This window comes from Diadema antillarum, unplaced genomic scaffold, assembly GCF_040938485.1.
Source record: "Diadema antillarum isolate AM-2024a unplaced genomic scaffold, OU_Dant_1.0 scf00000103, whole genome shotgun sequence".
Classification (NCBI taxonomy): domain Eukaryota; kingdom Metazoa; phylum Echinodermata; class Echinoidea; order Diadematoida; family Diadematidae; genus Diadema; species Diadema antillarum.
In genome coordinates this window covers 6,889,850-6,950,797 of record NW_027270992.1, presented here as the reverse complement: position 1 = coordinate 6,950,797, position 60,948 = coordinate 6,889,850, and the positions used below count along the sequence as shown (strand labels likewise).

Sequence of the window (60,948 nt, the reverse complement as noted above, 5' to 3'; positions counted from 1 at the left end):
AAATAAGGTGTCAACTCGTATGATTATCCGCAAGTGGACGCAGGTAACCGTATCTGATCGTATCTGTCCGCATCGCCAGCATTTTCCCGTATTTTTGTTGTTGTAAAGAATTCATGTGATGGCACGGGATCTGCGAGAGTCCGCAGGAAAAATGACTAGCTGCGTTTATCAACTTTCCCCTGTTTAAACGGCTTTCAATAGACCTTTCGTTAGACCTTTCGAAAGCCCTTTCCATAGCCCTTTCGAGAGCCCTTTCCAAAGCCCTTACTGCCTGTACTATTAATGTGCCGCTTGTTTTCTAAGAAGGGACGGCGAAAAGCAATTACCATCATAAAGACATATCTTCCTTTGAGCGTGACGAGTCATGATGCAATGCCACATGAATCAATTGTCTTCCTATCTGTGAGGCACCTCCAGTTTAGCACATACTTCAAATATTTCTGAGTGGCGGCATGAGACTTTGGCTGCGCTTATCAACTTTGCCCTATTTAAACGGCTTTCGATAGCCCTTTCCAAAGCCCTTTAGAAACGGCTTTCAAAATAGTTGCGTTTATCAACTCTCTTCGCGAACACGATTTTTCAACTGGCCTGTCACTGCACAGCTGCATTGCGCTATTCGACCCGAGGAGAAGTACAAGTACTGAAGTACAAGACTACAAAGCCTTTTCAAAACAGCTTTGCGTTTATCAACTTCCAAAAGGCTTTTACAAACAGGTTTTTGAAAACCTGTTAAGGTAACCTGTTTGGATCGCCACTAATTTGGGGCTTTCGAAAAGGCTTTCCTACAGGGTTTTCAAAACAGCTTTGCGTTTATCAACTCGTAAAAATTCCTTGAAAGCTGTTTGGATAACCTGTTTCTGCCGAGAAAAGGAGTTGATAAACGCACCCTTTCGTAAAAGGCTTTCCTAAAGGGCTTTCAAAACAGCTTTGCGTTTATCAACTCGTAAAAATTCCTTGAAGCTGGATAACCTGTTTCTGCCGAGAAAATGAGTTGATAAACGCAGCCTTTGTTGGGCGTAACTCCGGACGCAGAGCATTATGTGACTGAGGCCTAAGAACTGTATTCACCATTCAAAAGGCTATTCTTAGTTACGTAAGACAAGTCGTGTAATCTCGGCAAGGTTGATTGAAGTGCCTTTAGAGATACATAAATGCATTTAGGAACGAAATGGTCTACTTCTGCAAAGGTCAATGCCGTTCGTCTGAGGGCGAAGTCCCATTCATTGAGTGCAGCTCATGCACATGTTAACAATTACAATTTAATAGCAAGGTGGAGTCGGAAAAAAAGAGAAGAAAAAACAGCAAAAAATATAAAAATAACTTGCTTGTTGCTATTATAAGGTGTGTCCCACAGAGTGAAGCAATAATTATATTGAGAACAAAGGAATAAGGACATAGGACCAGAATTAAAGCAGTTAATATAACATTAGCACAAGCACCTTGAAAGAATGGGAATCTGAATAAATGGGCAGTATTAAAAAAGGAATATGTTTTTTCGACAACATTTCATATTTGTTACATAATCATACCTATGGCGGGTAATAATGAAAAAGTAGCGCAATGATTCCATTGTGGTTTTATCAGGTTTTAAAGTAGAAACAATTAACGTAGGATGACTTAAATAAAGTCAATTGCAGCTAATTTGCGTCTGCTAGTAAAGGTTACAATTTCACTGGATTATCTGTCCACCATAATTATGCATAGCGTGTGCAGCCATGTTGTGTGCATTACACTTGTAGCTACGTGTGCCTTGCTGCTCAGTCAAGTTTGAAGTATTTTCATTGATCCAGTTACTGTTCAGTGTTATTGTCAATCCACTGAATACCAGCTGTATTCTCTTCCCACCTCCCTGGTTATTCACAATGAAGCCAGTCACCTCTATCAAATGTCGATAGCCTTTGTACTTACTGTGACCCTTAGTCCAGGCTAGGCTTCATAGAAAGGGCACCCAACCTTGTTTTTCGATATATACAATTTTTTTAATGGTTTCTTGTCAATTCGAGAATGCTGATTCCAGATCTGATTGATGCCTCTCGCGTAACCTTGACCATTTTCGGCAAAAAACTCAGAAATCCAAAATGGCCGCCAAATATGCTATTTTGGTCATGATAATCCCAGTTATGTCAATTCTATGACCGAGTATTCCATCAAACTTTTTAAATATTTGTTCCTTGAATAATTCTATTTACACATGCAAGAAAAGTTTCATTTGAAGTAGATACATTTAGTATTTTAAGCTTATTTTCAATTCAAAATGGCCGCCACTCCTATACTCATGTACCATATGGCAAAAAATATGCATAGAAATAGATGAATTTGCTGCATTTCCAGTCACATACCTACCGTAACGCTTTTATCAAGTTTTGCATGTGCAATGCAACAAACAAACAAAAAATTCGTTGTTTGTAACCTTATATGTTCTTCTTAATACAAAAATTCAAAATGAATGCAACTCATATACCCCTGTACAATATGAACGACAAAATCAACGTCAACATGGAAATAAACGAATTTTCTCCTTTTTTCTGTCATGCAACTACACTGTTTATCGATTTGGGTGCTGATTAGAAATCAGAAGGTTGTTACCAGCAAAAAGCTGTTTTATTTTTTAATGCAAACATCCAAATTTTCTACCTCAAACTGGATTTTTTCCCTATGCATTGGGGAAAAAACACCAAAACTTGAATTGACGCCAACGTCAAGATCGTTTATCAGAAATTATTTGGTATGAACATTTGATACTTATTTGCCTTGAGATGTTCAACATCATAATATTTACCCTGATTTACTGAAGCTAAATCTTAGGTGATGACACAAATGACATTTCCAAACAACTGACTCGTTAAACATTATCTAAAAAGCGATATTGTTATAGGAACTTTTCAATCCCCTCCTCCGAGAAAGAAAATGAGGCAGGGGAAAGTGGAAAAAGGACCACCTGACTTCCTTTCGTCAAATCTCTGAAACAAAAGAAAAAATGCCCAAGAGTTTTTCATGTTAACCCATAGTATAATTTGCATGAAAATACAAATGACAAATGACCTTTGTCTTATCTGTACAACGTAGATCAGAGTTACCACTGGTTCTGTGATGGCGTGATTTTTCACTTATTTGCTCAGAGCTGGTTAAAATGTAACAGCATGGACTTGTGTACTTGCCACTGTAAAATTGACACATTTTTGTGTGTGTGTGTGCAAATGAGTGCATTGCTCATACCTTTCCTTCAGTGATGAATTGTGGAATTATGGAATATTCACCAATGTTAGTACAATGCAGCTGATTAATGATGAATATAATGGGATGGGTCAATTTTAGTCAAGGGGCTTGTTTTACAACTGTTTTCCCCCACCTCTGCTACTGCACAGCCCTCGCAACCGCGACCCCTGCGATCCTGCAATTGCCTTACAAGGTACTTAGGAGTCACTGGGTGATCTTGTTATAGAGAGAAGGTGAAGACATGGGGACCTGCTTGAGCACTCCTTTACAGAATATCCAAAGCCCAACCTATACCAGCAATCATCCACAGAGCTATCTGACGATAGGCATGCTGACATTGTAGCCTAAATGCAGCCATGGTAGGTGAAAGGCTTCACTGTTCTCGAGGTAGATGGATTCTACCACCACTTTTCTCGGAGTGAATGTATTTGCGTATGATGTCAAGGGAGCCTCTGAGATCTCGCCAGTATTGCCTCATTCTGAAAGCAGTGCTATAACAGCTTCACACTGCTTGTCTTTAGTATTCAGCACTTGCAGTTTCAGGATTTCGCAGACCAGCTGAGTTAGGACTCCGAATGATGGCTTCCTCCAGGGTGGCTACAAACTAACTCTACTCCTTTTTAACATGGTGACATGACAATCACTTCATGTAGGAAGTTTGCTTGTGCAGATGATCTTACCGTTATGTCTCATAGAAGGTCCTTGGATGACACCAGTCGAGTACTGACCCATCTCAAGACAATTGACTTGGAGACTTTGCCCCAACAAGATTACCATTAGGCCCATGCCTTCCATCTTAGCAACCATCTTGCCAACGCTACGTTCAAGGTAGCCTTCTGTGGCAAGCCTTCCAAGCATAGGCTATCAAAAGGAAGTCCACCCTCCTTCACTGGCACTCGATCACTCTCCCTCCTTAAGCTGGAAGGTAAGGATGGCAAGTGTCACCAGTGCCGTCTACGCATACCCTGACCTTCCAATTATGATAACCTTGGGATATTTCATGAAGCATTTTGTCTGTCAAATTTGTCTGACAAATTTGCTCTCAGCCAATCAGATGCAAGAATTTTATTAGCTTACAACAGTTTTTTCCCAAAACACAAAACAAAAACAAAAAAACAAATGTCTGACAAAACGCTTCATGAAATTCTCCCCTGAACAACCTGTCATCAATGCGGCTGATATCCCACAAGCCAATCTAGATTTCCCTCCCATCACTGAAAGCTTTGACCCCCAAACTGGATAGTACAGCTAGATGCTGGTCTGATGCCATCGGATACCACCAAGTTAACTCTCTAGCCTGACAGCAAAGCCAGACATCCTGAATGGATGTTCATCAGGTTTCTATGGCAAATAATCACCTTCTGACCTCTGAGGAAATGCTGAACATCATCAGATGTGGTTGCAATTAAGGCAATATTGGAGGACTGCTATGCATCTTAACCCGTTGAGAACGGTTTGATTTTGCTACAACACACATTTCCCATAGACACCTGCCCGAGTATATATACTCGGGACTCGCCCTCAACGGGTTAAGCCTGAAGATCCTGAAAATTTTGGGCTGATGCCGCCTGCTGCCAAATATCCAATTAAAGAGATCTTTGCAGACAATAGAAAATGACTGTTTTAGTTTTAAAACAAGAATGAATGACCTCATGATGTCGGTGTATCAACACATTGGAAGTGTATATAATCAACACATTTGAAGTGTGAGAGAAGTGTGAGAGAACTGAAAGAGGTACCTCACATTGCTCCTTGGTTTTGAATAGTTTGTATGGTATTGCATTTAGACAGTTTCGTGTAGATGCCTTCACCAGTTTTTGTTGTTGTTTTAATTCAAGAAGAAAATTAAGTTTGCTCGATAATATCAAGGCGGTACTCTTAAAACTAATCATATTATATCAAAGTGATGGAGGTTATGATCCATTTAAAACTCAGGAATCAGTACTCGGGACATAGTACCCTCCCCCCAAACTCCTTATCTTCTGTACCCTATCAATAATGGTTTCAGTGGAATGCATACTAGAAAGCTTTGCTTTCTAGCTTCCCCTCCATTTTCAACATTATTTCATAAATACCACGCATCTAGGCTTCTTGATATTGTGTTAGTATCAAATATTTGTATTCAACCTGGGTGTAGAATATGATGGTATATTGATTTTTTTTTTTGCGTGATGTGTAGTGCACTTATATTCTTTGATGAAACAAAAGAAAAGGTATGAAATTGTGTTAAACATCGTAAGGCTTATGAATATTAAATGCTCAAAAGTCCATTCATAATTGCTAGTAATTATCCTAATTAATATTATTAATATGGTAAATTGGGACTTTTGCATCACGAAACAATAACTTTTTGTCAAGAACATCCTTTAGATATAATTATGATCAGCACTAAATCTTGATAAACAATGTAGCTGCATGTCAGAAAAAAAAAGGAAACAGTTTCTATTCCCACATATATTTTTGCCATTCATATTGTACAGGTGAATAAGAGTGCCAACCATTTTGAATTTTTGCACTTAGAACAATAAGAATACATGTAGGCCCTCTATTATTGTAAGTGGCACCCATTATTTTTGTGTTGCACACGCAATACTTTATAAAAGCGTAGGTGCGGGACTGGAAATAGAGTAAGTTTGTTTTGTATTTCCATGCATATTTTTTTTTTTGCCATTCATATTGTACATGAGCACAGGAATGGCGGCCATTTTGAATTGAAAATGAGCTTTAAATACTAACTGAACCTATATGAAATGAAAATTCTCTTGCAAATGCAGATGGAGTAACTCTAGGAAAGGAAATGTACAAAGTTTGGTGGAAAAAATGGTCATAGAATGCACATTATTGTGATCATCACAGCGAAATGAGCATATGGCGGCCATTTTGGTTTTTTGCATTTTGCCGAAAATGCTCAAGGTTACGTGAGTGGCACCAATCGGATTTGGAATCATCACCCTCGAATTGACAAGAAACCATCAAAAAACATTACTTTATCAAAAAAAAAAAAACGAGGTAAGGTGCCTTCTAGCCTGGACTACCTGTTGTGTTATTGCTGTCAAGGGTACTGCTTAGGCTACGGTCACAACCATTTTTTTTTTTACCCAATTTCGGTCGGACGCCGACCGGTGATCGACCAGGCACCTCTGATTTTTAGGGCATCGGTCGGTCGCTGCTGAAGTTTTAACGCGGATTTAAAATTTCAGCGGCGACCGAACAGTTTTCACTCGCTGCCCAAAATACGCTCCCTGTCTTCCATGTACCTCATGTTGGTTGCCGAGATGTTGAGATGCTGAGATGTTGGTGGGGTTTCCTTGCCTCTATCCCTCCCCCTGCTTCTTCAACATTGCCCTGGCTTCTCTTCCCCATCCAGTTACTGGTTTCCTTCAGTGCTTCTGTCATTTACATCTTTATTATTCCTAGTCCCTAAATCGCTCGACGGCGACCGCTCAGTCTATGCACTTGGTTTTCTTCTATGCTTCTGTCATATTTGTTTCTATTATTTTTGTTTCCTAAATCGCTCGCCGGCGACCGCTCGATAAGATCAGAGCCTCACAACCGCTCAGGCACTGACCTTATCGAGCACACTGATCCCGACGAGGTCCAAAGTCTCCTTCGCAGATTACCTCCGAAGTCATGTCCTTTAGATCCAGTCCCCACTACATTGATAAAAGTTTGTTCATTCATTTTCGCTCCTATTATTTCAATGATCGTCAACCTAAGTATTGATCAGTGTAACGTCCCCTCATGTTTGGAATGTGCATACATAACACCTCACTTGGAAAAAAAACAAACAAAAAAAAAAAAAAAAAAAAAAAACCTTCCTTGGACCCAGACTCACTCCAAAATTACCGCCCTGTGTGTAACCTTCCATTTTTGTTTAAAATTTTTGAACGGATTGTTTTCTCTAGACTTACAGATTATCTCTCGGTTAATGATTTATTTGATCACTTTCAATCCGCATATCGCCCTTACCATAGCGTATAGAAACCCTTCTCCTTAGTGTGCCAAACTTTATTCTACAGGAAATTGATCGGGGAAATGTTACTGCTATGACTTTACTTGATTTGTCCTTCGCCTTCGATACTGTTAACCATACAATTTTGTTAAACATTCTAGAATCTCTTGGTGTAAAAGGTCAGGCATACGAACATGACGAATGGTTTAAATCTTACCTTACATGCCATTCACAGGCAGTGTGTGTCAACAGTTGTAAATCAAATGCTATGCCTCTCCATTGCGGTGTCCCACAGGGCTCTGTGTGCGGGCCCACCTGGTTTTCTATTTATCTTATTGGCCTGGGACACATATTGCGTCAATACAAAATCAACTCTCACATATACGCTGATGACATTCAACTTTATTTATCTTTTAAACCTAACCAGACCGATGCCTTATACATGCTTTCAGTCAGCTTGAGAATGCAGTGAACGATGTTTATTCATGGCTGAACTCACATTCTTTGTAATTGAATACGGTTAAATCTGAGTTTTTAATGTTTGGTTCGAAGACACAATTAGGTGAACTTGACATAAATTCCATCTCTTTTTCCGGCATGTCAATATTAATGTGTCCCAAACCTTTCGCAACCTGGGCGATATAGATATAGATACATATATAGATAGACATAGATAATAAGTTATAGAAATACATGCATTAAACTTACATAGAATTGGGATTCCATTAGCGAGTGACATCGCTAATCCCAGTATAGTAGTAGAGGCCTGGAGATCTCGCGTAACATCATCCACGAACACTCCAGATGTCTGAAAAATAGACGTGCGTAATCTGTCGTACGTAGAATAGATTTTAAGTCAGCTCATAATGTATTATACTTAACACAAATGCATATTTACGTATGTTTACACGGTAGTCTACCACTGACTCATAAACGAATAACAAAGACCCGCTCAACCGAGTATTGGAAGTTCCCTTTCCAAGCTTTCTTGTAGACTCTCCCTGAGAACATTGCAAACCTGTGTGTGTGTGTGGGGGGGGGGGGGGAGGGGGCTTTTAGAGCTTCTATGGGGGCATGGCGTCCCTTTGCACATTCCATCACACTGGAAGAGTATTGTATTTAGAAAGCTTGACTATGCATCCCTGCCCAACCCCTATGAATAACCTTAAAAGTGCACTCACTGATGTATTGACTATTAAAGATCATTTCCAGTTTTTAACATCTTTTTTTTTTCTGACATGGGGTGTTCTGGGGGCCCTGGCATTTGTCACCCTGGGATGGTGATAGCGCACAGGAACAGGTGACAAATTTCACTATGAGATTTTAAGAATAGGAAGAAGAATAAGCAGAAGAAAATGTGTTTCTCTCCCTCCCCCCCCCCCCCCCGCCCCTGGATCTGCCGTGAACAAAGTAGAAACTACCGTCACCAATCTACTTATGTTTACTAACAGCAGTAGTTTAGCTTACTTGTATAATACTCTGGTTCTAGATAGAAGATTCGTGCTAAAGATTTCTAACATTTCGGGGCTTTGCTTTCCCCCCACCCCCCCACCCCCACCCCCACACCTCGGGGGATCCCAGGAGGGCCTATACTTGTAAACCTGAGAGAAGAAGAAGAAGAAGAAGAAGAAGAAGAAGAAGAAGAAGAAGAAGAAGAAGAAGAAGACTATATTCCCTGACACTTTTTTGATTTTCAGTGGGGTGGGGGAGCGGCAAAGTAGTTTTTTTCAAGTAGCTAATATCCATACCTTATAGAGTCCCGCTTTAAAGAAGTTGATTATAGAACAGCCAAGCAATATGAACCATCTGAAGCGTCCTTCCAAGAGATTTCCAGCCATGTTCTGGAAAAATATACAATGTGAAGTGAAATTAATCATGATGGTATGAGAAACGTCTTTCGGTTGCATCAACTGCATGTAAAGTAATAGCATGTGACGAGTTACTGCTCGTCAAACTGCCCAAATTACCAGCGCTGCAAAGCCAAACTCATATAAAAGCAACATGCATGACTCCATCTCCTAACTCGGCACGTAAATGGTGTTTCAGCTCCATGGTTCTACTATTCCTGTGCTTTGTAAATACCACATATAAAGACAGAACAGAGAAAAGGACGATACTTTACCCGATACTGTGTGAGTGAATGCCGACCAGCAGTCCGCGGAAAATGGGAAAACGACGTCAAAATGAACAAGAGGCTGCACTCATTCACTTTTCAGAGGAACTTGCCAGAGATCATGACAACTTTCTTCGATTGCGGAATGATATGTCAGGACACAAAAAGGAAATGTTCATACTATAACATTCTAATTTTATGCATCGAATCTGTTCAAGGGGTAGAGGCAAGACCATCGAACAAGGCCACAATCAATACCACAAAAACCGAAAACAGCATATTATTTGTGCCTTGTAATAACACATAATATAGTGTTTGTAATTGTGCATTGGAGCTCTGCCTTTAGAGACGTTTGGGTCAGTGCCGTATGTAAAGAGAGTCTGGCCAACTTGGTTTTTGGCTTATGCGTTTTGAAGCCTGTGATTGGTCAAAATTGTCCCGTGATCGTGGCGGAGCCATGTCGTTACCAAAGTGTGCTCATACGCAGTGCCCATTGTTTACCACCCTTTATTCGGTATGGTTTCATTACTACGTATGAGCGTACACGTTGATCCTTACGCGTAATGCGCTGGGCAACGACATGGCGTCCAATTTTCGAGTTGGTCAGACTCTCTTTATATACGGCACTGGTGTGGGTGTGTTAAGAGCACATCAAGAAGGGAATTGTACATTTTTCTCATTTATTATTCATTTTTCTAAGTTTTTAAGTCCTACCCATTACTCGTAGAAGGCTACCTATTATGTCAGATATTGTACACTGCTTTAAAATGTTTTGCGACATTTGCATTTACTTATATACAAAAGAACTTTCTAAAATTTATGAAAAGTGTGGAAATACTAAAATCTACATGTTGAATTTTAATTCGTACACAACCTTTGACCTATGACCTTTTTTTAAACTCCTTAATGAAGACAAACTAACTATAGAAAGAGACAAATAATCTATATGTAACTATAATGCAAGCTTTAAGAGTTTAATGATTCATTGTACAGGCCCATTGCCCCTTTTTACTTTTTCAAAACATCAACAATCTATATATTAAAGGAATGAACGTAACTTATTGCTACTTGGTAAGAAATCGAACTGTGAAAAAGTAGGACGGTTGAACATGAGGATGCGCATTAGTCATCTCTGGCGGCTAAACAATGGGCTTTTCAGAGGATCCCTGATTATGTAATAAACAAGGCCACCGAATGGCACGGATGGAGGATTTGTGTTTACCCATATCATGCATACCGGCATGTCACACTGTGACTTTGAACTTTGCAAAGTAATGAAAGAAAAAGATAACTCTTGCAAGACACAAGGAACAGTATTTCATGCCAACCACTTCACTTGCCTGTGACTCAGAAAATATTCTTCTATATACCTCTTTGTTTAAGATTGGCATGTACATACAGTACATAATAGAGAAAAGCGCGAAACAGTGCAGCTAGATTGTTACATACGCTGTGTGTTTACAAGATGTCAGGATGTTCTCTTCAATGTAGAGGCAAGCATGTTACAGACTGCTTGAACTATTTCAAAAGAGTTTTCTATGTGACTAATACGTTCAATGACAAAGCGGTTTTTTTTTTGCGAGATAAATGGACGTGCCAGATGTTCTGAATGAGGGACTAATGCCTTATCATGCCTGACAAAGTGAATGTGTTGTTGTGAAAGTAGGTTTCTTGAAGCTAAGGGTATACCAATACTATCTGCAACCCAATTTCGCTATACACATCTACAATATCCTAAAGATTTGCAGAACTATTGAATGTTTACAGGCCTTACAATTCTCATAGAATATGCTTCGAATTTGCATACATAATATAATCTATATACACCCTCATCCTTGGTCTGTATGCGTGTGTGTGTGTGTGTGTGTGTGTGTGTGTGTGTTTATCATCATTATTTTCTTTCTTTCTGTCTTTTTTATAAGAGCATGGGTATCCTGTTAGGGCATCATTCGATGGGTATTCTCTAAGTGAAACTCTTGTAGCGGCATACTTGAGAATAAAATGCTTAGAATAAAAATGTGTTCAACTTTTCACCTTTCCAGATTGCCTCTCAATAGGAGCACCTTTAGTGAGTGCAACTTTTCTTTTTGCCTTCAGACGACTGCTTTGGAGATTTCATGTAAAAGAAAAGGAATTTACACTCTTAAAAGATCCGGATCAGAACTGACCCGGAAAGGGTCCGTTGGGGTCACCCTATTCAGAGTCATGAATTGGATCAGGGTGACCCCATTCCAGGTCTCCATGACCAAATTCCAAGTCAATTTTGACCCATAACGGGGTGTGACCCCAACGGACCCTTTTCTGGTCAGTTCTGTCAGGTTTTCTTTTCAAGAGTGTAGGATAAAACATTTTGAGTTTAGTTCAATTAGATTTTTTAAGCGATGTCATTCTACCCAAGTTTTTTTTTTAACTCTATTGCTGTATGCCTGATATGTGAAAACACGGTGTACTTATAGAATTCTATATTTTCCCCCTTTTTTTAGGTCCGAGTTTAATGAAACTTCTAGCATTCTGTTCTTTGCTGTAGTAACACCGTATTACTTTCGCAATTGAATCAAAATCTTTTTGCATAGAAAAGGCTTTGATAATCTGAGTGGATATCAGAAACTATACGAACACGTCATTTCTCTCCTTTTCAGCTGGATTTATTTGTTTTATGTATGTATTTTTTATAATCTGTATAAGAGTGATATGAGTGCTTATTATACTGTGGATGTATGCTCGTGCGCTTTATGTTAGTGTGTATGCGAGCATGTGTGTGTGTTGGGGGGGGGGGTATGTACATTATTGTGCTTTGATATAGGTTTTAACAAATGTTAGGTGTGTGAGATTAGAGATTGAGGTTATCAACACTGATTTACCTTCATCCATCATGAGTATAATAATCTCAATGATGCTGTACGTGTACAGAGTTTCACCGCCCATGCAAATTACAGCTTACCACTGCGCTTACAATCTACAAGCCCAGCTGACAGACTTTGTGCTAGCGTAATCATCAGGGGCGCCGAAGCGAAGTATAGAATTTGGAGCCGATTATTATTATTCAAGAAGAAGAAAAAGAAAAAAAAACCAACAACAATTAAGCGTAATTTTTGGCGAAATATTTGGAATGAGTCTCACAGCACAATTGTCATTTCAGTTAATCCCTCCATTTTTTGTACATGACACATAGTTCTCCATGGTGATTCGTTACAATGCTTTCTTATTTCAATTATGTATCGACACGTTTCGTTATTGTTCTGTACTCTGTTCCTTTCACAGTTGTGTTGTAACATAATTATTTTTCCACACCTGATGGAAGATTGTTGTTGTTGTTGTTGTTTTCATACCGTGGTTATGTATCTATATATCCAGACAATTATTACAATTCATCAAGCAGTGTATCTCTACTGTCATATTTTAGGTGTACAGAATTGACTAGAAATGAATTACAGGATGTGTGATGAATGGTGGATAAACACTCCAAAAGTAGATTTGACCATACAGTCTCTCATGTAGATACAGTCTCTCATCTCACATAATATATCGAATACACGTATTCATATGCTGTCTTTTACAAGCTATAAATTTTGAATGACTTTATGGACTATAACCTTCAAATCTAGATTCTGATATACCCTCTCATACGTGCGTCTTGAGCAACAAATTTTGGGCAAAGATGTAGTAAACTGCTCAAGCTCTAAAAATATCCCTGGACTCTAGATGGCATTGTATAAAATTAGCAATAAATGTCATTACAAAGAATCAATACCGGTAGACAAAAACGAATAAAGCAAAACTAAACGAGACAGAGCGTACGCAATAGAGTGTTACACTGCTATATCAGAAGTGGAGAACCAGCAATTTCTTATGTAAATTATTTACGATTCCGCTGAAATAAATCAACAGTTTCAGCTGTTTTACGTTACTTTTTCACATATGTTCAGGAACCCAAACTGATTTATTTTCCATGAAATATAAATACCAGTATCGAATCACAACAACTCGTACACAAACATGGTACTGATAACATATTACAAATGGAAATATAATGTATATCATTTACAATATGTACAGCAAATCACATCCCTTCGTGTATGTTGTCTCCCTGGTGACAATGTCACACTTAAGCTCTAAATCACATTAGATATGTACAATAATATATATGAATGACAGCATTTCAAAAAAAAAAATCCCGGAAATTCAACTAGATGAAATGACTGATTGCCTGTAATTTTTTTTCCATACGCTGATGATTTTAGATCATCACTTATTTTCTCTGCGACGATCCGACATAAAGTTTTACAACATCATTGCAAAATGGCTGACAATAGATTTTGCGGCTATAACAACGTAATGATTACCGCTATATATCGAGATAGGCAAGAACCGCTTTCAGAGTGATTTTGAATAGATAAACGAATCTTACTGCTTCAAAACTGCATTGAAAGCTGGTGCTTATTTTTGTTAAGAACTACACTTTACATTTCAATGAAATATGACTTTTTTACATCCAACTTTTAGAGGAACACGGTTGTCTACTAATTTAGCTAAATGCAATACATATACAATAGGACCTCAAAATTAGATCTGGTTGCAGTTTAATATTTAATATCATAGAAGAAAGGATTATAAGATGTATGCAGTGGATCAACTTGAGATTTTAAAAGGCATGATTTTGGGGGCCTGCGTTTTTGAAAGCTTCGATTCCTTTTTCTTTTTTGACATTGTCATGATTGTAGTCCTAAAAGATACATCAAATTAAAATGGGATTGGATAAGATATCGACAAAAATTTATTTTAGGGATTCGATATAATATGCCGCAATCATTATTTCCAAAGGATCAGTACAATCGCCCTGGTATATGTTGAGCAGCATAATGTATCCATGATGTCGTTGGTGGCATTCAAAATATACCCATGATCCCAAGTAATTATTTCAGTTTCTGTTTTTCTATTTTGAAAGCGGTCGTCCCATCGAGATTATGGCTGATTACGGTCAATTTATATATGTAAATGACTGACATTCACTGTTAAATTAATCCGTCAGCCATGTTTGGGATTCTTCATTAAATATTCATTCATTAAGATAAGTTCGAGAACCATTTCCGGCTTAGTCCTAACAATGTTTTAACCCTCAGAGAGAACATGAAAAAAAGACATACAGGTGCCTCATTTGATATAAATGTTATTGACAGCAAGAAGATACAATCATTTTAACCCATTACGTTGTCAAGGATATCATGAACTCAATGTTGACTGACAAACGAATGTCTCAGGATCAAAACTCTTTTATATGCAGTATATACATGACATCGACTTTCTCGTAAGGATAACTTTACAGTATCAAATCGAACATTCTATATAGCCTAATATACATTCATTAGAATATAATTAACACGAGGTGAATTGAACAATGATTATCATACATTACACTGTAATTACAGAATACATTATGTTACGATTATTCACATCATGATTTACATTTGACAAGTCTACCACAAAGTCTAAAGAATGATTTGTAATCACAAGAGCAATTCTCTCATCTGATTTGTTTTTAAAAATAAATTTAAGAATAAGGATATCACAAAATTAAGCGCATTGGAATCTGAACGCCAATATAGCATTCAAACATAATTGTCACTGTTATACTGAAAAAAACACCATCGCTTTGTACATCAAAAGTACCTTTTTTTTTGCATCGTAAAAAATCCAACCAATGCACTTTCCTCGAAAACGAAACTCGTTCTTCACAGTTGAAAACACGATCTATCTCAAAAATAGAAATGATTACAAAATTTGAGACGATCAGCGATGCGGCATCCATATTGGCCCTGAGAGAACTCAACCAGCCTAATCAATTATCTCTGGAATTGAATCCACAAATCTTCAATTAACAAACTTTACAATATTAAGAAAGAGCAGCAAATCTTGATTGACTTATGATGCACATAGTAATGACGTGTGATGTGGCCATCTGATATCACTAGTTTATTTTTTGCTTTGTTTTCGTTCTCTCTCTCGCTCTCTTCTTTTTAGCGCGTTTATGTTGACATGTCGATTTATAGAATTAACCATTTTAAGAGTCAGGTATGTTATAGCCATGTCCAGGTTTCCAAAGAATAACTTTGGATGAATGTCAGACCTCGAAAATGTTTTGACAAACGTAACAAATCGAAATGTACCAAAATAAAGAATTTCTCCAGAATGAACGTGTTCCTGTTCGAAGACGTGTGATAACTATGCGATTATATTCGACACAAGCAAAACGTTTCTGAAAGTCACATTGATATAAGTTTTAACCTCTTTATTGGACAGAGAGAGAGCGAGAAAAAAAGAACGATGATGTTCCATTGTGGAACGAGGTAATAGAACAAGTAAGAAAGCAAATTGACGACAATTATTAAAGAATTTTGTCAAAAAGGACGACATCGCTAGTCCGTATTATCACCTATTACCAACGATTAAAGGTCATGAGATATTGACAATTATTTTAGTGTAAGTCCAGATTATCTTAGAGAGGTATTCCAGAGGCCACTTTATTTGTATTATTTCCGTACGAAGGAGCAACTTCCATGATTTCGTTGAATTCTTCTGGCAGTATAACCGGCCATCGAAGATACGTACATGGATAATGTATCCATGGGCTATTCATTGACATAAACTTCGTTTAAATGCGTTCCTGTTCAAAGTGTTAAGGAACCGGAAGCATGCACACCGAAACCTCATTGCCTATGATTATATTATTGTCCAAACCCGTAGTCAGTTTTCTTTACTTCAACGAAGAAATCATTGAAAATGTCGCAACTGTCTTCTCCATTGATCGCTCCTCTTTCTTTCCTTTTTTTGTCATATTTGGCAGTGTTTGTATGCGATCACCACGTTCAACTCGATGACGATGTTCCGATCACCACGACGTGACGTCCTTGAGGATCGCAGAGGCCGATTCGATGGCGTGGGTGACGATAGCTACCTGTTGCGCCACCTTTGTCCACCTCGTCGTCGCGTTCGGGTCGTTGTACGCATCGAGGATACCGGGAAAGATGTGTGACATGTCGTCTCGTTTGGACTCCGTGTGGCACGGGGAAAACAATACGTGACTAGGTGTGAAGAAAATGGAGATAGTGCCTTAGGATAATGATGCTGATCATGATCATGATAATTAGGATAATGGAAATAATAATGATAATAATAATAAAAATGATAATAATAATGATAATGATCATAGTAACAATTACAATTATCATTATTATTATCATTATTATTATTATTATTATTACAATCATTATTATTATTATTATAAGATGAGGAAAAAAAGGAGGGGGAGGCAGGGTTAAAAGTAGGGCATATATTTTTTTTTCTTTTGAAAGACATACTTCCAATTCTGCAACGTCTATAAAAATGGCCCAAGCACCTGCATATAAATTGCATGCACAAAGTCGACGATTGTCATACTCTTAGTGGCTATCATGATAATGACGTGTGTGTAATGTATGACATTTTGATGTCAAATTTTGATAAAAAAGAACAAATTTTCTGCATTGAGAAAATAATACCTAGTCTTCAGTCAATACTGTCTTTGTTATTCTTCTTCTTAATGTAAGGCAACCGAGGTCAGAGAACAAATTACACGACTGTTGTCATGGCATTTAGAGGGAAAATGTATCCAGAGAAGAAAATTACATAATAAAGTGGTATGAATAAAAACCAGGGAAAACAAGTCGACGATAAGATTAAGTCGCAGAAAAAATACATAGAACCGAACCCGCTAACAATAAACAAAAACAAATACAAAACGAACATCTGTATTAATGGCATGCATGTTGCAAACATTTGATACATATCTAGAAAATAATATGAACAAAGACTAGGGAAATTTTGAAAGTATATTGAAATATCAGAAGACTGGATCATAGCACAAATGTCCGTCCAAACAGTTGCCAAGAGTTCACATCAAATTATATCAGGCCTGAATGATTCAAATTAAAATCGATATAACCTGTGACCAGGGAGTTCCCGGATATGGCACGTGAATGTAAGAAAAAAAAAAGAAAAAAAATCGATCTGATCAGGCCATGGCTAGCCTTGTGCAAAGACAGCTCGCTATTTCAGCACACGCTCACAGAGGGCAAAGGACTCGCACACACAGCGCGCGACCGGCGAGCTGCGAGAGTAGCGAGCTCGCTCCGATCTGATCGCTGTGTGCGTGCGAGTCCACTGCTCGCTGTGTGCGAGTTCATTGCGAGCTGCGTTTGCAAAAGGCTATGCCATGGCAGTCCCGGATAAAACTGTATTATGCCTTCAATACAATATGCATCTAATCTGAGACCAGGGATTTCTCGGGAATAGCTGTTTGACTTCAAGTACCGATCTAATCTGTTGCCAGGGAGTTCTCTGATGAACGCCTTCTCCAGTTGCATCAGTTGGTCGTTGATCTGCCTGACGGACTCGTGGCTGCGGGGAGGAGAGAGATGAAAATTATTTCTCATCAAGTGTTTATTTATCTGCATTCCTCTCTATCTCTTTTCTTCTGCTCTTTTTACCCATTTTACATATGGCAATCCACCAAAATCAACATGGTGGCTGATCCCCAAACATTTTGTATGAATTCAGGTAATATAGAAAGTTTGGCAAAAAATACTAGTGACATTTGAGGAACTTTGGACAAACCACTTAAAAGTTGCGAATTAACCATTTCTCAAAAGTCTTGGTTAAATCCATGTGAGGTCACCACTTATTGAATGAGTATGCTACGTCCATGATGTCACGAAAGTATGATCATAATTATTATCAAGTATTATCATAGGGTATTACACAGTAAATTTTAAAAGAATTCATTAAACCATTTTGAAATGAGAAGTGCGTATCGCCCCTGGACACGTCTCTGATTTGCGCGATATTAACAAAGCCTTCGTGAAACCCCAAACAGATTCAGATAGTCTGGAGATGTTTCGCGTATGTTTGTGCGAAGTAAGCGAATTTTACGATATATCCGCGTAGTTTTTGAGACATTCTCACGAACGTTTGGCGCATGCTTTGGGACAAATTCGCACCAAGTGACGTCTGACCTCTATAAAGCCGAGGTGTCTCATTTCTTTCATTTCACTGTAGGATTTCTTAAAATTGAAATCGTCACACACATCTACATATTAAGTAATTACATAGTAACCAAAAAAAAAAAAACGGTATAGAGAATGATATCTTAATCATTAACAGCATATTATACTTGAAACGACTTACGCATAATGTTAAGAGTAAGCCAACATATTATTTGAAAATTAGGATAATGGTATTGTCTTGGGAAATCTCTAGAAATCTAGATGCTCGTGGGAGTAGATCTTCAGAAGAGAAGTCGGCACATCACAAATACACACAAACACACACACACACACACACACACACACACACATCAAGCATGTGTGCATACACCAACAAATAACAGAAAGAAATGGAAGGGAGAGAAAGACGAAAGAAAAGAGAGCGAATTCAACTTCGACTCAAGCGGCTACCGATCCTCCTTGAAAAGATTTTGCCGGTTATTTTTAGAAAATTTGCATTGTTCGCAATTTTAGTTTCGTGTTCTTCGTGTATGTGATTGGCCGTAGAGTTCAGCAGTAGTATGGCTGAAATGTCGAAAAATGGCAAAGTCCAACAATCGGAAAAGTTTTTCTCCGAACGTATTCCGACAACGAAATCGTAAACCATTCTTGTGCAGCTTGTGCGCAGTTTTTACGACGTAGTGGTAAATGTGCGAATGTTGTATCATCGCTAAAGTACGGTCAGTCACAAACACGAAGAACACGCGACTTTAATACATGCGAACGACGCAGATTTTCCAGTAATCACAGGCAAAATGTTTCCAGGAGAATTGTACCTGTCTGGTGCTGAAGTTAGATTTATTCTCTTTTCATTCTCCTTTCTCTCCTTTTCATTTCTCTCTGTTGTTTGTTGGTTTTTGCATGCAAGTCTGTCGTTGTTGTTGCTGTCGCTGTGTGTGTGTGTGCTTCAACTTTTTTTTTTTCTGAGGACCATATACCCACACAAGGATCGAAATCGGTATGCTGTCTGCACTACTGTCACATCAGGAAACAATTCTAAAATTTGACTGACTTTATAAGGGGCTGAAATGAAATGATGTGTATACAGGCCATCCAAAAAAAAAAAAAAAACCAACAACAAATTTTGCCTCGTGTGTCGTAACATAACACTTTGGACTTATATTTTCCCTTTGAGACAATTTCTTGAAGAACATATTAGAACTCCCGCTCGGATGTCAAGTGTGAAATTACACCTCTAAAAACTAAGGCAGCTAGTGTCTTTATAATCATGATAATAAGGACCTGCGTAAGCTAACCTGTTGCGGTCGAGATCCTTGGTTCTCTGTTGAAAATCTTGAGTTGCCTCAAAAAAATCGATCACGGCTTCTGTGAGGTGATCTGCTGAGGAAACATGCAATACAATTTATCTCGAATAGGGTACCGAATGCGTTATAATATTTTGTGAAGTGTGTGGTTCAGCTACGGAGACAGAAACATAGATCACATTTTTCTTTATCTTGTCACTTTTTATCCATTGTTATATATCATCAGAGCCACACGTTTTGCCAAAGTTAGTTATCTTTACAAAAATACGAACTGTACGGAAACCTCTAAGAGTAGGATTTCGTCTTTTTTAATGTTGCAAAACAAAAAGAACACACCCAAATTGTGATTGTATTACAGCTGGCCCTCACCAAGGGAGATTCCGTGTTGCTTGATTTCTCCGGCAAGCGGGCTTTCGATCAGAAAATGTACCTGGATGAGAAGATCTTGGGCATAGTAAGAAAGGTTAAAGGGCAGCACCAGCGAGTCGGCCAGAATGCGCACCATTTCGGCCAAGGTCTGCGCAGCAGCGAGATGAAATTTATACTCTGGGTCCACGTAGGTTTCGACGAAACGAATCGTTTCATACGAAGTGTGGTACAAAGAGTAGAAGCTCATGTTGTACGTCTGCTGTTGGAGATAAATCAATAGAGAGAAACTTGAAATATGTATATACTTTTTTTCAACAGAATGAAACCCAAATATATATGACAATTGAACGAAGCAGCAATACTATATAGTAAAACACAACAGCGGCGAATTGTGAGAAAAACCGCAACAATTCTTTCAAAGTTTCGAGTTTCATTTTAAGCTTTGGTGCACTCTTTACTGGGAGAGAAGGCTTTGGCACTTTTGTGAGATAATGAATTGAAAGGGATTTAAAGAAAATTAAGCAGGACACGACAAGTGGGTGTCGAGACCCGTTACTTAAATGTCAAAAGTTATGGTGACGTAAGACCAAGGTGTTGGCAGAGGTGAGGGACACTAATCTTAAAGGATACCAAAGCCCAATCTTACATATTGATTGAAAACAGCAATAGTAGCAGAACACATAGTAAAAGTTGGCGGAAAATCAGACAATCGTTTCAAAATTTATAAGGTTTCAGTGCCGTCATAACTGCATAAGAATGCTACAACCCTTCATGACGTCATTTGAACAACGATACAAAGAAAACACTGGGAGAATTCAGCAAATTTGATTTTTCCTGAAAAGTACACATTTAATGGACTTTTGCTGACAGGTCCCCTCTGCTTTCCGAAAGCGGTGAGTAAAGTGCCCTCTTATTATGCTAGGAAAGTGACAACATGTCAACATATGGAGTTTTTATTATGTTGTTATTATATTATTGTCCATTATGACGTCACGGACTGTAGTACACTGTAGTCTCCTTATCCAGTGATGACAGCATCGAAACTTTGAAAATTCATAACTTGTATTTTGAATCAACTGTCCGATTTTTCTCAAACTTTCACTGATGTGCCTACTAAAATTGCTGCTTTAAATCCACTTTCATCTTTGGGTTTTGGTTACTTTTAATGAAACTGGTGACAAGAAAACGATGAAATTGATGACGGGGATGATATCGATCATGAGAATGACTTTGACGATGATAAAGATGATGATAAATGTGATGAAGATGTTCAAACATCACTATGGAAACAGAGTAAAGTATAAATTTAAAGCTGTAGCCCTAACCAATATCAGCAAACAACTCTGAAAAAAGGATAAATTGGATTAAGTTTTGAATATCTTACGTAATAAATCATGATGTAGGGAACCCCAAGCCTTAAGATAAATCCTCTGTGGTCACTCACACCGGCGTATCTGATGCCATTAACGCTGAAAAGGAGAAAAAAAAAATACAAATTTGAGGTGCATTCGATGAGTTTTCATGGAAAATACGATCAAAAGTTGCTTCTATGACTGGTAACACATCTGGTGGCTAAAAGTTAGAAACAGGGTACGCATCATATTAAGTCAAATGGTGGGTAGACTATCAGATAAGCCCTCGATTTGATTGTTACGAATTATAAAACACATTATTAAACTGATTTTGGTTCGGAAAGTCATAGGAAGAAAGATGAAAATATAAAGGTAATGATGATTGCTTTTTTTACGTTTGTGATAGGCGTTTTGTAATCATAAAATGGGTTATCAGAGAACCATTATAAAAAATCCTGAATATAAACGAACTTAAAGAGCCGAAATATCCAATTTTGGTGAATAATAACCAAGTATGGAGAACGGAAATTTCGTTTGACACAAAGGGAATATACTTTTACATGTCCTGTAACAAAAACATGAATTATCTAAAAGAAATGAAACAAGAATCCCACACTTCAAACTTATGTTTAATTGATTAAACTTCCAAAAGGTATTAAAAATACAGGAATTGCACTGAAGTAAACAGAAGTGCCAAACATTATGTCCTTGGTTACTTTTTTTAACGTTGGAAACGAAACTATAAGATGGAGTTCGCAATACTCACACTGGTACATTTTCAGAGGGAGAGGGGCTGTTCCCTCTCCTTTCTAACATCGTGTCGTACACGGTTTGGCGGGACTTTGATGGATCGGGGTCAGTTACCTATGGAATCCAAAAAGGAGATTAACTAGAAAATCCTTATATGATTAAACAGAAACTTATTATTATTACTATTACTATCATCATTATTTAGACAGCACATGTACAGAAAGACAAATCTTAGTGTAATCATCGTAACAGATTTGATTCTATAATAAACACGATAAAGTAACCCACAAGTAATCCGGGCAATTCAAGACTTGAATTGCCCGGATTAGTGATAAGGTTCTATCCAAGAACCAAAACGTCTATGATATACTCGAACAAATCTTGACTGTACAATGGTCCTTACCTAAATGATATTCCAAAATGAAACATCGTTATCATATCAGTGGATACATATTTTATTCTAGAATGACCAATTTATCTAAGTAGAAGAATAAACACACCTCTTAAAGAGGGTAGAGTTATTATTATCATCATTTCTTAAGAAAAAAAATCAAGGTATAATACATAATAGTCACGCATTTGATCTGAAATGCCAGGAATTTCTTCCCAATTATCATTCTTTAGTTTAGGTAACTGCTATCATGTTTGAGTTTTGATCTTTATTGATGAATGACCTCATCATATTTAAATTCATCCTTTACACCGATACTATCATCAGTATAGTCACCATCAATACCGAAATCATTATTATTGCAATGAGAGAGTACACAATACCGGATGTACCGTCTCAAGTCAATATCGCTATACTTTTCACAACCCCTGAAACAACGAAGGGAGGAGTGTAAATAGACTTTTGCGACATAACAAGCCATTTGTGTTTACATCCTATGACAAAAAAAGATGATCAAGAGCAGTTCTGAGAAGACACTTACCCTTTTTGTCGCCTCGTATATGACTGGTCGAAGGTGTGGTGAAGCCGATGTCCATAAAATATAGTTTCCTGACAATAAAACAAAGTAACAAGACGAAAAATTTCACTTTCAAAGGCATCTGAACTCTGAACTCTTTATTTTTCATATGCATGAGCGTGAGGAGTCTGTTCAGTTGAAGAAGTTAGTATGATCGATACACATATAGGCCCCGCAATCCTTACATCATGTACATGCTCAAACAATCATATTTTCTCGGTGTGGAGCGTCTCTTTCTCTCTCTCTTATATATACATATATACATTTGATATATATATATATATATATATATATATATATATATATATATATATCAAATGTAAAAACAGTCGTATAAACACCGCAGGAGCAAAAAAAAAAATAATAATTGGACTGACGTTTCGGTCAAAGACCTTTATCCATATATGTTATATATATATATATATATATATATATATATATATAACTTTTTCGTTTATATTTTGTGCCCCCGGGCCACCGCTAGTGTCGAACGCTGATCTATCTATGATCTATCTATCTATCTATCTATCTATCTATCTGTCTATCTATATCTATACATGTATGTATATCATATTATAGAAAATACTATATATATATATATATATATATATATATATATATATATATAGTGCGAGAGATTGTTCCCTTCCCAAACGTACGCGGTGCTTCATTGTGGGTAGCATATACTGAAAGAAATTAGACTGAGGTGGACGTTGCTCTCGATCTTGTTCTACCTTTTAAGCAGTCGAGCTTTCGGCCAGTCATCAGGCCTTCCTCAGGATCTGGGACATGTATAATTTGACGTGATGTCCTGCATCACAGCACCGTGTGCTCATCTTCTGTGTTGGGCTATATTGTGTCCTGTCTGGTCATGGCTGAGTGTTCTGCTACGGGTGTTCTAGTATGAGTCTAATTTTAGACTCTAACTTCAGACTCATAGTAGAACACCCGTAGCAGAACACTCAGCCATGACCAGACAGGACACAATATAGCCCAACACAGAAAATGAGCACACGGTGCTGTGATGCAGGACATCACGTCATATTATAAATGTCCCAGATCCTAAGGAAGGCCTGACGACTGGCCGAAAGCTCGACTGATTAAAGCGGAGAACAAGATCGAGAGCAACGTCCGCCTCAGTCTATATTCATATGCATGATGTGTAAAACCAAAAGATTTGAAATATCTACCCGCTACTGCAATGTCCATATTGACGTAAGCCACTGCACGATCCGCTATCAACTTGTTGAATTCCTGCAGCACAAAAAAAAAAACAAAAAAAAACAAAGTGGGCCTGACTTGTGGTCGCTATTAATGTGAGTTATAATAGTAATCAAGTAATCAAGTAATTAAGTAACTTAATCTTGGAAGAAAGCACTATGACGGAATATTGCTTTTTTTTTCCTTTTTACATTTCACCATCTACATTAACTAAAGACATTTTACTACAATATTGCTATAGCAATGTGCATGTTTTCTCGTACTCTGGCCAAAAAATGCGGTGTATTATGTCTTAAGTTACATTCGCAAAAGAATAAAGGAGGAGTGTGTCAATACGTTGCTTTTGAAAAAAAATATATATACTTGGATAGCGGGTTTTATGCTGAAGAACTTTGCTTAAGCTGTAACAAAGACAAATCACTAAACAACTAAACACCACAATTTTGAAAATGTCCATGGATAGTTGGCGCCACTTCGGACGATTTCGGGAACAGCAAAACGCGTCGTGATGCCCTTGTCTTTGCAGATCTGCTGATATGTCACTTCTCTCCCCTGACCGAAGAAAACAATAATCGTTCTCACTTGTATAAAAGTTTGACTCCCTATATCTGGGCCAATTCACGCGCGCTATATAGAATCGTGAATCTGTAAAGCAAAATTAATATATTCACTATGTGTGTGTTTGTGTTTGTGTTTGTGTTTGTGTTTGTGTTTGTGCGTGTATGTCAAAGCGAGTGACTAGAGGTAAGGTTAAAACCCATAGAGTACCTCTGTCCATTCGATTGATCCGATGAGGCCATACTCTTCGGCTGCAAACGTGCAGAATACTAACGTTCTTCTAGGTCTCCAACCTTAATGCAAACAGAGAACAAGTATAATTAAAGATATAATAAGATTAGGTATGTTTCTTCATGCGTGTGTGAATGTAAAGACGCTGGAACAAATCGACAGATAGTATATTGCGGAAAGAGAAAAACAGAAAAAAAGGGAGAACTGATCGGCGATTTTAGGGCCTAGTAACACATACACGGAAGACATACACTTTGAGAACTGATAATGATTTATGATGAAAGACAGTAAAAAGCAAAGAGAAGACTGGTATTTGCTGCTATCGAAGATCGTACACCGTTCGAAAACTCTTCCACTTTCAGGCTTTGTCAATTTCGTCTCGTCAATTCCATTTCAAGGACAGTGTACATAAGATACTCATTGATTCTGTTACCTGTTGCTTCGCCCCTCGTTACAGAGTGGAATCAAAGTTCTTTCTTACCTCTTCATCAAGCACAATAAGAACGACATGAGAGATCTAAGCCTTACTTTTACTGTCTCCACTCCGCTGCAATTTGGAATCGCACGGCGCTATGTGCATGATACATGAGGCCGAGTTGCTGGTCCCTAACAATTTAACTCCAAATGATTTTCAGATTTTTACATTTGAGCAACTATGAATTTATACTGAGTACAGAGTTTCATAATTTATAGTGATTGGGATGAGGAATAAGAATATTTTCAAAATTTATAACAAATTTCAATGAACAAGGATATTGACATAGCCGTCTCACCATAAGGATGTAGAACAAAAGAGGAAGGCATGCATAGATTCTACCAAGCTGAAATTGCTAAGCAAGCGGTATTGTAATGAATTACACTGCTACATTTCTGAAATATATGAGGCTGCTATGTCATCAACACTGTTCAGTGTAATTTGTTTAAGATTTTTCAGAGTATTGGTTTCTCTGTTCGAGGATCACAATAAATTCCACAACTCTGCACTAAAGCTTCTCGATTTTAATAAACGTACCGCACAGCATGGTGTGAAATTATGAAAATCGTCTGGAATGCCCCTTTAAGTGCTTTCAAGTTGGTTCTATTAACCACATTTCCACATTTCCATATGCATATACTCATAAGTAAGTATGTATGATGACTGATATTACGAACGTTGTCAGTGACGTCATAAACGCCGCTCGATTACATCACAGACGCACATTATTACTACATATTTTACCGATTTCTTTTTTCAGCTTGCCAAAGACCCTAGAGACTTCCATGAGAGTGGCGGTCCCGCTGCTGGGATCAACGGCGCCCAGGGCCCACGCGTCTCTATGGTTGCCAATGATCACGTAACGATCTGTTTCATGAAATTATTTTTAACGAGACTGTTATTGAGCATGTCATTATAGGACTATCATTATTATGACTATTATCATTATTATTGTTATTATTGTTGTTGTTATTATTATTATCATTACTACTATTATCAACGTACTACATTTTGTCTTTGTTTTGACAGAGAAACATAGTTTACTTTTCCATTTTTAGAAAATAGGATCATTACGGCAGCATTTTTTTTTTACAAATTGGCTACACGCTATTAACTTATATAATATAGTGGAGGATTGCATTCTCTGGTCGATCATTGTTTCATCTGTATAAGAATAACTCACAGGCGCAATCTCTCTGTCATTGACATGTCTTTTTCTATGTTGGCATGCACTCCTATATTCTACCTGCTACCAATTTGGTACATTATGATACAATATAAAGATTTCTCTTGAGGAAAGAATATTGCAGAAGCGAGATACTTAGCTGATAATGAGGGCATTGTTACTTTATTGACTGTGAGGTAATCTAGAAGGACTGACTGTCGTGGGGTACTTCATCAAGAAAAAAAAATTGTCTGTATAAATAAACCGTCGGTTACCTGGTTCGACACTTCCTCTTATGAAGCCAACAGTGTTGTACGTGTACTTGAGTTCCGAAATAGAGTTGACAACCAGTCGTGTTGTCCTGGTTTGGAAACGAAGTCAGAATATTAAGTGTCAAATCAAGTAAGGGGTGGAATTCTCAATCTCTGTAGACGAGTGTGGATATACTATACATGTTAAAAAGGCAATATAAAGTGGCGAACAGGGAACAAAGTATTGATTGTCCGATATCATGTTGTCACTCATGATTATATGATTACGCATACAATGTATAATATTCGAATATCACTTACATTCCTTGATAAGGGGCCTTGAATCCGGGACCTACTCGATAGAAACTTGCCAGTTTACCACTCCACTCCTTCTTCGCTTGAGGTCCCGTTAATGCACTGTGTGATTGAGATATTAATATGTGGGTTGTGTAAATAGTTTCATATGTTTTCATACTTGAGGAAAAAAAGCCAAAATATTATGCTTAAAACAATTCAGTTACAGGAAATTGAATCTGAGATGAGAATATTTTGTTTGTCTCTTGGATGTCAAAAACGAAGTCTTACGGGTGATTTGAAACGAGGTCACAGATCAGATCACGATGAGCCAATCAAAGAGAAATAGATTTACCAAGTTATAAAAAAATATATCTTAAGTATCTTAAACATTTTGCTGCTAAAAGTGTCATCTGGTCCTCATTAAATCTACAACTTTGAAACTTACAGCATAAGCATATCCTGTATTTTTTTATAGCAAATATTGGTCGGAACCGGTTGAATCTACGACCAGAGGAAAAGATAAACACTAATATTGTGGATATGTGTTACCAAATTAGAATCACTTGCAAAAGAGCCTTTCGGAAATCTATTAAACAATACAGTTATATGATAAATGCGAACAACCATAAATTGGCTCAAATCAAATACATTATTTTTAACCCTTACTAAAAACTGGCAATATTTATAGGTGTATACAGTTGTATATTACATTAAAGAGACACTGTTTTTGAAGTCCTGAAACGTGGTTTCTGGGACCTGATGGATTAAGTTAATTTAATGATGGTGTTCTGACCAGCTGCGTCATGAGGAGTCAGAACATTTCGTATACTAACTCACAGGAGGAGCTTCTTGGCATCATCGTAACCAATGGGATGGACAGGGATTTTAGGCATCTTTGTCTCATTCACTCTAGACCGGTAAGCGAAATCTGCAGGCAAATGCAAATAATATGATTACACTGTATTATATATACTTGGGTATATCCTATCATATATACTTGGATAATCTATCTCGATCTCCCCTCTCTCTCTTTCTCTCGTCAAACTAAATATATTACTCACAATTGTGTGTACGTAAAGTGTGTTTTATTTCATATGTAAACTACATGTACTATATTTTATGTTTGTCTAATCGAGTTAATTTGACGAAAAAGAAGATCACGAAACATTATACCATACTCTTCTACAGTGTAAAGTATCCATTATTTTCAAATCGTTTCGAAAGTTCTCAGAAACATATCTTCGAATTTTTTAGTAAAGTTTCACATATTATTTCAATGAAAAGTGATATTGGACGCAAAAACAAATACAGCTAGGTAAGTTGATGATGTGTTAACCTCTCGACTCCCCCCCCCCCCAAGGTTAGTACGTAAAACAGAATAAAAAATATGTTTGTTTGTTTTTAACCTGTCCCCTGATAAACGTGCTCATGTAATAAGGTATGGCTTAACCAATACATGACTGTTTCGCGATACAACAATACAATGTGATCAATATTTAGTATAAAGCTCTTTCTATAGGGCTACGAGCACTTACCAACTTATATACAGAAATGGACGATTTATAAACACAATTCATAATAGTAAAGGCAAACTATAATAACATTGAGCAAGCTTCAATCGTTCTTTTGGACATCACACAATAGGTTTATGTAGGCAAAAATTATACCTGTACAGAACTAGAGAGTAGATTCAAAATGATTTTAGTATACATAAAAAAACAAGTTTAGAGTAGAGTGTGAGACTTGAAAATATACCAAAGCTTTGTCATTGTACATCACATTTTGATTTAAAAACAACAATATTCTGTTTCTATTCATCTAATCAGTAGATATCAACCTTTAGCGGGGTAACCAGGAGTAAGGATGTCTCCTACGTCTTTTAAAACATATCCTCGTTGGGCGGCAGTCCCCGGGAGCAGGGTGCCGTTGGGATAGGGTCGCTCCATGGGGTTGGAAGTGCTTGACGGCTCGGAGAAGAGAATTACACCGACTGCCCCGAACTTTTCGGCATTGACAACCTAGAGCACGGAAGAATAAAAACAAGTTCTTGTGTGAAGTCTTGCACGGCGTCACACTTTTTTGGAAAGAAATTCAGTGATCGTATATAAATTGAATCATCTTTATTGAGTCACATAACATAATAATCAATTACATGTATATGACAAATGAATATCATATGGACATACTGATTCAAAATGGCAGGACACACATACCGTCTTATTATAAAAAAAGGGGAAAAAGAATCATAGCATTCATTTTACATCACGAGTTTGGCTCAGCTTCGGCTTCAAGGCTAGAAACTCCACTTGTCTAGACATACTTGACTTTGTCCCAGACTGACTCCCTACAACTTTCAATAGTTGAATGAGATGACATAACATGAGCCGAACGGAATAGCCGAATTGCCGACAGCCGAACTAAATCGACATGAAATGACACAATTTAATCAATACAGACTGTGAGCAGTGACAGCTATGATTCAAACCAGAGGTTAGAGAAGAGCAGTCATCACACAATTGCACCTTATAAGGGACATTTTCAGGAGGAGATGTAATGCGGGAGGGATGGGGGGGGGGGGATATATAACATCTATATGCCACGTCGATGGTCGCACGAACCGGCATTGGGCTTAGAGAGCGCCGCACGGACTCGTTACATACTTCAGTACTTCGTAGGATATATCGTCGCTTCGAGAGATCAGCATATCTACGCTATATAAAGAATGCCCAAAACTGGTCTCCTTTCCACTGGTTCCTGGCTGGCAGCCATTTTTTCTTGCCCTTTATGAATGCGTGAAAAAGTTTACCTTTGTATATCGGGGCATCTCTCCATTCTTCAGAATAAGAATCTTGCCCTCCAGACTCACGTTGGGTAGGAGCTCATTTTGAAGGTACTCGAAGTCCACCAGCCTTCCGTAATTCACGTACACCAGATCCCCCTGAAATGCACACAGGGAAAGCCTTTCTCAGTTGCACACAAACGTGTACGCAAACACACACGCACGCAAGTACACGCACACACGCACACGTGGGGACACTGGTGTAGAGGATCAGACCCTTGACATCAGTCGGAAGTCCCAAGTTCGAATCCCGTCAAGTGCCTACATTCTTGGCTCATTTGTTTGTAACCCTGATTTTTCTCTACAGTTACTTCGGTTACCCCCCTCCCCTTTTTTTAACACCCTGTAGACCAAGGAGTAAGAATGGGTCCATGGCAAAGAAGTAGATATGATAATAATGACAGGACCCTCTGTTACAGCGGCGACAACACTGAAGATGCCGGATAAGTAAGACAATACTAATATCATATCATATTATCATATGATTTTCATCATGACACGCACATAATCGTGTACACACGACACTACCCACAACAGACTGATTGCTCGAAAAGTAAACGGCAAATATATATCAAGACCAACCGTACACTAAATGAGCTAACATGGAAACTAGAAAATCGACAGCGAAAGGTATTATTTTATGACTGTAAAACAATTAACATAAGTAATAAAATAATTGAGTAATGAAATCTACAGTGAATATACTAAACCTGAGCGTGGATCCCTAACCAGATATGGTATGCATGCATTAAGTAGAAAATGCATTGAACATTAATGTACGTTAATCAATTTGTTGACGATGAGAATGCAGAGCATCTAGAAAGGACACATTTTGTTTTAATCGCATTTTATGAAAATTCATATCCTAATATCTATCGACATTCATTAGTGTGGGATCAACTTTTCTCGAGAATCCGGATCTCAGAATTTCGGAAACGTTTGCGTGCGTTTTATGTGTGTGTATGTGTGTGTGCTTCCTAATTATTGATATGGATTACTTTGTGCAGTACTTCGCTACCTACCGTCACGTCACCCGTTGCAGAGTAGGCGTTAAAAGGCGGAGGGATGCCGTCCTGAAGTAATTCCTCTTCTTCAAATGGATCCTCCCTCAACGCTGAAGTGAATACGGCAGTGCCATTGGCTGGATCAACTATTTGGATCTGACATGAAACGTATAGGATAGATCAAGCAAATAAGCCTGACGTGCATACATTAAGACACGATCACGCAGGTGAGGATAACAATTGTTCACTCTGTGTTCTACTTTAGATTTGAAAACAGTAGACGGAAAAGAAGGTGAAGACATAAAGAAAGTAGTAGTAAAAGAAGAATATGAGGATGAATGTAATTCAATATAAATCAATTTTTCAAGTTTTTGCCATTTTCAAGAGAAAACTCTTGAAAACGGCAAGAACATTCTTGCCGAAATGTCCAGATTGGGTTGGCCTTTGCTTTTGAGGACAACATACCAAATAAAGATACGAAATGGATGCTTATTAGCAAGTAACCATGCGACTGACTGCTTCGATTCCCATCAGGAACAGGCAATGAGGACAACCACTACTTGACAGGGGTTTCGAGCCTCAGACCTTAGGATCAGGGGTCCGTGATTTTATCTTCTGTGCCACAGCTACTTATCTTCTGTCTTTCTTTCATTTTCTATCTGGCTGGATAGCCCATATTCAGCTATAGCTGGTGTTCCATGGGGTCCAGTTGGATATGAGGTGGGAGCACTTCACCCTGCTCTTCGTGATGAATAAATAATGAAGCGGGATCTTTTACATGCGTGAGTTGTGACTCTCTCACACAGGGGGACCTCCATTCTATGTCCTTATCGGAGGGACAGAATGTTTTGCCTGTTACTAGTGGGGACAGTATGATTACACACAACATTGTGCAGTGGGACCCCGGAATCGAACCCATGTCCTTTGGATCTTGAGGCATACGTGCTACCAACTGAGCCAACTCACCACCCTCTGACCGGGAAGGAGGAGGAGAAGGAGAAGGAGGAGGAGGAGGAAGAGGAAGAGGATGAGGAGGAGGAGGAGGAGGAGGAAGAGAAGGAGGAGGAGGAGGAGGAGGAAGAAGAGGAGGAGGAGAAAGAGGAGGAGGAGGAAGAGGAGGAGGAGGAGGAAGAGGAGGAGGAGGAAGAAGAGGAGGAGGAAGAGGAGTAAGGGGAGGAGGGGGAGGAGGATAAACGGGAATAATGAAAAAATGTGAGAAGGTAGCACAAAAACGGGAACAAACTTGGTCGTGAATTATTAAACACAAACTAGTGCATTATCTGATCATGAATAAACGAACCTTGTTGGCCCTTTCATCGTCCGCTGCTGGGGGGTGTTGTAAGTAGACTTTGTATGGGACGAGTTTGGCCGAGTCCAGACCCTGATCCAGCCACGTCTCTACAATCTCCTCAGCCCCTTCCAGATCCGCTGGTGTACCAGCCACGTGGGGCTTCCTTGCGTAGTGTCTGGAGATACAAAAAGTCCACACCAATTTGAAGTCAGGGATGCAGTTCTTTAACCATACATCCACATCCATTACCCTGCATATGTTTATGTTTTCCTTTTTTTTTGCTGAGAGAACTTTGTTGGTTTTTTTCTTTATTTAAGGAAAAGCTGTACCTTCATAGCTGCATGTCAGCGTATAAGCTCATGAGCTGTATGACTCGTGGGTCTTGAGCTCGTGACATGCACCCGTAACAGACTGCTTACAAATGCAGTTATACCCTTCATGATAATGCCAACTGCATCAAATGTATAGTGTAATACCAAACGAGTATGATGGGAGAAGTTTCATCATGTCGGACCCAAAATAAGAAAGCTTTGGAATTTTTAGTTTTATGTGCTTTCAGCAATTTATTAGATGAGATGACAATGTAATCACCTCACAATATCCGCTGAATGATTGGCACCCATCCAAAAGAATAGAATACAAAGTGAATGCACAAAATCAAATTCCACTCAGTTTGAGGAACCAAGGACTATAAAAGAGCTCCTTTCCAAAAGGCCTCTAAATCCATTTTTCATCTAATTTGACTTTTCGACAGAAGTGTCTTTATTTTACTAGTCCCATACAGTTAAACTCTTCGAAGTATAGTGAAATTCTTGTGAGAAAATAATTGAGAAATCGGGCAATGAAAAATTGATTTGTGCCAAAAAGTGCTAAATCCATTTCTGTCTTGTTCCATACAAAACATTGCAAAAGGTGCTAGATCCAGCAGGATCCAATCACAAAGCCATGTGTCTGCTTGACCCCACTTTGTCCCAATGAGTATCAAGCAAAGGCAGGCTGGCTTTCCAGCTCCTGTAGCTTTTCTGATGACCTGCATGTACATGTTACTTGATTATTAGTGTGAAATGTTTCTTTCACATGCATTTTTATTATTTCTTTTTTAGAGAGAGAGATGGAAGAAATGGGAGGGGAATGTGTACAGGTAACTAATCGTCCCACAAAAAGGTCACAGAAATAAACAATATTTACGTGTTGTACATCACCGTGCGAAAATTGTTCCACGAGGTGCTTAAAGGGCTGGTATAGTACAGTATTGGTGGAGATGAAAATTGGGCTTTTAACTTTTTGCGAGATACCAACAAAACACATATGAAATAGTACAGACCATACCATTTTAAGAGGAATTCAAAGTTTATTTGATGAAAATTGGTTTTGAATGACTAAAACATCCAAAAACAAAGTAAAACAAAGCAATCGTAATAAATGATGGGTCCCACACTTTATAGAATCGCTCTGTTTTGGATGTCTCAGCCATTTCAAAACCAATTTTCATCAAATAAACGTTGAATCCTCATGGAATTACATGCTCTTTGATATTTCTTTAGATGTTTCTCATTATCTTACCAAAAAAATGATAGAAACCTGAAATTAAGTCTCAACTAAAACTATGCGATCCCTTTAATCACGACATCCGAAAAATTATGAATACTTTACAAATCAGTGTAGACACCTATATTCATTCGAAACACATTCTCCTTATCTTATATAGGACTATGATGTATTATGGAACGCAAAGACACTGCATATAAAAACACTTAGACGTGTGTGATATAAAAAAAAAACAGTTTTTTTTTTTCTCAGGAACATCACAAGCGGATTTCACATGGTACATTTCGGAAAGAAACTCTTCATAATTTTAGTACACAGTTTTGGCTCCTTTATGGCGAGGACTTCTTTCCTATACCGCCCCAAAACAAACACAGAAATGATATCCTTACACAAATAAAACTTTGTAACGCAAATCCATGCTACATTACTTCCAACGACCAGCCTTTCATGGGGAAAATACTATCTGGGTCTGTTCTCAGATAACGAGCAAATTCTGCTGGCGGATCAATTTGAACGGGTATACGATCTCCTTCAAATCTTCATTTCCGAGAAATTTCGGGTCATTCTAACTATGTTGGGATTCTTCAGAGGAATGGACTCAACGTCTCTGTAGATTATGGTACAATAAATTCAATAGCATGATAGAAAGACGTAGAAAAGCTGGTGTAGCCACTGCCCTGACATAAAGAAAAGTTTTGATTTTGGTCGGTGCAGATTGCGTCCTGAAATCAAATCAATTCCAACATGTAGAACGGATTTGACACATCGTTTTCGTGCGATTGTTTTCTTTCCAAAACAGTTTTTTTTTACGTGCCGCATTTATTATAATGAAGGAAAGTTACTGCTGCATTATACGTGCTATTATAGTAAAAATGCTTTTATCATATTCCTCCGAAAGACTGTATTGAAACAAAGATTCTTCTCCTTTACTATTGTTTACTTCCTTCTTGTCCTGCAACTTTGTCTCTACTTAAGCTTGATTACTTTCTTCTTCTTGATATTCTTCTTCCCCTCCCCTAGCCTCCTCCCCTCCTCCTTCTTTGTGTTCTTTTTTCCTTCCTTCTTGTTCTCATTGTTCTGCTACCACTACCCCTACTACTTCTACTTCTTCTTCTTCTTCTTCTTCTTCTTTTTCTCCTACTTCTTCTTCTTCTTCTTCTCCTCCTCCTTCTATATTTCTCCTCCTGAGTTTCCTCCTCTGCCTCCTCCTTCTTTTTTTATATTTTTTCTTCATTATATTTCCTCTGTACCATCTTAATAAGAAACTGTGATCTTACTCTAATGCTAACGCAACCTAAAAGCGATTTCTCCATTATAGAAAGCAATCATTCAATCAGCCACCGCCCATTAAAGGTGTTACACCACAAATAACGCATTCTTGAGTCACCCCGGCTGCCGCTGCGGACGCACTTGGCGTTCGAGGCAATTTGGACCGGATTGTGTGGATTTGGCGCCAATTCATCCAGGGGATTCCCCAGGCGAGAGTGCAAACTATTCGATGCCACCCGACGTGTGATTTATTTACATCTGATGAAACCATGTATAGTCATGCTCCAGGGATTATTATCAATCCCTTTCATATTGCTTTTGTTAATGCCCCCGGATAGCGTCTCATCACTAAAAGTAAAGTTTCACTATTAGACGAAACTTGTCCTTTTTGCGTGTTATCCATGCCAGCATCAAACAGGAGCATATCGAGTTCTTCATCTGTTTACTGTTCACAATGAATTCGTGCCGGTTCCCTTGCCTTTTCGAACTGTATAGGAATACTTATAAAGGATGTTACAGTTCTCTCACTGGTCCTGTATAAATCATTTTTCACGTCTTAAAGGGAACAGTCAAATAAATATCTGCCTTGTTGCGAATGTGTATTGAAAGAAAAATCGTCTCGGACCCATTTCAGAAAGACGTTTAGTGAGCCTGCAACAATCGAATCAACCATTTTAGCAAATTTGTATTTACCATGGCATCTGCTATAGGCAACAGCCAATTAACTGCGAGCATTTCGATTGCTGCTACGGTCACTTCAAACCTCCATTATCAAATGAATGTCCAGATATTGACGTCAGTACGACATCAGAAACGTATGCGAAAATCTAATGTTGAAACAAAACATGCCAGATTTCATTATATAGCAATGTTGAGAGAGATGGTAGTTTCATACACCTATTACGGCTCAAACTATTGTGATTGTGAATTAAAAATATATCAGTATTCATACAATATTCATACCTGTTAATGCTCATGGCTCGTGGGTAACATGAGGCAAAGCAGTGCTATTATATATATATATATATACACACACACATACAAAATCAAGTTGTCCGTTTCCATTAACTGAACAATGAAGGACAATTTAAAAGAGCGGATTAAACATGAAAGCACATTCATTAAGTATCTATTCCTGAAAGTATAAATTCCTTATAATATGAGACTGGCATATATGTTATTTTCCTGCATGAAAGGAGTAGATGTGCAATAAAGCAGGGAGGTGCAATCACCTGCCTGAATACAGCGATCTAGAGCATAACTCAGGAACGGCAGAGTACCGTCGATCTAATGACATTAAAAATCGCATGTGGTATTTTTTTGTCTTCACACTGCGGAGAAACACGTTAGCATTAAGAATACGTATACCAACCAGAGTACAATGAATGTTAGTGATGTAAGAAGGGGAGCCACTGTAACAGCGACAAACGACAACGTACATTGTGTGTCAACTGGGTTTGCAAACGCTTTTCAAACACGCACATTTTCATTTCCAGAGCATCACACAGTAATGATGATAACCATGCAATATAAAAGATGGTAGTAAAATTTCCAATTGTCGGAATATTTGGCACATATACATGAGCAATTTACCGGACATGCCCCCAAAATCAATGCAAGTACTGATCCTCTCTCGGGCTTAAGGATGTGATCAGAACACCTATTTTCTTTCTCCCTTTCCTTTTGCTTTAAACATGAAAACAAGATAGACAGAAATAAAGCAGAATATGAAAAACAAGGTCGCTGCTCGTCCCAGGTACGCCTTTACGACAAATAACCCAAACAAATCGTTGCAGCGAACGAATCGCGGGGTATACATTGGGCTATTCAGCTCTCCGTACTCGTGTCTCGTGTCGGCTCCAAAACCCCTTCGTCAAATCCAGGGGATGTGATGAGGAAAAACCAATATGACTCGTTTAACCTATTCGCTACAACCCACATTCTCCGACATGCTATACGCGCACCCAGGGTGATGGTTACATGTGGATTCACGAGGTTCCATACTTTCAATCTAGCGACAGCAGAGCTCGTATATGTACCGCATAATAAATACGAGCCACACGCAATATGTCAATATCTTTTGATTTGTCGACGGCAAAAAAGAAAGAAAGAAAGAAAGAAAGAATATAAAAGGGGGATTCTTTTTATCGCCGTTTCGCTCTGTACAGCGACAGCTACACTTTGCTCGTACGCGGAAAAAGTATAATCATATTCCATGTCGTTCCCTTCGATAGTGTTGGTATGTGGATTTATCGCGCAGTTGAAAGATAATGTCTAATCTGGTTTTTTTTCTGTCTACATGCACATATTCTGAGTCTCGAAAGGGAAAATAGCACACACACACTCACACACACACACACGAACACAAACAAACATAAGGAGCCTCATCACAATGCTACGTTGACAGTTTCAAGCACAGAAATGCACCGCCTGTCCATAATCTATAAATCTGCCTTTATTAGGTCAAAGAGGAGTTTTAGAATCACTCTGCTGTCTTATTGCCTGAATATGTGGTGTTTAAAGGCCTAGGTACGATATTATTGTCTATACGATAACCTGCTAGAGAAATTGTGCTGTATAAGAATTGGGAAGTGTGAGGTTGGGAAATTCCTGATCGTGTGGTTAAAAAGAAGTAAATAAATTATAGCAACTTCTGCAGATCATTGTTTAGAATTAAAGCCAAATAAAAAAAAGAGATAGACACAGACTACGTGAAAATAGTATAATTGCATTAACTCATCAAAAAGGGATTTCTATCAGCTAAATGAAAAACTTTTTTTTTCTTTTATATAGGGTTTCGAACAAATTTCCTTAGATAAAAGTTATTGAACATAATCGATTCACAAATTACGCTTCCGTGTCATAATCAAATATAAAATGTGAAAGTTTTGAAAAACTTATCGTAGTAAAAACATAATGAAACTATAATATTCCTATACATAGGCGGTAGCTCATAATTGATAACCCTGAATTCCTACTTAGCCACTTTACGACAGAATCCTGTGACGTAAAAACACATGGCACAATAATAATGCTTCAGCAGTAAAAACAATAACAATGAAGACAATACAAAACACTAAACAGATCGAGCATTGACACATAGAATATTGCAGCAACCAGAAAAGCTAAATTTAGAAATTATGTGTTGTTTGAAGGTTTGCATGGTGAAGTAAATGAGGGAGAAAGATTTACGGTGACACCATTGTGTATGTAGTCCTTAACCGGATCGTTGTTCGGCAGAAGAGTCTAGAAAGAGGAGAAATGAAGAGGGAAGCGACATATGGGGGTTGTAAGGAGGGAAAAAAGTGGTAAGGAAGATTAGAGTGAGATTCAAACATCCGAACATCTTACATGATTCTCACTCTAATCTTCCTTACCACTCTCTCTGTTCCTTTCTCTACCGTCTCCAATAGTGCAACTTCAACTTCTGGCCCATTACTGTTCCCCAATCTTCACTTTTTGCCCTCCTTACAACCCCCATATGCCGCTTCCCTCCTCAATTCTCCTCTTTCTAGGCTCTTCTGCCAAACAACGATCCGGTTAAGGACTACATACACATGGTGTCACCGCAAATCTTTCTCCCCAAATTTAGAAATGTTACAGGTAATTTAATCATTGGATAAGAAAAAAAACACAATTAGGGTAAAAATATTACAATTACACTAACTTTAAGACCCAAAGGGAGAATGAAAAACGAAATAAGAAACAGATGAAAACAAACAGACTAAGAGCCATGTTTTAGCAAATTGCATACCAAACACGAAACAGAAAACAACAACAAAACAGTACTGTGGTTTCGAAATATAAAGGAGATTATTCATAGCGTATGTGGTGTTATATTGCACGCGGCGATCAGAAACAATATAGTCCAGATATGGCGGTGCAAGCCCATTCCTGATTATGTAAATCGCAAGACAGTCATATACACGATACTGATACTTGATTCTTTGTTCAACCGTCTGCCACTCTTTAAGGCGCATCAAGACATCTTTTGATGTGTCAAAATCAGAATTTAGCACTAATCGGGAGAACTTTTTTCTAACTTCTCTGAAGTTTTAATATGAATGTTTCGAAACAATTGCCAAGTGCCCCAAATGATACAGTTGTAATCAATGTGAGGTAATATGAAATTATAGTAGATGTGTTTCAGCATTTTCTTTCTCAGCAGCGAGCGAATCCTACGCAAACAAGTGGTAGCCAGAGATATTTTTTATAACACCATTTTGTGAAGAGACCAAGTAAGATTAAATTGTTGGAAAGTGGCTCCAAAATATATAATGTATGATGATAGGATAGCATAGTTGGATGCGATATCATGTACAAGGTCGTTTAACTTGCTGTATTTACAGATATCAAGCAACAGAGAGCGAATTTCCGCTTCCCTGTAAATCGGACACCTGGACCTTTATATTTGGGACCAATAATAAAACGGAATGCAAGCAAGCAAACGCACATACACACGCACGCACACACACAAACACACAAACACATACACACACACATGAGATATATGATAGATATAGATGATAGGACTTTGATTCTTTAGAAAAGAACAGGAAACTACATGGAATGAATCCATACTGAGGGGAAAAGGTTTGTTCAGATCATTTCCGCCAAGAGCAGCTGAAACGATAAATAATCGGTGATATCAGTTGACAACACGAATTCATGTGTGTATCTGTCTATCCATCTATCTATCTATATTTATATCTATATCTATCCGTCTATCTATCTATCTATCTATCTATCTATATGTCTGTCTATCTATCTATCTTTCTATATGTCTATCTATCTATCTATATATCTATCTATCTATCTATCTATCTATCTATCGATATGTCTATCTATTTATCTATCTATGTGTTTATCTATCTATCTATCTATCTATTTGTCTATCTATCTATCTATCTATCTATATGTCTATCTATTTATCTATCTGTCTATATGTCTATCTATCTATCTATCTATCTATATGTCTATCTATCTATCTATCTATCTATATGTCTATCTATCTGTCTATCTACTCCAGTATGTATATGTCTATCTATCTATCTATCTATCTATCTATCTATCTATATGTCTGTCTATCTATCTATCTATCTGTCTATCTATATGTTCATCTATCTATTTATCTATCTGTCTATATGTCTATCTATCTATCTATATGTCTATCTATCTATCTATCTATCTATATGTCTATCTATCTATCTATCTATATGTCTATCTATCTATCTATCTATCTATATGTCTATCTATCTATCTATCTATATCTATCTATCTATATGTCTATCTATCTATCTATCTATCTATCTGTATATCTATCTATCTATCTATCCATATTGATCGCAAACCAGATTAAGCGCCACTTTGAAACATTTTAAAGTAAAGTCTTCATCAGATAGAGCAAAAGAAAGCCTTCCTGGGGATATTTAACATGTTGCATAACAGGAAATATTTTGAAGTTATGACTAAAAAATTCCCATGTTATTATTTCCTTCGTTCTTTTTTAGCAGGTTTAAACGCATATATCTCTAAATTGACAAGAAGTACGTAGGATAACCTTCTTGACGATCAAACTCTTCATGTAATAGATATAATTATGCATGGGATATCACTGTAATTATCATTATCATCATCATCATTAGTATCATTGGTATCATCAATGTCAAATTATAGATACATTACTGCAAAAAACCTTAAGTTCAATAGCACATTCAACAATCATTCTGGAGCTGAGTTATACCTTTCGCCGGTATATCGCTATGAATAGATTAAGATGAATTAATGTATATATCTGCGCTGGTTATCCGTTCAAGTGCGTGCCAAGTTACATGACCAAAACCTTATAAGACTAATCTTGCTTGTGTTGTCAGGCACAATCTGAAATGCTAAAACGTGAATTGTAGGAGTTGACTGAAGAGTCTTTCTTATTCCACCGTAGTATTTTTTCCTGAATTCTCGCAGTGTAATAATGCTGGTATACATCGAAATGAAAGAGTAAACAGGAATCAAAACTTCTTCCTCTTCCTTTTCCCCCAGAAAATAGAATGAGTGAATGAACAAGGGATACGTTTTTAAATAGTCTCTCAAACCCAGATTCGTAAACATAAGGGGCTTAAATGGTTTATATTCTTTTCAAAATATAAATTCAGCAAATATTGATTTCATTGACCAAAGAAGAAAAATCTCGTACATCCCAAAACATGTAAGGTGCAACATAACCCCCCCCCCCCCAAAAAAAAACAACAACAACAAAACAAAAATGACATTCGATGAAATGAAAATTTTGTTCATCTGCACTCTTCCTCAAAGACAACACCGGCGAAAATGCTGAAGTGGAGCACACTTCACGCTCAACTTAATTTTGAATGTTATTGCACTTGTGCGCTTCCCACCAATATTACACTTTAATGTGAACCTTTAAGACTTTTTTTTTTAAAGTACTGTTTACCATTGGGAGCAGTGATTCAAAAAATGTTATCACATTTTATGCACCTTTTATGCACAATGTTATCACATTTTACGCACATGTGTAGGTCAGTTGTATCACAAAACATCCTACCATATAAACAATTCCGCAAAAAAAGCCTGAAATATAAGGAGATATCAGTATGTTTTCAAATAGACCTTAACTGCAGACGGTTTAGTCTACGAACAGTCTTACTATAACTATCTTTCAGATTTTGCATATCTAACAATACTTAACATTGATTATACTGATTAACATTTTCACACTGGTTGTTTCTATCCCTAACTCACATTTTAGATCTGTTTTGAAGCATTAGATGTGGGTTTTACATGTTTCATCTGCAAATTCTTATGCCCCATTCAATGACACTTTCTTCCGTTCTGCTTGTTTGCTTGTTTTCACTTCTTAAAAGTCATTAACTGCATGCGGTTTTAGAAATTAAGACAATCCTAAACCTAAACAAGCACACATTTCAGTGTGCAAAGGAGATCAAGATTACTTAAAAACAAATAAAAATTATTGTAATGAACTCCTGATGAAATGTTATGAAACCCTTAAAGTGCAAATCATCCCGTGTACATTTTGGTTTGAATGAATCGTTACTTAAAGACCACACAGACAGAACAGAACGAAGGATTTTTTATTCAAAATCGTACATAAACCATGAGAGTTATCATGGCATTTCAAATTGTTAGGTGTTAGCGAAACAGTCAGTGATAATAGCATATAAAAAACGAGATGTACAAACCAATTGAGATGATGATATTATGACCTCCCAAATCTCCATTTACCAACACATTTGGTGCTCCGAATTTCTGTCGTTTTCTCGATTCAAATCTTTTATTTCATTTTTCGACAAGAACATTATTATACATGCCACTTTCTATGGCAACAGAGAATAAGGTAAGCAGAACAATGTGAAATGAAAAGAGTACACAATAATTTTGGAACCTTACAGTGATTATACATTGTCATGAAAACTGAAGTGAGCAAAGTGAAGTAAACATTATATAAAGTGCGAAAAATGGAGTGACCCACTGAAAAGACAAAGCCTGTATGCTCAGCATCAAATTTCAGTCAGCAATAATGGGTTTTAACAAAGTTGTTGTTGCCGAATTATCAAAGTTTGTATGATGTGTTTTAGCACAAACCAACGAGAAAGTTAGGATCTAATGACATCATAACTTAATGAAAATCAAATCATGCGGCTGCCGCCAATATATTCTGTATGCGGTGTAAACATGCAACATATGGGATGCCAATAGTCAACTGAATCTACGATTTTCCCTATATTTTGTAGATTATCATAATTTTGATGAAACTGGTATCATTCTGTCCATCTGAATTTAGTCTATTCATAAACGCCAACATTATACGCAGAAACATTGCGGAGTTATCCTTTATAACGCCGAGTAGTAACAATGTGTCGCACGTTGACCTATACACAGGCAATGTCCTCTCTTTAATTGGCTGCCTTAGAATCCTCGCACGGAGTGAAGTCTAAGGATTCTCACCTTTGGCTGATTGGCTGGCGGTAGGACCAATGAAGCGTCACTAATTACTCACGTGACCAAGAAAAGATTCGATTAAAGGAAGGAATTAGGGTAAGAAGAAGGAGAAGAATGTGAAGAAGAAGGAAGGGATGACCAATTAGGAGAATAAAAATGAGTCGGAGAAGCGATGAAAAGGAAGAGGAAGAAGTACCTTGAGAAGGAATGATGAAGAATCCACAAGAAATTCGTCCAACCATACCAATAAGCTCCATCACGCAGTGTTGTCATGATATAAGATTTAATATTCGTCCTCAGGAGAAAACATCGATGGAATGAGATACTGACAATGTTGCAATGTATCTTAAAACAACACTTTCTTATTATCTGCATGCTTCGAGCTATATTTCTAGCTAAGGATAGAAAGGACTAAAATATTAAAGAATAACGCATAGGCATATATATGATGATATCAGTGAGAAAAAAAAAAAAAACATACAAAATGAATGCGCCGGAACACACCACTGCTCATCTGGTCCCAATGCTATAGCAAATACTAAATAAAGTCCTAATAAAAGTAAAAATGACTTCAGTCACCATGGCAACAGGTAGACAACAACCAATCAGTTCTCCGACTTCAAGTCGTTCTCATAGTAAATAAACCGTTATCGCGCAATGAAACGATTACAAACATTCCTATACAAAGAGGGCTCATGGAGACATTTTTTTTTTTTTTACACACAAACCATGCTGGTAGGCACCTTAATCTCCCCCACCCACACCCTCCCCCGTACACACACCCACACACACACACACACACAAGCAAGAATGTACACAAATACGTTTGCAAATCATGTAAATTGATAAAACGTACATACTTAATACAGAGACTGCACGACGAGCTAAGGGTTGCTGATATTTTCACGTTCCATCGCATTACGGGGAACAAGTTCATATCTGGCGTAGATCTTGACGTGGTATCGCTACTGCAACCAGACATTCAAATGAGATGAAATCAGTCTATTGAATGCCGTTACAAAACAGGGAAAGATCTGGTACAGAAACGTTTCCTAGCGATGCAGATGTACATCTGTCAATCGGCATCGGAGAGAAAATAAGGTGACCTTGATGTAGCTTTGTGATGGAAGATTACCACTATCCAACGACGTTTAAGAGTTTGAAAAGAATCTTTGTTGGTCTTCAGTGAGCTAATACCGGATGTCCGCCGGGTGTACAATAACCATCATACATCAGAACAATCCAAGCTTTAAACAGGTACAGGGAGCAATTACTGCTATGCTCTAGACTTATGACCAGGGTCTGACGTTAGATAACTGTGCATGAAAGTCTTGCGCAGATTAACAGAACGACATAAAACAGCAATAGAAACAGGAACAGCAAAGAAAAGACAAGCAAAACTTGATCAAAAGGTGGAATGTTAAGGTTGTCACTGAAATTTTGATGAAAGATTAGTGAGAATTATTATTTTATGATGGTATTAACAGTAATAATCGCGATGATTATAATTTATAACTGTAATGATAGGTTGGATTTTTCCTTAGGAACAAAACTGCTTTCTTCCTTAGAACTCTGCATTCCATGTTACACTAGCTTAGTTGTACAGGTTTTTTTTTTATAGATTTTCTTTGGTTTTCGTTCAAATTTGTAATTCTATTTCACACCTGTGTCGTGGCAAAAAAGAACATCATGTCAATAGATGTATACATCAGACAGGAACAGAACTGAAAGGTATCGTATACTTTTGATTGAGACCAAACTTCAGGTTTCTAACATTTTTGTTGAGATAATGGGAAACCTCTTTGAATTGTGAGAGAGCATGTAATTCCAAAAGGAATTCATCGTTTATTTGATGAAAATTGGCTTCGAAAAACAGAGCGATCCTATCAAAAGATGGGACCCACCTTTTATTACGAGGGCTTTGTTTTACTTTGTTTTTGGATGTCTCAGCCACACCAAAACCGATTTTCATCAAAAGTTCCTCTTGGAATGGCACGCTCGGCACATTTTCATAAGTGGTTTCTTGGTATCTCGCAAAAAATTAAAAGCCCAGTCCTCATCTCCACCAATACTGTACTATCCCTTTAAGAAATCTGAAGCAAAAGCACCCACCTCTGCACCACAACACACTTTCACGTCTAGTACACCCTATCGATGTTTCTTCTATAGACATGATAGAGTCCGTATCAGAACCATTTTCCCCCCTTATTTTTACGAACCTCAAATTCTGCCGCAGTCTGTCGGCGCTCATCTCGCTCTGCAGTTTGCTTGAGATGACGTCATCTTCTGGCCTTTCGATGACTGGATCGACAGCGATCGAGTGTCCGGGCGCTGAAAAATGGCCCACGATGATACCGATCCCGACTCCAATGCAGAGGAGTGCGACCCCGATGGCCAGGGTGACCGAGCGTCGGTATCGTTGCTGCATGGTGGCGACGACGAATGCCTCCTCCGCGTTCGGCGCGACCAGATTTACGAAGGCCAGCTGGTGCTGCCTGCCATTCGACGGGTGGATAGACGACTCCAGGGTGCTGGTTGGCGGGAAAAAAACTAGCGTGATTGAAAACAAATTCGCTAATCGGATTTCAACCCTGGGTGATTATTTCTGTATTTTTTCCCACTGCCGTCGTGATCGCGCTTGTACGCTCGATCGTCGAAAATGAGACACACTCGTGTAACAAAGAGATGGTTGCTTGCTGAAAAAAAAAATCAAACGGTGAAAGCCCTTTGAGGCAAGATCGAAGAAGTTAACGAGACGATCATGGTGAGAAGGAAAAGATGACTTACTTGCCAGGTGATGGAAGATTGAATCATAAACCTTAATCGCTCAAATATGCCTGTCCTAATCATAATCTCCACTTTAATGGCTTGAAATTACCTAAGGTATTGTATCCTGCTTGAGGTAGTAAATTGGTAACGAGTGGCTATGTCCTGTCGGTTGAGGATCCTAGTGACGTAATAGCCAGTCACACCTGTGACGAATACAAACGTCAATTGTGACTACTATAAAAATAGAAGAGTAATCTTTCCTCGGGAGATTCAAAAGCTTGAGACAATTATTTCAGAAGAAATTGTCGCTCCAAGCTGATTTAATTGCTGAGGGGCAAATTTAGATTAATGGAGTCAAACGAAGAACACCAAATTGGAAGTTACAAGTCTCCTTCACTTGATCTCCAAGTTCCCTTCTTTCAAATCAGACACACCAACACGTATATTTATACATGTCACATACTACTATTTTTCCCACACCCACACATAGTCACATATTACTCACTTCAACATACGCACAAACGCACACACACTCACACGCGCGCGCGCGCACACACATCGCTACACCCACTCGCTTCCCACGCCTTGTACAACGGTACACCCACGCAAGCCAAAAGCTCATGCGAGCAAAATGCATTGGCGTGCGCTTCACAAGCCCCAGATTCTTTTTATGCTTTTTTTTTTATCCCTTCCTCACCCTTCCTCTTCCTCGGTTTATCCATCCATCGTCTTATCCCTTTCTACACCAGTCCAAAAAGCGTGAGCAAGCACAGTTTCCAGTTTGTTAAAGGAGATCAAGCCGACTACAAATAGAAAAAAAATATAGTGCACTCCTATCGCTTCGTGTAATGGAACCCTTAAAGTGCAAATCATGTCACGTTCAATTGGCTTGAACAAATCAATGAAGACCACATACTTCTTTCATTTTCCTCGGCAATTCACTTTAATATCTCCAAACTCGCTTAACCCCTTTTCTCCTTACCCTCTCTCCTCTCCCTCCCACCTTTCTCTTCCCTGTTGTATTCTTTCTCTTTCTCCCAATCTTTCACACAAGGACCAGCATTAATCTTTTCTCCTCGTCTCTGTCCGTCCGTCAGTTTGCTACCTATTCAAACACACATCGCAGCCTGCCTTTCGACACTCTGTCATTCTCGTCGTTGTTTTTCTATTTCTATTCCCCCAAACCTCCCTGCCTGCCCCTGCCTGCCACTTCTACACATTCTCTCTCTCCTCCCCTCCCCCTGTATCTTTCTTCCCTTCCCCTCTCTCTTCCTCTCATAACTCGAGTGTCACGTGACCGTACTGGCGCCCCTGGATGCTTTCTGCAGGCCAGTGTACAATAGGCACTCGAGTCACGACATCCGAGTTACTCCTGGATTTCATTTTCCCTCGAATGTTTCTCCGGGCTTCAAAATATTGCATTCTTCATCACAGATTCATACCCCATATCACAATTTTTTTAAAAGCAATGTAGTCGAGTAGTCACGTTGCAGTAGATGTAAGAGCATTTTGCTCGACAAGTCTCGTTCAGACAAAAACTCAAGGTGGTCCTCCATTTATAGTCCCCGAGTGTCATAAAGTTAGCAGTCATTATCTGGAACGCGCTCTATTGAGAATTTCATATACTATCATAACTTTTGTTGCAACTGATAGACAAATTGCCCTATACGTTGACGTAAATAATCCCTGAATTGCTCAGTATTTTTAGTAGTAGCCATGACAAAAGAAATCATGGGCATACATACTCGAGCACGACTATATAACTTGAATTGGAACAATGAGGGTATGGTCAATATACGTACTTCATACAGTAACGTCACAATTAATGGTGTCCGTATACACAAATACGTATCTACTTCTATGAAGTATATGTGTATGTTTGACCATTTGTTTGTCTGTGCGCCAGTCTATGTATCAATAATATCTATGCATTTCTCCAAACGCACATAGCAAGCAGTTATACACGTATATAGCTCACATGTAGTTTCCGTGTGTGCTTGCGTATAGAAAAACAGAGTATACAAACCAAGCTCATTTCTTTCACGGATGTAAAACGTTATTCACACTTAAAATCAAATATTACTTTTTATTTTGGATATATCTGACATTAAGAAATCTGACTGGGAACATCAAATATCAGTAATTGAAGAAATCGGATGTTGGTAAATGAATCAGTCCATCTGATCACCGAGCAAAGATATCTCTCACGCAGTCATTCATAAAATATATCTAGACAAGTTGTATCAGAATGAGACAAATACATTGATGCCATTATTTCTACAGAACTTTCTCTCTCTTTCCAGATACATACATACACACATATTCATATATATATATATATATATATATATATATATATATATATACATATATATATATATATATATATATATATATATATGTATATATAAATATATACATATATATATGTATAGATTCACAACAGTAGGTCAATATAAACTCCGTTGGAGACGTAAATTTGTATATATATGTATATATATATTATATCTGTACATCTTTCGAATGTTATAGTAATAAAAAGAATGAGTCTCAAATACGCCATCTGTAGATCCAACAAAAAAATTGGTGAATAAAAACCTTCTTGTTGGATCTACAGATGGCGTATTTGAGACTCATTCTTCTAATAATTATAACATTCGAAGTCCAACACTGACGTGGAAAGTTCCAAGATCTGTCAATATATACATTGCAAAATAGAATGATATGCATAGATAATGCATATGTATATGATCACGACACACATTAAAAAGGGTGCCCCAAATGTCGACATCAGTCTACCTTTCTTTTGCCTGTCTGCCTATTCAATCAATTTGATGAAGGAGAACTTATTGGCTGCCAACGCAACGCAACGTCGCTTTCGTCTATCCTGATGAGTGCTCCTGTAACTCCATGTTCGACCACGCTTTCACAGTGTGCGCATTCCTGCAACAAAATAATGCAGTAACGAGCCATGCTTGAGAAATTCACAAGATATACATATTAATCTATCTATCTATCTATCTATCTATCTATCTATCTATCTATTTAGATGCATATATATATATATATATATATATATATATATAATATAATTATATATATGTATATATGTATATATATATACATATAATATGCATATATGATATGAATACATATATATAAATATATATATATATATATATATATATATATATATATATATATATATAAATGCGTTTCATTAATATCGGTTTGTAGCAGGAAGGATCTCCGCTTCGCAAGTATTCATGAAAACACGACGAAGCAGTCGAACTTCTTTTCTTCTCCGTTTTGTTATCAATTACGTATAAGATTGTACAGTCTTTCGTCATCACTGTCTTCTTTAAACGTCACAATATAAAATGAAACAATTATGTATATATATATATATATATGTATATATATATATATATATATATATATATATATATATATATATTTACGCTTACACACCAAATGTCTATAAGGTATTACAAGTATAAGTGCAAGCTAGAAGTTTTAGCCGATTAAACCTCCCATATACCCCACCCCATCAAAGAAAAACAGCACAGGGAGAAAACCGGATGTGAAATTGGAGAAGTAATATGCATCGAGTTTCCTATCATATTCACCAATTCCCAGGCACCCAATGCGTAGAATAACGGAAGATAAATATCACATTTCACTTTTATGTTTTTATTTTCTTTTTGTCAGAATGCAAAACGGATCTTCCGTTCACTGGTGAAATGGAACTATTAAATGCATAGGGCTTGAACTCCTCGCGGCTATGAATCGACGGGTTTTAATAAATCTTGGTTTGTATATAATATCGTTTACTTTAACGAATAGCAAAAGATACTATATAAGCAAGCATGCGCTAGAGACAATGATGCATGCCGCCGTGTTGTAAGCAAAAAGTCTGCGTTTTTTTAAAGCAAACTTACATGCGCTTTGATACAGCACGGAAAAAGGAAAATATTAAGAAAATTAAAAACTTTATGAAATGATAAAAACAGTAATAATTGTTTTTGTTCTAGGGGAGCGTATTATTACGGTTGACAAAAGAAAAAAAAAAGAGGGGGAAACAAAAAGAAAGAAAAAACCGCATCCAGGCAAGCCCTCCAAACTTTCCGAAGGAGAAAATTAGAAATTAAATTTTACGTTATTGCGTGTTAGCAAAAAAGAAAAAAAAAAAAAAGGAAAATGCTCGGACGGGTATGGGCCGGACGTTGTGTGTATTTGTCACCATGGAGACGCACTTACACGTTGTCAGACATGAAAAGGTATATCAACAAACCGTTGGATTCGCGCGCTTTTACCGCGACTTCCGGAGTGGAGCCGTTGGTTAGAGAAGGAGAGACGTGGGTACTTCGTCCTCGCGTGGCAATGCTGCAGCCAGCTAGGCGTAGGGCTGGCTAACCAGGGGCAAGTCAAGTTCAGGAGTGCACGTCTTTACTACGAAGGAGGCAAGAGTGTCGTCTGTGATGGAACGCCCGGGGGCCATTAAAGAAGCGTTCGACGCCGTTACGCGGCGCAGTAAATCGTTTCCACGAGTTATTCATTGAAAGTGCGAGTGCTCCTCAATCCAAACTATCTTGCTGATGTAACGCTGTTCTTGTTTAGCCGAAGAGAGAGAATGAACAAGTGCTTCAAGCATAAATGGCTACTTACTATCAATCTTAACTCTACGTGCTTCGATCAATTGCATACCAAAAATGTATTCTTTTATAAATCTAAAATGAGGTAATTAAAGATTAACAATGGAATGATATCTATTGTGCTTTATTAATCTATCCAGTACCCCATTTTATAAATAAAAAGTTGATATGATAGCAACTCTTGCTGGAATGGCGATTGTCATGGTAACGACATGAATCCAGCTTCCTAATTGGCTGGTGCTTTAGGAAATTATCATTCTAGCAAGAGTTGCTACTCTATAGCATCTTTTATGAAATGAAGCCCTGATGTCTCTTTCCCTTTCTCCCTCTTCTATACTACTTTTGAATATTTGCATAAAATTATATAATATATATATTAATGTATACCAGACAAACACGCACATACTGCCAGTACATACATATAGCGAGATTCAAGTCTCTTTGTACAGTTTTCCCCCTCTCTCTCCCTGTATATACATCACATGCGGTATTATAACACACTAAGAAGAAACTAGTCACATCTCAACGAAAGAGGAATAATTTATATAGAATTATGTTTCACAATATCTCTTTCGTAAATGCCAAGATAACAATGGCAATACGCATAACAGCTGTACGATGTGCAAGCTCGCGCCGCAGTAAACAAAACAACAGACGAAAATCGCCGCTGCTCTCGCATAGAGGCAAAGGATAAAAGACCGCACAAACCCTCTTCCAATTTCCATCGCGTCCCTGGATGAAGAATTATTGACCTCGTCCAGATGGGAGGAGAAATGTAACAAAACAGCGAACTTGTCCTATACATGCTTAAGAGCACCCTCCTCTAATGGCTGAACCGACCTATATAATTTTTGCAGACCCTGGCTTTACGGTATTGTATGACGTGAATTTCTGAGGCCATTATCCTCGTCAAGCATCTACTTTAATATGATCATGGTCTCCTGCATATCCATTACACTTTGATTTGCTTAATTTGTCTCTTGCCCAGCAGGTACATGGAGTCTTTTTTTTTTTTGGCGTAAAATGATACCACCACCTCTTTTTATTCTGTTATCGAAGAAAATAATGTTGTAAATCTAAGTCAATCGGTTACCTGTTTCCATTGTATTTCCGGTGTTCAATACTCTATAACTTTGTTCAACTGACTTTGCATTACATTCTTGTATGAAAAAAAAAAGGAATGCAGAAATCAAATCAAATCAAATCAATAAAGTGGGCATGGAAGAAGCAAATTAAAATTACAAAGACACATCGACAGACAGACAGAAAAAGCAAGCAAGCAAATAAATAAATAAACAAAGAAGCGCACAATACGAACGGAATTGAGGACAAACTTCACAAGAATTTAGATATGATTTGAGTCTCTTCAGCTAAGTCTTTAATATATTTACATCGAAAAACGTGAGGCTGGCATGGCGTGTCAAATAAGTAGAGAAAATTGACATTGTGCTTTCAAATGGTTCACAATCGGCGTGTTATGATCTGTTGCATTGCAAATTGATTGATGCCCGGAGTCATCGTCGAGTGGTTTGTAGCTATTTGGGTATATAGTCTCTTCCAACGTCTTCAGATACCATTTCTTGTTTCATTTTTGTCTCTTATTGTTGCTTTACTTCCGCTTTCTCTGAGTACGGTCTCTTTTAATTCATGTTGTTGCCGGTATACATAGTTCTCTCTACAAGTTCTTCGCATGCATAATATTATTTGCCGGGTTCAATATCGATTGCGTCTGTGTCTATCTCTGTATGAATATAATATGATCATTGGTGGCTGCAACGTCTATCTGCCTGATAACGGTATGTATGTATGTATGTATGTATGTATGTATGTATGTATGTATGTGTGGGTGTATGTATGTATGTGCGTATTTAGGTATGTATGTGTGCTATGTATTTAACCCTAACTAGGCCGGGGGGGGGGGGGCTCCGAGGCCCCCCCCCCCCCCCCCCCTCGACGTTCCGCGCGATGTATCGCAAGCGCAAAAAGCTATCGCCGCGATGTTTCATGACTTTTTTCTTTCGAGTCTCGCGCATCTTTTGACACCAAATTTGTGACGCCCGGGCGCGCGGTTCCGAAGTTACGCATAAATATGTACATGCATGTCAGACCAAAAATTGCTCAAAAACGTGAATTCGTGTACAATTTCAATGCAAACTGTGCTTACAGGCAAATTTCATAAAAGCATGATTATTTTGGTGTTTTATTGATTAGAATCAATGAATAACATATTTTCATGTTCGGAGCGATGTCGCGGACAAATTTCATCGAAAAAACAATGAAAAACATAAAGTCGAAAAAACAAGGAAATACATAAGAAATTCAAAAAAACACTAAAATACTTAACAATTTTTTTCTGATATCACAATTTTTTATTACATTTGCTAAGGACACTAAAAAGAATATTTACACAAAAAATGTGCCTGTTTTGAGCTTTATTTTGTGATTTATACCAAATAGTCTGATTTCATGCATCATTATGCATAAATTAGCATAATTTAGCATAAATGATAATTTTTTAAAAAATTAACTTCAAGATATTTTAGATTACATCATAGGCAATGTGTGTGCCAATTTTCGTCGCGATCGCGCGGTCGACGGCCGAGATCTGGAGGGGGGCCTGGGAGCCCCCCCCCCCCCCCCCGGCTCTATCAACTACCTAAATAGCCCGGCCTAGTTAGGGTTAAGTGTGTATGCACGCAGTATGAATGTGCCTGAACGTGTGGATATTTGTGTCTTTTTTTTTCTTGCTAATTATCTATACCCAGTTATCTGTTTGCATGTCTATTATTTATCTATCTATCTTAACTATTTGGCTGTCTCTCTGTATGTATATAAGTATATCTCTGCCCATTATATATCTTCCGCTGTAAATTCTGAAATGGAATGCTCACATTATGGAGGCAGTGCTCCGACATCAGCGTTCATGACGACATGGCTGTGCAAATGGTGTATTTTTTTTTTCTGATGCTAATGGCAATGAAATAAATTCAATTCAATTCAATTAGAAATATCCAATGCAACAATTTTTGCCAGTTCATGCTCGGGAAAATCATCTAGGCCCTTATTCATGCTCGATTTGACTTCGATGAATAGAGTAAACAAACACAGTGGTACAATATCCATCGAATTCGGAGACGCCCAGCATGTAAGGATGTTAAGGAAATCTAAGTGTTCCCTTCCTTTTCAGAAATGGTGTTATGTTTTATTCATTTCAGTTTATGTAAGGGTTAAAGTGACTGTTTTGTGGTGATTGCATCACGAAACCTCGATGCCTTATCGTGGTTGCAACGCGTATCATTATCCTCTGAAAACTTGTGAATCTGGAAGAATTCCACAGCTTTCATATCTTACATCCCACATAGATCAAAAATTGTAACACATGGTTTTGATTTTTTATTCAATTCTTACGTCCGATTTCATTGAAATTTTAAAGATTCTCTTAGCTTGAATTAACTCGATTCTTTAAATCCGTATAACTAGAACATGGAGTACAGTGGCCCTTTAACTCCCAGTGCTGATCCATAGTGTGTCTCGAGTTGCTCGGCCTAAAACACTAAAACAGGCGAAACTTTATGACCAAGGACAAGCGACCTTTTGCTACGACGATTGCTGTTCCTTCCCGCTTGTAACAGGTATAGGCAAACATCGCTGACAACGCACACTTCAGTGACATTTAAATTCTCGCTATCAGCACTGATCAGTATAATTGCCCAATGATCTAAAAATGTACGGCTTAATCTTAATTGTTCATTCACTCGTTTTTGTTTCCATATCAAGGCATGATAACATTTACAAAATTCAAAATACATTTATTATGCGTCTTGAATGGTGGGATCATATTAGGAAGCACACGGCTTGTTGGAAATGATACCTTTACTACAAACAACCATTTTTACAATCAACAAGGTCAATCATCAAGCAAGTTCCCATGATTAAACAAAGGAAGATACAACGAAAGAAGAAACAAAAAAGACAGACAAGTGACAGAGGAGGAAACATTGCATATTCATACAAAGGATTTCAGGTACATTTCATAAAACGTGTGTTTTTTCTGATCTATGACGTGTATAAAGCCTTTTAAACCGTCTTTAGTTAAAGTCTTACTGCTCTTTTCATTGTTGGGAGAAGGGTATTCGAAAGAATATAATATTGGGCCATTACAAATATGAGATTTGCAATGGCCCCTTTGCAAAATATTGACATGTCATCTGCAAATGATAAGTCCCATATATCATTACATGTATTATCAATATTATCATCTAAATTATTTGATGCATGCGGTAAATGAGTACACGCAGAACAAAAGAAAGCAAACGCTTCCATTTTTAGATTTTTCATATATGAGCATAATAAAACAATAAATCATATATCAAATTAAAACAAACTCTATTCTTCTTTAGCCACTTTGGGCTATTAGGATATAACTCAATTTACACATGGATGAACGCATTTTTTCCCTGTTAATGTACAAAAACAAAAATGGTAAGAATGGACAATTTGCAATTGCTGTGTTGATGTCCTTTCACATAAGCAATGGAAACAAAGTGAATAATGATACATAATGACTTAATCATAATGAATTAGAGACAGAGTTGATTAAACTCAAATAATTGAGCGTTCGCTCTCACTCCCTCTCTTTCCCATTTAAAGGGAGGGAGAAGGAGAGAGACAGAGAGTTTATATGGAAAATAAAGAAAAAAAAAAAAGGTCCAAGCACAGACCTTGTAGTACTCCGCACTTTATTTCTTAATTTCTGATGGGACTCCATTCATGCATATTGAAAAAAAATTGACGATTTGAGAGATATAGCATAATTTGTTAATATAAATCTAATTTCGTAACGAAATGCTGTAGTTTTCTCATCCAGCAATCACGGCGGTGGCGAAATTGTAAAACCTCAACTTTTAAACGGATAGTTCAATTTTCCTCAAATTTCAGTGATGTGTTCTACTAATATTGCATTCACTCAATCCACGAAATTAAGTATTTCGATTTCATTCTCCTTTACTGCGTTTCACAGTATACTATTACCCGCTCATAGATTTATTTCTGAAGTTTGTGCATATTTGACTCAGTGGCACAGGAGGTGTATCAAGAGGATCCATTGGCCCCCTGCTCTTCCAGACCTTGAAGTCAATCATGTCAATGTTAGCTCCAAGTGTGGTCCACATAGTTATCGAACGCTGTCAGTGTAGACACCGTATATAAACTTTTCCGCGTAGGCATCCACTTTGCAACGTATAGGCCTATCTATTGCGAGGATATCGTGATTACGATCCGATTACGATCCGGGATGATCCGTGATGCGATCCGTTAAAGTGTAAACGGGACTTTAGACTGGATCCAAACAAAATAAAAAAAGCTATAACAATAAGAAGAATAAGAATGATTGGTAAAGCAATGAAAAGAGAGAAATTGAAATTGGCGCACAAATAAATTCACTCGTTTCCAGTATGTTAAACTGAAAAGGTCTTACATAACATAGGCCTACATTAATTAGTAAGAACAGACAGAATGACAAAGAATTTGCAATACTATTATGTCTTGCACCAAATCGTACAGTTAAGTTAGCACATGGTTAGTCCTCTGTGCGCTCGATCTCCGCGAAATATTTTGAACGTTCTCATCAAATCTCGGTGAGGAAAAGGAACAAACGAAAGATTGTACCAGCAAATACATGACAATGAAATGGATTCGTGTCTTCATTTTCTTGTTGCCGGGCCAGAACAAAGCACACCAAACTGTAAATGCGCAAAACAAAAACGAAAAATAAGGGACAAAAAAAAAACAAGGACAGAAAAGAAGTCGCAGACTTAAACAAGTTAACAATTGATTTGTCAAACAGCAAATCACACAAAACAGAGCAATGATTGAAAAATAAAAGAAGAAAAATATACAACTGAAAATGGATGAATTATTTCCCGACGCTCGACCCCAGCGGGCCAATATTACTACCGTACCCCCACATGACATTTCGTATTTCTTCTACCACTCGATACACCATACGTGACTGACATTTACTTTGGACTGTCCCAGGGTACTTTCTGTACATTGTACTTTACTTGGGACTCCTGAGCCGCCAAGTGCGGTGGAATGGGGGAATTAGGCCAGTCTTCCGGCGGCCCTTGATACTGAAGACAAACGGCTAACACAAGAATGGGGGAATCGCTCGTTGAATGCAATTCGAAATATAAGCAATTTTGAGCTGAAACATTTTTTGATCTTCTACTTTCGGGTTTGCATTGGACAGTCATTTCACAGGACAGCATTTGCCACGGTAAGGCAACAAAATTCGCAGACCTGAAGTTTTAGTCATTTTCTCGACGAAGAAGAAACGATTTGATCGCTGACTAACTAAATCAATCAAGCAGTTGTTCTTTATTGTCTGTCTTGTTCCTGTAGTGTTATAATCACTTGCTTTGTAAAACGCTGCTCAGTACAGTGTGATTATGCAAGAACTTTTACAGTCACTTCACTTGTACACGGTTCTCAGAATCGGCATATATATGTAAATGTATATGCTTACGATACGATATGAAACTAGCATGATATTCATGATGAATAATGATACGATGTACTATGCATAACTACATGTATCTTATATTACGACATGTTACAATCACACAATGATAAGTTAAATCTTTGGAAACTTAAAAGGATGGTATAGTAGATTGGTGGAGATGAGGATCGGGCTTTTAACTTTTTTGCGGGATACCAAGAAACCGCTCATGAAAATAATACAGAGCATACCATCTTATGAAGTGGAATTCAAAGTTTATTAGATAAAAATCAGACTTGGAATGGCTGAGACACCCAAAAAACAAAGAAAACCAAAGCGATCATCGCATAAAAGGTGGGTCCCACCTTTCATTAGGATAGCTCTGTTTTGGGGATATCTAAGCTCTTTTGAAACCAATTTTCATCAAATAAACGTTGAATTCCTCTTGGAATTACATGCTCTTTCTTATTTCATAAGAGGTTTCTCATTATCTCACCAAAAAATGTTGGAAACCTGAGATTGGGTATCAACCAAAACTATACGATTCCTCACCAAACAAAACAAACAAACAAACAAACAAACAAACGAACAAACTTGATTTTGTTGTTGTTGGTTCTTGTGTTTGGCTCGCTAATGCAATACATGTCTCTGTCGTATCCAGAAATTGATGAATAAGGTTCCAATTTTCAAATATACAAAGGTGTGGGCAATCTAACTTAACTGCAAGCAACAGATAAGGATTGTGTGTGAATGTGAGTGCGAGTGTGTGTGCGAATGTGTGTGCCAGCGTGCGTTTGTTTATGTGTGCGTTTTCACGACCAGGAAAGTAGTAGGCCTATAACTATATAGGCAGATGTTTATAATATGTCGGAACATGTGTTGGAATAGTGGGACAAGGTATAGCAGGGGGTAGATTTTGGACATAGGTGCGCAGGGATAATTCTTTGCAGTGTGTTTTTTCCCCCACAATTGATTATGGATTCAACAAAGTTATGTGCTCATTTTGTTTGATTAAACGTTACCACCTGAACCAGTATAAAAATTATGTGAAATATTTTCAGGTATTTTGTTATTGTATTTACTGTAATTGTACATAAAATCAACATCTATAATATCTAGTTTAATTTGTTAACACATTCAAAGTTATCGTATAAATTTAATTTGCATTACATGGAATCAGAAATAGAAATTACCGGGGACTCCCCCCCCCCCCCCCGAAAAAAAATAACATTTTATGTAATACAGGCTACAAGTAATATTGAATACGTTACATGGTATTTTACATATTTGGTATTGATCATGATGCAGTACAAAATGTAATTTTCAATAAAAAGGATAATATTGCGTTGTGATTAATTGTTTGTTCACGCAAAATAAATTTTTAGTTTGTACAGCGATATAATAATTCCTTGCTCCAAACCGCAGAAGTGTAGGATTTTTACCTTTCGCCAAGGAAGCTATCATTATTTTTTGTTTGTTTGGTTGTTTGTTTGTTTGTTTTTGTACACCGATATAATGATTGAAGACCTGAATATAAAAACGACCCAAGTCCAATTTTTGGCCAAATTCAGTTTGACATGGGAAATAGTAGCTTATGCATGGACTCATGATAAATCCTAATTACCCCCGGAAGTGCCTAAAATAAATGAGTTAAATCTTATATGAATGTAAGAATGAAGGACTTGGGTCATTCTTACATTCATATTATAGCGCCCTCTCTCGTCCTTCTCTCATCTCTATAGCAGAATATCATGTACAGTCAAACCTGTCTATAGCGGCCACCCAAGGGATACGGAAAAAGTGGCCGTTATAGACAGGTGGCCGCTATAGACAGGTAATCCAACTTTGTGTGCTTTGCCTACATGTACATGTATCATCGTTGTATATACATGTACATTTATGTGCGTACGTATGCACACGTTTGTATCATGCATAGAACAATGCCGGTGTTTATGAAATTGTTGCACAGTACACTAGATGTAGCATGTGCACAGTCATGAATTAGTGCATTATTGTGACTGAATAAGTGATGAATGCAACGGTGGCGATCACTGAATGTTGCCCAGAAATGACTGGCACGGCTAAAAAGCAGAAAAACACCCTGAATTATCTGCTCGGCTACGGCTCCATCGGGTTTTTGGCCGCTATAGACAGGTTAAAATCTACCGCGGGAAACAGAATTTGTGGCCGCTGGCCGCGTTAGACAGGTGGCCGCTATACACAGGGTCTTTAACATGGCTTTTCTCTCGGGGGGATTTTTCAGTGGCCGCTATAGACAGGTGGCCGCTATAGAGAGGTGGCCGCTAAGGCAGGTTTGACTGTATATGAATCAAAGAACGACCCAAGTGCATATGAATCAAAGAACGACCCAAGTCCATCACACAAAATGGCCTCTCCACAATTAATGTAAATGTTAATTGTCATAATAGCATATGTGTTAATTTGTACATACAATGTTGCCTTCCCATCACAGTTAAATAGAATATCATTGGACAAATAAAAAAGATATGAAGTTTTTTTAAGTTTACTCGAAATGGTCTTCCATGGACTTGGGTCGTTCTTATATTCGTATACTCAATTCCTTGCTCCAAACCGCAGAAGTGTAGGATTTTTACCTTTCGCCACGGAAGTTATCATTATTTTGTGTGTGTTTGGTTGTTTGTTTGGTTGTTTGTTTTTGCGGCGTTTGCTTGTTTGTCCTTCTGTTAGCTGTGATATTACTCGAGAAGTCGTGAACGAATTCTAATGAATTTGGCTTGACAGATTCGATGTTGTAAAAGGGGCACGGGTATACATGTATAGGCAATGGATGGGATTTTGTACCTGATCCGTAGCAAAGGCACGATACACACAGACAAATACACACGGATCCGCAAACATGCACACACAATCCCATTACTGGCATAATTTTCCATGATACATATTTAATGACAAATACACTTAGTGAGAAGTGTTCTGTGAATGGTTGAATATTAGAGGGATAGTACAGATTCAGATGAGATGAGGTTTGAGGTTTCCAACATTTTTTGATGATGACTTTGAAATATGAAAGAGCATGTAATTATAAGAGGAATTCAAAGTTTATTTGATGAAGATTGGTTTTGAAATGGCCGAGATATCCAAAACAAAGCAATCCTAATAAGGTGGGACCCACCTTTTATTAAGATTGCTTTGTTTTACCTCAACCAATACTATATCATCCCTTTAAACAGTCATGCACAATTTCAATTAATTTGTGCATATAAGGAATAAAAACAATAAACAAACTTTCTAAAGCAGGGCATTGGTGTACTTGGACTACACACATCTTACTCAGAAAAAAAAAAATGACAGAATTCACCTTCATTAATAAGTAACTTAATAGGCAATGATATTTCTACCACAGTTTTGGCTTGCATTCAAGTTCAGACATAATTATGTACGTCTGTATGTAGGCCGACGTGTCAGGGGACATTGGAAGACACCTCCTGTTGTGTACATGTGTACAGTATATGTACATGTGTGTATTACTGTATGTGCATACATGTATGTATGGGTATTGTGTACCAAATCTAGGTAACATTAAACTTAAAGGGATTGTACAGTTCTGGTTGAGACCTTATTTCAGGTTTCTAACATTTTTAGATGAGATAATGAAAAATCTCATGAAATATGAAAGAGCATGTAATTCTATGAGGAATTCAACGTTTATTTGACAAAAATTGGTTTTGAAATGACTGAGATATCCAAAAAAGAGCGATTTTGATAAAGTGTGGGACCCACACTTTGTAACGATCGCTTTGTTTTACTTTGTTTTTGGATGTTTCAGTTATTCCAAACCCGATTTTCATCAAATAA

At 37.7% G+C, this 60,948-nt stretch overlaps 1 protein-coding gene across 1 annotated transcript; it reads right to left on the bottom strand.

Annotated features, from left to right (window-relative positions):
• Positions 1-16,167: 16,167 nt before the first annotated feature.
• On the bottom strand, positions 16,168-45,491 carry LOC139719050 (N-acetylated-alpha-linked acidic dipeptidase 2-like). The gene is made up of 18 exons (XM_071630492.1): positions 45,408-45,491; positions 32,404-32,569; positions 31,122-31,259; positions 30,067-30,198; positions 29,098-29,278; positions 28,098-28,188; positions 27,285-27,380; positions 26,988-27,073; positions 26,292-26,414; positions 25,052-25,134; positions 24,253-24,316; positions 23,027-23,094; positions 22,111-22,208; positions 21,377-21,461; positions 19,993-20,251; positions 19,615-19,696; positions 17,628-17,714; positions 16,168-16,360 (listed from the first exon to the last, which is right to left on the bottom strand). Exons 1-18 carry the CDS (start codon positions 45,437-45,439, stop codon positions 16,168-16,170), a joined length of 2,064 nt encoding a protein of 687 aa, XP_071486593.1. The 5' UTR covers positions 45,440-45,491.
• Between the last annotated feature and the right edge of the window lie 15,457 nt (positions 45,492-60,948).

Excerpts from the sequence above, each read along its gene's own strand:
- LOC139719050 (XM_071630492.1), bottom strand. The coding sequence starts at position 45,439 with ATGAGCGCCGACAGACTGCGGCAGAATTTGAG. Across the intron at positions 25,135-26,291 it reads CAAGCTGAAAAAAGAAATCG|GTTGGAGACCTAGAAGAACG; the intron begins GTAAAATATGTA and ends GTTTGCATTAAG. Across the intron at positions 21,462-22,110 it reads CCCTCTGAAAATGTACCAGT|CGTTAATGGCATCAGATACG; the intron begins GTGAGTATTGCG and ends TCTCCTTTTCAG.